This window comes from Solea solea, chromosome 9 (genome assembly GCF_958295425.1).
Source record: "Solea solea chromosome 9, fSolSol10.1, whole genome shotgun sequence".
NCBI lineage: Eukaryota > Metazoa > Chordata > Actinopteri > Pleuronectiformes > Soleidae > Solea > Solea solea.
The window spans coordinates 4456837-4517784 of record NC_081142.1 but is presented as its reverse complement, the minus strand read 5'-3'; the positions used below and the strand labels follow the sequence as shown (position 1 = coordinate 4517784).

General features: G+C 43.4%; 1 protein-coding gene and 1 long non-coding RNA gene across 4 annotated transcripts; both read left to right on the top strand.

Moving 5' to 3' along the window:
* Positions 1-3009: 3009 nt before the first annotated feature.
* Positions 3010-30831, top strand: midn (midnolin). The gene is made up of 8 exons (XM_058637871.1): positions 3010-3289; positions 5239-5467; positions 7013-7100; positions 7242-7304; positions 17029-17586; positions 19367-19490; positions 19585-19902; positions 26992-30831. The coding sequence occupies exons 1-8, from the start codon at positions 3214-3216 to the stop codon at positions 27252-27254; spliced, it is 1719 nt and encodes a 572-aa protein (XP_058493854.1). The 5' UTR covers positions 3010-3213; the 3' UTR covers positions 27255-30831.
* Positions 30832-53156: 22325 nt separating this feature from the next.
* Positions 53157-58505, top strand: LOC131465848 (uncharacterized). Of its 3 annotated transcripts, none has more exons than XR_009241343.1 (4): positions 53157-53628; positions 56846-56997; positions 57203-57360; positions 58256-58505. It is a non-coding gene; the product is annotated as an uncharacterized LOC131465848 (long non-coding RNA). The 3 variants fall into 3 exon arrangements; XR_009241342.1 differs by having other exon boundaries at positions 56840-56997; XR_009241341.1 differs by lacking the exon at positions 53157-53628 and having other exon boundaries at positions 55508-56997.
* The last annotated feature ends 2443 nt before the right edge of the window (positions 58506-60948 follow it).

Sequence of the window (60948 nt, the reverse complement as noted above, 5' to 3'; positions counted from 1 at the left end):
TGCTCAACCCACCCACCCACACACACACACACACACACACACACACACACGCCCACACATGTCCCATACACTCTCACACAACTACTCATACGTTGTTCCTCGGATATGTACATATACGTACACAGAGTGGACTGGTGTTTGCACAATGGCACACGTTGTCCGACCGCATCTGACGTCCCATTTGAAATGTTTACGTCCCACCCACGCGCCCCTTCCTCCCTTGTCAATAAACTCTTAGCAGAGGTATGTGTAATACATTACTCTGTCATTTGCGGTATACATGGGTTGCTCTCACATCCTCCATCACAGGTTTACCCGTGTGCATCTCACTGTGCTCACTGACTTCTAAGCCACATGATGATAAATTTGGCCATTAACACAATTCTTTCACTTAATCACATTACAATTTGCCACATTAGGACAGACAGAATGAGGGGCACACACTGCACCCACTACTGGGGATTAAAATTAATGACATACTTAAAGCAGTTTCTTCAACTAAAATACTGAAAAAAACACATAGTTGGGAGTTGTACTTCTGTGTCAGACTACAAGGTCTAATTACGGCAAAACGAGGTCAGGGAGTTCTGCGTGACCTGTACTGAGGTCACACCCAAAACCCGAACGCAGCCAAGCTGTATCGCAGCCGAATGAAGAAGAAGAAAAACATGGCTGCACCTTAGCTTCCTCCCAAACTCTCACATTCACAGATCCCACAGGAATGTGCTGCTAGATAGATAGATAGATAGATAGATAGATAGATAGACAGACAGACAGACAGACAGATAGATAGATACTTATTCATCTCACAGAGAAATTCACCGTGCGACCGACACGGCAAGCATCCAAACAGGTTGCAGAGTGTGATGGTTCAAAAGTACGACGTTTGACTTGAACAAAGGGTTGCGTTTCAAGTACAGGAAGGCGTTTAACCGACTCCTTTCATTTTGTTCCGCTGACTCAGCATCTCCCAGGCAGAAGTAAAGAGGAAGGAGTCTGATAAAGTGCGAGAAAGGAAGCTGCTGGGGCCAAGCAAAGACATGCACCTTTGTCAAATTTCTCTGAGAGACAATGTCAATGTTTCTATTGAACACTCATTCTCCCTCTCACACACACACACACACAAGGATGATTCATTCCTCAGACAGTGTGATAATATGCTGGTGGGGCACGACGTCCGCTGCGCAGCAGGGAGGAATGTGTCTGTCATCAGACAGACTGTGCTGGTCCTGAGGCTGGAGGGAAGGACACTTGTTGGCTGGTGAATGTGGAATGCTGACACATTGCACAACAACTCGCTTGTCCTCAAGGTGAACCTCGTTGTGATCATTTCATCATATACAGTATATAAGCCACAGATGTAATCGGTGAGGAGGAGGTTTCTGCCAAACATGTATTCAAACACTAGGGTTGAGTACAAATGTATGGTATTTTTTTTACTTTGATTAGTTCCATTGTACGTCTCCTTAACTCCACTATAGTTTGACTGTGAATATTTAACAAAAAAAAACAAGACAAACAATATTCTGGGGGAAATCCTTATGTATTTCTCTATAATAGTGACTATAAATTGTTTAATTAGAAATTAATTCATGGATATTAAAAAATAAACATGCATTTATGTTGTTATACTCCAGTCATAGCGCATGAAGCAGGCGATATATATGATTTTTGGATCGTGATTGTACATTTTTATCCTATCCAGTGATTTTGACCAGTGTAGGTTATCGTGTCGGCTCATCTCCAGTCAGAACGAGGATGAAAGGTGATTGAAGTGACTTTGAACGTGACATGTTGGTGTCAGATGGGCTGCTCTGAGTGTTTCAGAAACTGCTGATCTCCTGGGATTTTCAAACACAACCATCTCTAGGGTAAACAAAGAAAGAAAGGTCCAAAAAAAGAGGAAATATCCAGTAAACAGCAATTATCTGGGGGAAAATGCCTTGTTGATGCCAGAAATCAGAGGAGAACGACTGGGCTTGATCAAATTAACCGACACAGTAACAGTCACTCAAACAAAGGTATGCATTAGACTTATAGTTTATAAAAACAGACATAATTCTGCTTTTGCCACTTTAATAAGTGTCATTTTTTTACCTAGTAAAGTGTGCAACCTGGTCATTTTAATAAAGAATTTGGCAACTTTTTAGACCCCCGAGGGTCCTCGGACTCCCATTTTAGAACCACTGGGTTGTACTTCATCACTAATAATAATAATACTAATCCTGAGCACTAATATAAATGATATAAAGTTTTTTTTTATATCACAGAGTAGGAATTATGGGAGAATAAGAGTTTCATTTTCATCTTTAAAGTTAGTCAACATTTCTATGAGTGCTTAATTTATAAGAAGTCCCTACTTTGTGTCAAAACGTTCTAAGGTATCCATGTCTAATGCACATCAACACTATCTAACATATCTACTAAACATGTATTTTCATGTTGATTGTTTTGTTTTCAAAGATAAAACGTCATAACATCCTCATTACACACGTGCGTTTCCCAAACACAGATAACAAAGTGCCAGTCAAGCTTTACTTGTCAACAGTCTACGTGTGTATTCTCGTATCCAGGCAGCGTGTTTACCTGCTCTGTTACCCGGTGACATTTTTCTCTACGTCGTCAAAAGCTGGTAACACCCAGCTGATATCTTCAAATCTCATTTTGTTTACTTATTTAAGGTGGAAAGACACGCGCCGATTGTGATTCGTCCCTGTTTGGGCGTCTGTCACATTAAATGTCACTGTTTTCCTTCTGCTCAGTGAGACACGTTGGCACAGTTGTGTTATTTTCCCCTTCATCTGTGGCAGGTCGTGCGTCAGGGCGCACATTGTATTCCCGGCGTCCACAGCGGCCAGTGAAGGCAGCAGAAGCGGGGCCACCTTAATAAATCTCATGCTGACATAACACGAGCACTCGCTTACTCCCCACCCATGAATCCGCTGAGAGGAGCCAGTTAAAGACGCGGCTCACCTTCCCGGCGCAGTGTTCATTTAACCGAAAGTCACCGGTGTGTCAACAACACTCTGCAGAGGACAGACGGCGTCTCTGGACGCAGAAGCAGCGGCAGCAGCAGCGGCTCCTTTCTTATTGGTCAGCGTCACGTCGCGAGCTGGACACGCACGGACCTGCCAGAGAATAAAGTCAAGATTAAAAGACAACAGTGGATATTCCGGTGGATTTACTTTATCTGAGAGTCGTGTTTTACTGTACATGCCAAAGCTGGGGGAACACACTGGAACACAACACACTCCTGTGCGAAGCTTCACAGTTTTCGCCACAATAATTGGTGAGTTCACTTTGTATATATATATGTATATTTATATACATATATATGTATACATATGTATATATATATATTTTTTTTTTTCTGAGGCAGCTCATATATGTATATATATATATATATTATATTTTTTAATTTTTCTGAGGCAGCTCATTGTTGTTTTGAGGAAATCGATTAGTGACAAGTCTATCGTGGATCGATAACAGCGCGGCACGCCGCTCTCACGTGAATTTTTAAATATGACATAATGAGGAGATTTTAAGATAATGGACCTACAGGTGTTATCGTAAGTTACGCGGAGCTGTTGTTTGTGTCGTTGTCTGCTTCAGACGCACAATAACAACACGGAGTGAATATTATATATTATCAGTGAATATTATATTGTTTGTAGACTAAACGCGAGAATCCGTGTGTATCCCCACAGATATACAAAGCTCACTTTAAGGTCTGAGGTAAAAAATAATGTAACTTCCACAAAGTTAAGATCTAATTTAAAGGTTTTTGATTGTGGCAGTTCTCCTGTTGGCCACTGGGTGGCGACAGAGTATCTTGGTTTTAGTGTTGAAGAGCCTGCTTGTGTAGGAAAACGAGTCTGAACAGTGTCCCTCTTTCTCTCTCAGGGTTATTTGGTTGAGGATTTTATTCATGGCCTCTTTTTTTTTTTACTGGAAACATTAAATAGAGGTTACAGTCTCTTACATGAAGGAAAATAACATACAACCCCTGAAATAACACATTCTTAAAGTATCCTGTATATTTCCTCCTGAGGAGAATACTTCCAGGATTGTTTTGCCAGTGAGTGTGTGAGTACAACGACTGCTCCTTCTATGCCAACCGAGGCCTTTAAAACAGCTGCTGTCGTGTAACTGTAGGTTTTCATGTTTACTCTCTCAGAAACAGAAACATGAAAGGAACTTAACCCCTTTAAATCGCTGTTTCCTTATGACCCTCGAATACAGATATCTTTCATGTCTTTGTGTGAGAACACGAGATAATAACAATAAACATTAGTAATAACACATCTAAATAGCTCGTTGTTTACACTGATCCAGAGATTATTATAAAGTGCAGGAATCGCTTTGCTGTGGTAAGAACACACACACACACACACACACACACACACACACACATTATATATATATATATATATATATATATTTGCTCTATGCTGTAATTTATTATGAATGGCTTTAACTCGCCTGTTCTCCACGTGGGTGTGGAGCAGAGCCTCCCATTGGCTAAGAGCAGCGGCGTCCTGAAGGAGCTCTCCTGTGATTGGCTGAGCCTCCTCGGCTCCTGTAGGCGTCTTTCGTCGATGGTGGAAGTGGGGGATACTTTGTAACAAATGTTCATTGTCGATATTCCGCCGGAGCTGCTGTGGGTATGAGTGCGCAGCGCGGAGCCTCTCGTTACTCCAGCCTCGTGTGTGTGTGCGTGTGTGAGGCTGTTGCAGCTCCTCTCTGAAGCTTTTTAAAGAGGAACTCGAGTTCTTTTTTCTTTTTTTTTCTCCCTTCGCTCTTTTTGTTTTAAAGCTACACGCCTTTAGCTGACAGTACGAAGAAGTGCTCGCTGTTCTTGGCATTTGCACATCTCATGTAGCATTCAGGAGGAGAAAACAAAGAGAACAGAGAGACAGAGAGAGAAAGAAAGAAGAAGCGAGTTTTTATGTAGTTTACATTCCTGTGGGGATTTTCTCATGGTATCGACCGGAGACGAGAAGGACCGGGTTTTATTGTGACTCTTGGAGAGAAAGACAGAAAGAAAAAAGGCTCCAAGATCAATAGACAGAGCGAGAGAAAAAAGGCAAAAAGCTGTCTGAATGCTGCCTTTGATTAAAAACCAAAATAAAGGACGATAGCCGAAGCGACGGGATCTTGCTCCACCATCATATTCCCATCTCTCAGTCTTCAACCCCGGCTCTGGTCGTCTCGTGTGTCCCCCTTCTCTGACCACAGGTTATCGGATGGACCAGCATCCCAGCGCCCGGAGCTGCACCAGTCGCGGGGCTTCGTCCTGCGAGGCCGTCCCTGCGGAACCCTCCATGAATCTGTACATACACTCCACCACCGGCACACGCTTCGAGCTCTCGCTGCCCCAAGAGGAGACCGTGGAGGGACTGAAGAGGAGGCTGTCGCAAAGACTCAAAGTACCAAAAGAGAGACTCGCTCTGCTGCACAAAGACACGTGAGTAAAGCTCAATGGAGATGTGTTTTGTTTTTTTAAATGCAGACTTTCTGTAAATGACAACAATCATATAAAACTCACCAAAAAGGTTCTGCTAAACTTTTTAGCCCTAGTTAATGTGTATTAATGTACATGCCATGTTTTTGTATTAATGTATTCATGTCTGAAGCTCTCTGGGGCTTCACACTCAACCTTGGCTGCTTCAGTCAACCAAACATTCAAGGAAAAACCACTGACTGTATTGGAATTGCACATATGGGACACACACACACACACACACACACACCAGTCACTGGAACAGTATTGACAACAAGGCGATCTGTAGACGTCCATTGATTCATACCTCCTTCATTATAAATACACAAGCGTGACTGAATTGCTAATGCTTGTGCAGCTCCTGTGTGTTAAACATTGATGGGCAAAGTCACACAGACTTGCTTCCCCCCCCCCCCCCCCACACACACACACACACGGTCCATGGTGTGATATGTGACTGCATCACAAGAGCTGGGTTCGTGGATGGATTTAGCTGTAAGTGTGTAATTACATGGCTGTAGCTTCTACCTTTGGTAGCAGAGTAACCTTTAATGGTCTCGGTGGGTTTCTGGGTGTGAGTGTATCGGCCGGCGAGAGCACATCGCGAGGGTGTAGTGCAGAAAGAAAAAAACCTTTATTATTAAAAACGAACCAAAACCTATTGTATTCAGTGTTTCCCAAATGAATCAGGCTCAGGTTAAATGAGCTAACAATAGTGCAGGTGGTGTTATGCAAAACGTTAAGGGGGTGGTTCCGTCTATGCAAACTGTCAGCATTGTTTTCAGCCCCTCCTTCTCCTCCCACCCACTGTAATCACCCAATAACTCACATCATTCTTTTAAAACCTGAAAACCCCCTTTTAATCCCCTCATGCTCCTCAAACCTTAAGACCTACAGCATGTCAGTGCTGAAGGCCTTTGTTCAGATTTGGGTCATGGGTGTATAGCAGGCTTTCCTTAACATCCTACACGAGCTATAGGAGGTAAAAAAAAAAAATATCTGGACCCGAGAGGCTTAAGTGCATCGTGACCTGAGAGAAAAAGGCTTTTTTTATATCCTTGAACAGATCTGGTGCTCTGCACAAAACACTAAGTCTTAAGACTTGCAGAAACAAGCAAGAAGTGTACATTTGCAATGTCAGTGATCATTCAGCACGGCAGGTTTTTTTCCATAATTATGGAAAAGGACAGTGTTTTGATTTCATTGTGCAGCTTTACGCTCCCCATTTCAACAAAATGCCAAAAGAAAATACTCACCTCCACTTAGGCAAGTGGCAGCGGTGCCAAATATCCACTGCGAGCAATTGTCAAGCTCCACTATACTCGAAATTGAAATATGACAGCCAAATCAATACTTCTCTTTCATGGCGCCTTTCACCCACGGCGCTTTTTTCGAAAGTAGATTTGAAGTCTGTCTGCTCCCCGCTTCTGGCTGAAGGGTGTTTGTGTGTCTAAAGAGAGAAGGTATTGTCATCGCAGTCTAATTATCTTGGTCTCTCCAACCCTGCAGGCGACTAAGTTCAGGCAAACTCCAGGATCTAGGCATCTCTGATGGGAGCAAGTTAACACTTGTACCAACAGTTGAAGCAGGATTAATGGTAAGTAAGACCTGTCTGACTTATTTGATTTCAGTCCAAATATTAAGAACAAATGCACTTTGCATTTCTAATACACCTTTTTTGACATCTATTCATTAGTGATTGCTTAAAATTAATTTTTTTTTCTTTCTTTCTGTGCAGTCTCAAGCATCAAGACCAGAACAGTCAGTAATGCAAGCCTTGGAGAGCTTGACAGAAACTCAGGTAAGAAACAGTTTCTTTGTGTTCTCTGTTCCCTGAAGTAAGATGGTGTATAAAGCAAAGTTTGATTCATACCATGGCTGCACTCTGTGCAGAGCTCTGGAACCCTTTTCTGTGTCTTTGCATAAGGAATATGGGAGGTTTTAGCTTTGGTCAAGTACAGCAGCAGCAGCCACAGCCCTGACAGAGACACACAGATAGGAGATGAGCAGGCTGCACAAGCCTCTTTGCTTGTTTAATCTCAGCCTCTTAAACAAGCCAAGCCAAGCTCGACATCCAATGTGAGCTGTTAGGATATAATAAGCAGCAACACCCTCCGGTATCCTAGTAACATCTGTGATAGTGTGTGTGCACAAGTGTTTGTGCGTGCACTGCAGGAAACTCGGGGTGAACACTGGGGCTTATTTGTGAGATGCTGAGAGGATGAGCACATAACACCCACTTCCACACTGCTGTTTAGATATTTATTTGTAATCTATCTCCAGACCTCTGTATTTCATTCTCCAATGTGCACACATGGACAGGCAGTGTTTCCAGGAAGTGTGCAGTGGCTGCTTGGAGACTAGAGCGTGTGTGGCCTCGCTAACTCATAAACAGTGTTGGATCATCAGATTACAGCCTTTTTTTTTCACTCTTTATTAGCATAGGGTTCCTGGAAGCCTTGCATGCAGTACACAGTCAGGCCTACACCGTGGGATATATATACGTACAGTGAAACATTACTGAGGACCCAATGCAATACGTTGTGTGTTTGAGTCAGCGTGGTATGACTCACCAAAGTGATCAATAACGAGAGTAAAACACACAAAAAAAAGGCATAATGTTCTGGCCGCAGAGTGAGCGAGAGCCGGATGAGAACGAGATAAGGCTGAATGCACACAGGCAACGGTGTGACGTATGAAACAACACTGCACAGCTGGCTGACTGAGATCAACTTCCTTTTGCAGTGTTTGGTAACACTGTTGTGTACGTAACTGCATCGATGATGCACTGCTGTGATGTCAGAGCGGGGTACAAAATGAAGAAATTGGACGGCTGCGGTTAGCAGACGATTTTTTGGCCTGGGAAAGGACATTTTACATTTTGCGCAGTTTTATTATCAGAGGAAGTGAGAGTATTGCCTTCACTCCCTGCTGATACTTTTATGGGTGGAAATCCTGGCCGTGTGTGTGTGAACTCAGCGTGCTTCTTGTAGCACCGACAGCAGATGACTGCGTGCGTAGGTGGATGCGTGAGCGTCTGGTCACTGGATGTTTGCATGTGAGAGTGGCCTGTAAGGAAGTCTATGCTGGCCGACCGTGAGTGACTGGCATCTTCAACTGCTGACCCAGCCGAGAAGAGTTCTCACTCTTGTCACATACTGTAACCCTATTCCTCTCTCAGGTTCATTATGACTCATGTGCTTGTGTTTTTCTCATAAATTGCTCACCCTGTGTTACTGCGAAGCATGTTTCTGTTGTGTTGTGTAGACAGAATGACGTACAGCGCAAGAATAATATCAGAGCAAAACCATTTTTAAAGGCATACTTTGGTGTGTTTTCATCTCGAGAAATTGATTCCTTTTAATAATTTACCGAGCGAAAGAGAAAGATATAAATTGCGGCGAGATTACAGATCCGAGTATGATTAGAAGAAAAAAAAAAAAAAGGAACACAAAAGCTTTTCCTCATTTCCTCTCTTCCACCAATGCTGGGGCTATCAAAAATCAATCAATGCACTTAGCTCTTTAAAAGTGTCTGACATGAAAACTGATATGCCCATATCCACCCTAAAATAGCAAAGATGAGATGTGGGCTGGTTGTTAGTTGTTCAAGCCTTAGACAAAGTGAACACCTGGAGCTTTTATAATTCATCACCTCACCTTATATTTTGGTCTCATTTCCAGAACTAGTGGTTTCCCATGAAGTGTGTAGTTTTTTCATGGACGACCAAGTGGGACACCTTATGTCTTCTCTCTTATCAGCACTCTTGAGGCAGCTTCAGCGAGCAGCAACCAGTCAGGCAGAACATGACAACTTCAGCAGAACACGTTGGGTAGAAAATGTCTTTTGGAAATTGAACCCCAGCAATTATTGAAATGGTACTTTTTTTTTTTTCTTTGCGCCATCTTCTTCCCTCTTCGCCCCGTTTCTGCTCAACAGCTCTCACAGGGCCCTATAATTTAAATATGCTGCGGTTTGCAAGTCCAGCAAGCTGCCTCGATGTCACCGGTATGGCTGACTTCTTTAGCAAGGACAATCCTGGCTGCCATAATTCTTCACCCTGGAATCTCTCTAGACTTATTGCATGACATCTAAGCTGTATTAAGCCACTGCCTCCTGACAGCCCGTCAGAATATAGTTCCCTGTACCGCTCTCCTCTCATTCTGTCTGCTAAATAGAGGTTGTGTGTACAGCTTACTTATGCAATCATGCACGGGCACACACACAGCCAACAGCATTGAAAGGATATATTTAAGAGGATTTCTGATGCTGCTTAGAGAATGAGAAAATGTCTGATCCGAGTAGTAAAATGAATGCATACTTACAAGACAGACAGTGAAAGGCAAATGAAAGCAATGTTCACAGTTTCTGGCCATATGTAGACGCCGACATCAGCCCTTCATATATTGATCTTGGCATTTGACAGAAAGAGAAGGATTATATGTCCCTCTCAGCACACAGGGACTATTTGCTCATTGATGCACATTGATGTTAGAATAAAAGCCAACCAGGCAGGCAGGCATCACCCTTACCATCCCCCCATTGCCCTTCCCCCATACAGCCACCTCTTTGTTCCTGTCTTAAAGCAAACCTGCCCAGCTGACAAACCCCTCAAACACACAACAATGATTGAGGGTCACTCTTTAAGTTTTGCTCTCCCCCACAATCCCCTTTCATCTGCCATACGTCCATAGTCGTCAGCTTTATTCAACTGAGTCCTGCTACAGCGATGCGCACGGGTTTTTAAATCAATGCACTGCCCAGCTGGAGCGAGGCTCAGTGGGCTGCAGATTGATAAATTTTGCCTTGAACACTAACACAGATTGCTTTGGGAGGAGGATGTGTGTTGCCATTCCAGATGTCCCAGTGGAAAATGCTGCCACATATCTGCTCTACTTTTCTCGCTCCTTCAGACAAGCACCTCCCGTCCTCATCCACTCCTCCTCCTCCTCCTCCTCCTCCTCCTCGAGGAACAACAGGCCTGGATGTGGCAGTTTTGTCATTGTGTCTAGAAGCAGACAGATGCAAAGTAGAAGAATCTTAATAATATGAAGGGAGTCACCTCTGGGTCACCATCACCTCATTTCCTCTGCGATACCTCCCTCAGGGGGTGCAACAGTGGGCCAGACAGGTGGCGCGAAAAAAGAATGGGAGAGCTTAGTTTGCACAAGTCATTCTGTGTCAGGTCATTCTATGTGTGTGTGAGCAAGTTCTGTAAGTTGGAGGAAATGTGGAAGATGAGTACATAGCAACTCACAATGAGAGACAAGAGCGTTTGCTCTCTACAAAAACTGCTCTGTACGTTTATTTATACTTGTCTAGATGCTCAAAAATCCAAATTTGTTACTCGGCAGCATCGACCTGTCCTTGTTCTTTGGAGTGTTCTGTGCTCATTAATTTGTTATTTAAGAATAAAACTACAGGAATTAATTTTGACGAATGTGTGTGGTATAAAAGACACAAGGCGGTACTCTTCTGTCGCTGTGAAGATGATGCCCCATATTGCTCGCTATATTGCTGCATATAGCTCGTTTACACTGATTCAACAAGTCGGCTCATTGTCACTTCAGCGCGTGATTTGAGGTGTGACGTGTAACACCAACGCGTGTTCGCGTCTATCCTGCCTTGATGGCTCCACAAACATCGATCCAGCTCTCTGACCACCTCCATTGCTAGTAAGACAGTAGAACAACAATGAACTCCCCCAATTAAGAATGGCAAAGTGGAATAAGACTGTAACCTCCCCGCCTTTAAAAGGGGCTGATTCAGCCTATTCAGTGTAAAATCCTGGCCTTGAAAATGAAATTGCATTAATGAGCTGATCATGCAGTATTTTGCACCTGTGTAATCCCCTTTGTGATGCTTTGGTGCACCGTAGGATGGAGATGTTGGGATGTATGGAGGGATTTAAGATGTGTTGTGGGGCAATTAAGGGAGAGATGGATTTTGCAGGGGATTTTATTGTCCTATTGTGTATTTGCATCTGTTTGCATGTGTGTGCCTCTGCCAACATCCATTTCTAATGTCTAGTGTCTCTTGTGTGTTCGCTCATTCAATGGCCAGGCTAGTCTTACTTCTCCACGTCTGAGTCGTGACCGTCATTGTCTTCCATCCCCTCGTGACACTGAGCTTTTGTGATTCAAGAACCAGGCGTCGTGACTAGGGGGGGTGACTGTGTGGGAGGATGGAGACCAGGAATATCACGTCTGATAGCCACCACCAAGTCTAATTGAAGTCAATTAGCCATATGCAATCTACTGTTGAAACAGAGAGATACGGTTAGAATACCCAGGTCGATCCACTAAGTCGTACAAAAACACATGCCGACTGCACGTGCTTCATGCAGCATAACACGAGACAGTGAAGAAGATGGTGTCCACGAACGCTTGCTTTTGATTATACGAGGAGGTCCATAGGTGCCTTCACATGTATGACTCAGTGCTCAGAGAAGAGCTTCAGATGATGGATCACATTTCCTGGAATGGAATGTGAGATTGAGTACACATGCGTGGCATGCTGTACTGATGTGGACCCTTCTCTTTGGTATGGCATGTGCTTGCATGTGGAACTGTGAAGCAGCTCTGCGCGGACATGGAATGCAGAAAGTATGTTTTCTTGTGCTGCTGCAGATGTTTAGAAGTACTCACACAGCGGTCCGCGTTAAATATAGATATTAATCAGCATTCAGTGGAGTGAGGTGAGTGTAAGCAGAATGCAGGCGAGTTACAGTGGATTACTTTGCTGAGTTAGATCTAATGTATAAGGGGTGGGCGAAGGATAATAGGCTTGTATGTGCATGTGCATCGGCTTGACGTAGCTTACCAGTTTGAGCTGAGTGTGAGGGTTGGTTTTCACAGGAACCTGATCGTCCTGAACTTTGCCATTCTGAGCTCTCTTTTTACTTGACTGATCAAATTTAGTGATGGCCAGCTGGTCTGCTCCTCTCAGTCCCCTCTGTTTCTTATCAGGCACTATTGCAGACACCTATCTTTCTAATGGGGCCTTTGAAGAGCCCCCTGGCTGCTTGTAGGATTTGGAGCATGATGCAAGTCATTGATTTTTTTCTTTTCCTGCACTCTTTTGAGAGTGTGTTATTGCATCTTTAGCTGCTGTGTGTTTGCACAGAGACTATCAATAGTGTCCTGGTGCGATCAAAACATCTAGGTCAACAGGCAGGTTAATAAGCAGCTTTTTGAACCATACATTTCGCCGTTTGACAGGTGAGCTGCATTGGAACCAGACTATGGCTAAGAAAATGTCTTCCTCCTCTCATGACCTCCCTCTCTCCACCCTCCTGTCCTGCCCTCCAGTCCTCTATCCTCTCTTCTTCAGCATAAAGCTGCTCAGTTGTTCATGAATGTCAGCTCAGTGCAGCCTCTATCTTTCCCTCCCTGTCCCTCAGCCTCTCTCTTCTTTCCCCACTCCTTATCGCCCTCCTTTAGTTTGCTTAGTGTGCAAAGGAAGAACGACTGCAAATGAGTTCCTTGAACCACAGGGACCCCAATAAATAAAACTGTCAGCTAGAGATGTCGAAAGGAAAAAAAAGTAGGAAGGAGCCAGAGGCACACTCTCACTGAATATTTCATCACCCACCATCAGTACCACCACTCTGACACCCTACCCCCATTGCCCGCATCCTCATCACCCCCCCCCCCCCCCCCTGCCATCCTTGCCCCCTCTCTTTCTCATGCCGTCCCTCCCCCTTTCCTTCATTTTTTTCAACTCCTCCATATCATATTCTGCCTTCATCAATACATGGCAACTGAAGCCTCCTGCTGCTGCTTATTAAAATACCAACCTCCTGGACCCAATCAGGCAAAACAAAATGGTTGATGCAATCAGCTGTGGGGTCAGTTGTTGAGCGGTGAACGCAGTTAATCATCAGCACCTTTATCTCCACGAATAGACCCTGTCATGCCACCGCACTCGTGCAGTTTCTGTTGAGCACAATCACCTATATACGTACTGTAGGCTGTTTCCAGCAAACACACACCTTGTTCTTCAGGCATGAGCTGCCCCTCTCTTTGCATACCATCGCTGCTGCATCAGAAAAAGAACAATGAAGGGCTGGTTTCTCTCCGTCTGCCTAAACACAACAAAAGTGGGGCCCTCCCCTCCCCTTGTCTTCCCGCATAGAAAAAGCACTACAGACCATAAGTTGCATTTGTAAAGGATTGGAATTTGTCGAGTGCCCTGTTAGGTACACAGTCGAAACAGTGGAGGAAGAGGAGGACTTAAAGACAAGCCTAGAAGCTATCTTTTGTTTGCCTGTGATGTTCCAGAAGGCTCTATCTGGTGTTTGTCCTGACGTCAGTGGTAGCCAGCCACATTGGCTTTCTTGGCTGGGCTCCTGAGAGCAGACAGACATGTTTGGACTGGAGCTGAGCTGCTAGCGGAGACCTCTGGGAATCGTTTGCTCACCAGCTCTCCAGCACTAGATAACAACCACCACCACCCTCCCCCACCCCACCCCAAACACACACATGCACACACTCACTCCCCTTGTTTCTCGCCCGGTCTCTGTCCGTCTGGAAGCGGCCTGTTGTTACCTGATCACTCTCACCTATCTCGCCTCTGGCAAGCAGGCAGGTCGAGCTGTATCACCCCCCGCCTCCTCCCCTCCCTCAGGAAACAGGCCCTATTTCAGGTGTTCCACTCCACAGCTCCCGGCTCCCAGCTTCACAAGCTGTTTGCTTTGCTTTTCTCCGAGCCTCGGGAAAATAGCATGTCCGTCGAAAACGTTGGAGGAGTGTAATTGTGAAGGTTTACTTTCTTGCTTTTGTTTCTCTTCAGAAGGAAAGGAAAGTGACCAATCAGATTATAGTAGTTGAGATGTCCTCTATCATTTCCCCTTGGAAATTAGACGTCTATGTTTATGTGGGTTTGTGGTTCTTTTTAAATTCTTGTCTAAAGATGACGTTGCGGTGCATGGTGTGTGTGTGTGTGTGTGTGGAGACCCTGTATGAGTCACATGCATATATTATAGAGGAGTTCTCCATGCGTTTTAGCTCTCATGTACGTGAGAGTATGCTGTGCCTGTGTGAGCAACCTCTAAGTTGACTTTATGAGTCAACGGCAAAGATGCAGAAATGAGGAGTGACAAAGATTGACCCGAGGAAGGGGAGAAGAGAAGAGAAGAGTGTGCGGGAGAGAGCCTGCCTCTCATGCAGTCTAATTTGAAGCCTGCCTTGTGGTGTTGGAAGCTCAGTAGGAGTACATGCATTTCATCTTGGTGGTTTTGAATAATCCACACCAGTCATTATAAAGATAATCAAGCCTCCTCTGTTTCTCCTGCTGTCACTCACTGTCAGCCCTTTTTTCTCACTTTCTCTCACATTGCTTGCACACATACACACATAGAAAATCACAGTGCTAAAGCAAAGGTCCTAACCAGACCTGGCATTAAGTGACATTTTGGATAATACCTTTCAAGAAAATTGATGTAAACAGATCTTCCGCCGCTCTCGTCATCTCATTTTGGAACAGTATGAACAAAACACGAGTCCATGACCACATTTTAGGTAGTGAGTGTGTAATTTAAGGTGCCCCCCCCCCCCCCCCCTGTTCTGTTTAGCTGCAGTTGCAATTTGTTAAGAGATAAAATCAAATGTGAAAGCAGGATCGAGGTGTTTGAGCTGTACCATAGACAAACACTTACTCTCTTCTTTTGGCCGTTTTCTCCCCCAACCTCCTCCCTCCCTTTGACTAAACACGGGGCTGGCGGTCCCCCTCAGGGCCACTGACTGTTGCTTGAATCCATTTGTGTGTTTCTGTTATGGGTTAGCAAACTGTTGACTCTCTTGACGGCTGTCAGTCACGACCATAGTCAGCGTCTCCTCCCCCTACTTTTCTCTTATCTTTCACACACCCACCATGGGTGGATTCTGCTTTCCCCCAAGGCCTCAAACAGAAACACACACACACATATGTGACCTTTTGTACATACATTTTCCCAGAGCAATTGCATGTAAAAACCCTGCCCCTTTCCCCACCCTTGCATCACACCCTGCCTTGGGCCTGCTGAGTTTATTGTCTTACCATGATGGGGTAATCATGGCGGGTGTGGACTGTATCAACAAGCTATTAGTGACTGAGTTTACACTCTGAAAAGGCTGAGTTTCTGTTTATCCTGCAGCTGCCTGTATGCAGATTTTCTTTTTCTGCTGCCTTAGCTGTTGATTATTTACGTGTTGAAAGCCAGCCATCAGATAATCCCAACCCCCCCTTGCCCACTCACCTGCCTCTCTTCTCTCTCCATCCTCTTTTCCACACCATGTCAATACCAATGTGCAAAGGTCACCCTGGCAACAGAGAGGCAGCGGTCGATAGAGAAATAAATAAGCAGAAAGGGAGAGAAGTGATGGAGGGCAGAGCCTGGTGGTTCATAGGGTTAACTACAGGCCAACGTCTCGGAAGCACACTCCAAAGGCTTCAGGGTCTACAGGGAGTGAGGCCTGTGCTCTCAATTGCTGTCTCTCGATGTATGTTTTATTACTTGTTTTCTCTTCCTTGTCATTAGTCTTTCTCTTCATCTCCCATCCTCTTGTTGCTCTATCTTCTTAATGTAGCCTTTGCTGCCACTTCTTTCCTCCTGTCACCCCATTCCTCCCCCTCCTCTCCGGGGACTGGAAGCACACAGGCAGTAAGGGTTGTAGAAACCTTTTTGGACAGAGGCGTCACTTTGTATTTGCCAGTGCTGTTTGTTTCTATTTGCTTCTATTTGTGGACAACCTGACGTGTCATTCCTGCTGAGTCTTCATGGCCCAAAGAAGCTTGCTGACCCTCCGATGACTCTCACATAAAAATACACACATGCATAGGCTTGTGCAGTGAGTGGTGATACACAGCTAGGGGGCCACAGGCTTGTAGGATGGGGACAAGAGAACTTTTGTTGCTTGTGAATCCCCTAGCCAATTTGTGACAACTTTGCTGTCCTGTGTGTGTATTTGTGTGTGCCCATCCGGGCCATGGGTGGATCAGTGGAGGCCTCCACACTCGGCTCTTGTCACCCATTGCCAGAGCTCCAAAAATGGGCAGCCCTTCCAGTTCCGCTGCAGACACCGGACAATTGGCCATTCTGTGTTTGAGAGGCAGACGGGGAGTATTTCCTGGACGTGGGACTGATTTTTTCAGGCCCTGGGCCAGAGAGAAGGGTGGCTTTTGTCTCTAAATGACACTGCTGACTAAGAACAGACTGAGGGGGTAGTGGGAAGAGAGAGATTGGGCTCTATTTGTGTTTTCCAAAAGGTCTCTTCACCCTGTGTTCCCCAGCAGATCTAAATAAGCCAATGTTACAGAGTAGTGATTGATTGCATTTGTGTGTGAATGAATCTTAAGGGCCTTCCACGATGTAGACTACTCATTTACAAAAGGGTCAGTGTGAATGAGGTGGTTTTGTAGTTTGTGTTGTAGTTCTTTTATAGTGTTCTGCATATTTTACTGATTGTCATTTTGCTTATTCACTATGTGTTAATACTAGATAATTTTTGTCAAAAAACTCAAGTTTTCTTTTTTTCTCTGTGCAGGTCAGTGACTTCCTGTCTGGCCGCTCCCCCCTCACCCTGGCTCTGCGTGTGGGTGATCACATGATGTTCGTCCAGTTGCAGTTGGCGGCGCAGCAGTCTGGTGGTCCCCAGCTACAGCACAGACACCTCATTACCCGTGGCAACACAGCAGAGACTGCAGTGGGACAGCCTACAGGGCAACCCCGTGTTCCCCACCCACACCCACACTCCCACCACCCCCCCCATCACCCTCACAGTCACCCCAGCCCCCACTTGTCCCAGCCTCACCCAGTCCCTCCCTCCCCATCTTCCCAAGGCTCCCATTCCTTCCCCCTGCCCTCCACACACCACCAGCCGCTCCCACCTATGTACCACCAGTCGGCCCCCTCTGCTCATTGTAGCCCCCCTACTCCTCCACCTCCACCCCACTCCCCTCGCCCGTCGCACATCCCTGGAAGTCTTTACCGCACTCCAGCTCATCACCATCATCATCATCACCACTACCACCAGCCCTCCTCAGGCCAACCCAGCCCCGACATTGGCCAGGCCAGCCCTGTAGCCCCAGTCGTCTGCCCCGAGGTAAGCCTCAAAGATACTGTTATTCAAATAATGGATAACATTGTATATGTTTGTGTCCTAGCTGAATTTAATTGAAGTAATTGTCATTGTAAGATGCCACCCGAGCCCTCTCATGACTGAAAAATGGAGGGGATGAGTTTATGCATGCAGAGTAGATACGTGAGGACAAAAAACAGCTGTACACACATGCACACACACATTCAACTCCACCAACCAAATTAGTTGTTTATACGTTGTCCACCTCCCCAAGTTCCAGCCAATGGTAAGAGAATAAGAACCAGATGTCAGTGGACGATGTGGGAGAGATGGTTCACAAACGCAACTCACAGACAGGCCAGTTTAGTAGTGAGAACAAAGAAATGGCAGTTCCCCATAAGGCTTTCACATGCATGATAACACAGAGGCTGTTGTATGGGTTTCAGTTTCACTTTCAGATGTCAGTTGAGTAATCCCAGTTGAGATAAGGTGCAGTAGTGGGGTTGTCAAGTTTGGTTGGGACTCAGGTTTGAGGTAACAGGATATCCATGGTGCTCTGGGCCATCAGCTGGCAGAAAGCTCGAGTTTCCGTTCCCCTTGAGGTTTCTAAGAACAGCTGCCTTTATTGCATAGGTTACTTACATAGTGGAAATAGTAGTTACAACACCCCAAGGTAAAGGTCACTTACAGAACTCACAGAGGTACCCTTAGGACAAAGCTGCATGATTTCAACATGATGTGACAGCTCATAAGCTATGTATAGTATGAATGTCTTGAAGATGTTGACACAGAATGAGTTGTGAATATTTTAGTAGATAGAGGTCCCAAGTTTTAAATGATCAAACAAACTGCTCTTTTTGATTATTTGACTAATCTCATGACAACTTTTTCAATTAAGCAAATTACTACTTATTTTTACCATTATTTAGTCAATATAACTAGGACTGCAACTTACAGTTATGTTGGTAGTCAACTACTTAACAAATAACAAAAAAAGCTTTGTTATTAATTGTTAACTGCTGAGGGTGGAGGTTTGTCACAGGCTTGACTGATTAATACTGACATACTCCAACCTTCAGACTAACTGTAACTGACTAACTGTTAGGTGGACCAACCCTGTCCCACATAAGGAGACAGGTTAGTTGGGTGAGGAGTTACAGGAAATGAGGTTTGTTGCTCAAGTGTTCTGCACTGTAGAAATGCCTGGACAATGAGCTAAGCTAATATAGCATCTGCATATGAACACAAGCAATCAACTGCGTCAGCTCGACAGTGACCAGTGAACATTAACGTGTTTTGTATCTTCAATAATACGACATGTTAATGTTTTATAATCTACTATACTACGCAAAAGTCTTTTAGAATGCTTTTCTTAGCAATGCTATTTTATTACCATATGGTATAATCAGTTCTCAATTACTTGCTTTCTTGTAACTGGAGAGGAACAGTAGTAATTTAGTTTAAATCTGTGTTTGTTGTGCTATTTCCTGATGAGAAATATCTGCTGTGAAAAAGGTCTGCTACACAAGCTTTATTCAAGACATGTTTGATCATTACATGCACATGTTGTCGGAGTTAAACTCATTGACAATTTGTTAGTATATATTAGACTAACTTTCACTCATATCTTTCCCATCCAAATGCCAATGATCACAGAATAGACATCAGACATGAAAACAACAAAGCTGGCAGTTCACTGAGACTTTTGCCAGCACTGCATGTCGTTGATTATGTTGACTATTCATAGCAGCCCTAATGTGTTGTTCTGCTTACAAATCTCATTGTGTGTCTTTTTCCCCTTCAGGCTAACTGCAGCTCCAACAGCCCCAGCAGTGGCGCCAGTCCCTTGTCACGCTCCCGTAAACCTGGTGCCATCATTGAGAGCTTTGTCAACCATGCTCCCGGAGTCTTTTCAGGGACCTTTTCAGGTAAGGGACCCTGAGCTGCCATTAAGATTTATTGCAATAACCATTCACATAATTGGATCCACCTGAAAATCTATTCTCAACCCCCTTCTCCCAGGCACTTTGCACCCTAACTGCCAGGACAGCAGTGGGCGTCCAAGGCGAGATATTAATACCATCCTGCAGATCCTCAACGACCTCCTGAGCGCCACACGCCACTACCAAGGCATGCCCCCATCCCTCACCCAACTCCGGTACCAGACCCAGTGCGCTTCCCCAACTTCACCGACCCCGCCTCCTTCACCCCCAGTCACTGGTGTGACAGGCCTCTCTGCCAAAGCTACCTCTGTGCCTCCCGGCAGCCCTAGCAGCCCTCCGCCGGCTCTTCATCCCCTGGTGCAGTGCCAGAGCCAGATCCGTATGTGCAAATCTCCTGGTAAGAGACTCTACCACGCGCTCCTGCTGCTGACTCTAGCATGTCTGAACACAAAGACACTCATAATAAGCACACACACAAGCCATTGTGAGTCCCTTGTAAACCTTGTGAAGCAGATGTTCAGCAGTTGCCACGGCTTTGGAGGAGTGTGTGCAAAGACTGCAGTCTGGAGCCTTCTGTTTTACTCAGCCCTTCTCCTCCATTGCAGGCTACAAGAGTTTATTCTCATCTTTATCTTTCTTTCTTTTCGCATTGTAGAAGCACTTATTCTCGTAAAACAAATTCTGACAAAGCTTGTAATATAAGATTATAAAAGTCGGTTTAAAGCACAAAAACAGTCACACGGATATGGCTCTCTTGGGTTTTGAAGCAGAAGAGAAGAGGAAGCGATGTAGGGTGGGGGGGTTGTCTTAGTAATGCAACACAAGCCTCTTTAGACCTGTTCAGTCAAGCTGCACTTGTCAGGCAGTGGAATTGGCTTTTGTTTTTGTGCACCAAGGAGATAGGTTTACCCCTTCAAGCCTGGGCTGGGCCATGTTTAGATTAGATTAGGCTTCTGGTGGTTTAACCTACCTCTTAAGGAAGGGTTGCAGCTGGGGCGTGTATGGGCTGGGCCACATTGGGACTGGACAAACCCTGCCATACTAGTGCCCTAGGGCTGGGTCTATGCAGTTGCTGGAGTTCAGATACCGTTTAGGGACTGGGTTTGGGTGTTTTAAAAACTCCTTTTCCTTGCAGAGACACAGGATGTTGAGTGTTCGACAGATGTCCAGTCCTGATAACATTCAGTCAATGTTGTAAAGGTTAGAAAGACTGTGCAGAGAGAAACAGCATTGTCCTCTGTTGTCTCCTTATCTCCTGCTGAGGAAATTGAGCCGGTCTTTGGTGAGCTGTTGTTAGCTTGTGTTGTGTAGTCGGACTGGGAGGGTTCGGGAATCCAGTGATGAATGTTTCATGTTTTCTTTTGTTAAAAAAAGCAAGAGCATGCATCTCTCTTGTCTTACTTGCTCGTTATGACCTTGGGTTGCAAGCACAATGGCGTCTTTAAGCTGTAGCAACTGAATACTGATCGTCCAGGAATGTCCTGTATTCCTCTGCATTACTCTGGGCGCCTTTACAAGTGTTCAATGAACAGTTGGAATAACATAGACTTATTTTCCTAACTCAGGGAAGACCTTTCCTTTGCTGCCCCCACCTACTCACAACTCCCGTTCCCCACGTCTCCCGTGCTTGTCATCTCTCTTCGTCTACACTGAGCAGCCCACACTGTTTCCCCCACTTGCTGTCCAAAAACAGCTTTGTCTGTAAAATCCATCTCTCCTTCTTTCTCTCTCTTCCGCCTCCATGTCTGCGTTGTGCATTAATACATTGTCTGCGTTCATTTGGCCTTTAAGTAGATAGATTTATTTCGAAATGCAGCTCTGAAAAGAATTTGCTTTGTGAAGTAAGTAGAGGGCAGTAAGAGGAGGAGGACACGGAAGAGGAAGGCTGCAAAAATCACAATACTAAACTTCCATTCATCATATCAGTGTAATATCCTGTCCATCTGTATACTTACTTCTGACTGATTAATCACAGAAGAAAAAGAAAGGGTGAAAGAGTAGGCTTTTTTCCTATCAACTTCTATCCAACTTCCTCCTCACAATGTCATTTCCAGAAAGTGATGTGAATGGTTAACCTGTCCAAGCAGGCACAGTTCAGTGCACTGAGACAAAGAACTTGGATTTTTTATTTTTGGGGACACAAACTGCGTGCCTTTCTGTATCCTGTTCCACATGCTAGCGTACGGAAGCCAGTGACTAAGGCATTCTTATCTGCCGACACCTGACGGAAGACTTACTGGACTTAACACAGCGGCTTAACTCTGCTTCACAGAAACCTGCCTTCATTCAGCTACAGGAATAACCCGAGCTTCCCATCTGAGTGTGTTTGTGTGTGTGAAGTGAAACTCAGGTTGAGACAGCCTCTTGAAAATGTCACATAGCTTGGCTGTCTCCTGAGAGCATTTACCCTTTCCACTGCAAGTTCATGTGTGAGAGGGAGAAGACAAGCGTAAATAAAAAGCTTGAACACACACATACACACACACACACACACAATCTCACTTTCCATAACTGCCTGGTTAAAGGCTTGGGTGACTAGCTTGGTTTCATGGCATTGCTGCATAGTATTGCTGAGTGTGGGGATTTGTCAACCCAGGACTCATGTTGGGTTTGAACAGGAGGGCTTTAGGATGGCCTGGCAGGCTGATTGTTAGCTAAATTCCTTTACTGAGTTAGATGGACACCTCCTCCTTCCTCCAGCCCTCTAGCCCCCTGACCATCCAAACCTATTGTGCAGGGGCCAGGGCCAGGGGCTGCATACAGGGCACCAGGCTGAGCCATTATGGGGCAGATGAGGGGAGGGAAATGGGATTATAGGGCTGCCTTTTAGTTCCACTCCCATTGCAGCTGCCTTAGTTCAACAGAGGCAAACAGAGAGGGGCAAAGCAGGGGCAAAGTTAGCTCTGAAAGCTCCTCCAGCACCCCCTTCCTCTCTTGTGTCCCTTCCGCATCCCTTCAAAACCCCCCCCATCCACTCTTGTCCCCTTTCGATTTGTCAGGTCACGTTAGCTTTGTGGTGGCTGGGACTGGGCAAGCTAAAGGAGCAATGAGGGAGGGCAAGGGAGATGGGGAGAGAGAGAGAGAGCGAGAGATCCTATGTACACAACCTCACTGAGTCCTGTATTTAAGCCTTGACCCGCATGACTGAGAAAACTTACATTATCTGCCGGAAAGGCTGTATGCCTCTGACGTCGCTCACTGACGTTTGGAGTAACACATGTGCAGCTGTAATTTAGCACATGCCCTAGCGACTCAGCTCAGGGCTCCGCTATCTCGCTGAGCCAACAAAGCACATAAGGTGCCCTTTCATTATCAACAAGGGAAGAGAGAGAGAGAGAGAGAGAAAGAGAGAGAGAGAGAGGGAGAGAGAGAGAGAGAGAGAGAGAATGCAAATTAAGTCAAAAAGTCATTGAAGAGCTTGTGTTCCTGCCGGGCAGTTGATGCCCTTTCACTGTGCTGTCAAATGCTCATATTAGCTCTGATTTGATTGGTTGCCTCACTGCATGTTTGATAAGTTGTTTTTTATTGGTAGGAAAAGGAGAGCTTGTTTTTTAGGCCAACTTTCCCATGAGACACTGACCAGTTCCCTAACCCTTGTCTTCAGTTGGTCAAGTGGATATGGAGTACTTGGTCTGTTTTTGAACGGAAATGGCTCAGTCCACTTTAGCCCTGAATAAGTCAGTTTAAGACATAATCTCAAGCCTCATGTTTAGTCGTTACATCATTAATACAATTTTATTATGTTATTGGCCGTCTTGGTTACTGTTGCAATTGTATAAAGTGAGGTGAACCAATAAATCAGTGTTTTCATTCATCATCTTAAAGAGATATTTAGATGTTAGAAAAAGCTTTTTTCATCTCTTGATCCCTTTAGGCTGCTCTGGTCATATAACAGCTGATTTGAGTTTGAATACCACTGTAGTTAACGTTCCACGCATATTTTTTGTTTAGACCCAGAGCACAGACGGAGGCATCAGCAAGAACACACAGTAACACATAAGGAAAGCAAGGCTGACTTTGCAGCAAAGTGATTTTATTTTCTCCTCACTGTCTCTGTCCTTCCTCTCCTTGGATGCTGAGCAAACACAATGTTCTCTCTGCAAGATCACAAGACTTATCAAGGCAAACAAACAAACAACAGCACTAAGACAACGGCAAATGAAGGCCAATCTTTATACAATCAATAAAAGGAGAAGCTCCTTTAATCTCCCTCCACGTCCTGCACACAGCAGCCCCCTCCCCTTTTTCTCTAACACCATCCACTGCCGCTCCTCCTCCTCCTCCAACACCCACTCCTCAATTCCTCAATCCTTCCTCTCTATCTCAGTCCATGCTGTGTTGCTGGACTGGACTCCAAGGCAAGGAAAACTGACTGACCCATCAATTATTCATAGATCACCCCTTCTTTCTCCCCTGCCTGGCTTACTCTACAGAGCGTGGTGTAGTTACAGGGCCAGTGTCGAGGGTGTTCAGGAAGTAGCGTTTTGAGATGGAAACACTTGTTGCCTGGAATTGAGAGCTGTGTTACTGGCAGGCAAAATAGTTTCCTTCCTCTCTGTGCCCTTGACCTGTGTTGAGCGTTTCTTAAGAAAAGATCTGCCGTTGCTTAATCATCTGTCTTTTCAGAGTCAAGCAGGGCAGACTCTACCCCCCCCCCCCTCTCTCTCTCTCTCTCTCTCTCTCTCTCACTCTTTGTCTCATTTATCCCCAATGTCTCTCATCCACCCGTTTTCTGGGTCCTCCAAGGTTATTGTGCTCACGTCAAACCCAACTATCTGCAGGCAGGCTCGGGCCCAGCCTGTGTGTGTGTGTGTGTGTGTATGTGTGTATGCATGCTGTGTGTATAGTCTGTCCTTCTTAGCCAACCCTAATAATAGCCCTACTGTCATAAACATAGTCTGGAGATCCCTGCGGCCAGCTGTGTCCGGCCCAGTCGCCCAGGGCTCCGGTAGTGACGCTGATGAATGGACACACATACACACCCGCACACACACATACACACCCGCACACACACACACACACACACATTTGGTTATGCTCCAAGCACATTCCCAGAGCTTTTGCCAAGCCAAAGGCCACGACCTCCTACAGCACCACCAAGCTGCCCTTTATGGTGTGTGTGTGTGTGTGTGCATGTGTGTATTTGTCTGGGTGTGTGTACCCTGTCAGGACCAGTAGTCCTCCAAAACCTGGTCCTAATAAGGCAGAAGCTAATTTCTGAAGAACTGGCTAAGTTAAGGGTTTACATTTGTCTTGTTGTTAGGTTAAGGCGAGGGTGAGGCATTCACTGGTGAGGGATAGTGCTTTGTTTTGGCTGTCGAAATGAATAGATGTCAATGCATTGTCCTTAGAAGAATAGCTGTACAAGCGTGTGTGTGTGTGTGTGTGTCGGTTTGTTCTTGTTGTTGTTATGCTCATAAAAGCATCCTTTGTGGAAAAACAGGATCATGACTTTTATCAGATAATGATAAAATTTAAACTGAGACACCCCGAGGACAAACTGTACCAGAACTAACTCATACTGTATAGGGGCATTTGTGAGTTGGCTCTGTGCCTTTTCATTGTGCGCGGCCATATTTTTCGACATCCCCGAGGGTAGCAGTCAAGGCAGGAGGGGAATAACGGGGGGAAAAGGGAGGACCAGAGGGGGAACAAAGCATTGTATGTGTCTGTCACATGGAGCCGAAGCAGTGGAACAATCGCTCTAATGTTGGAGAACCCCCCCCCCCCCTCTGATTTACCCCCTGCTTTCCTCAGATGACATGCTGCCCTCACACACACAACATCTGGATGCACACACATTTGTATCAGGACACAGAGAAACCCGCAGTCTGCCTTTGTGGCTGAGCGTAACGTGAAAAATGTTCTTTTCTGTCTGCGCTGTGCCAGTGTTCAAACTCTGTCTGTTGTCAGAAAACAGTTGATTTAAACGACAGCAGTTTATTTCTTTAGTGTGCACTGTGGTGAATATTTATAGCGGGGGTGCAACGCTCGATCTGATAAACAAATGAGGGAAAAAAGGTAAACTAAGCCCACACAGAGTCCGGAATTCAGTTGGAATGGGGATGGAGCGGGCAGGATCGATTCGGAAAAAGTGCCACCTACAGCGGATCCTTTACCCTCCACCTCCATCCTTTTTTAACCCCCACCCCCAGCTCCCCTTCCTCACCCCTGAGGGAGGAATTCCTTCACCCACAGTATGCTATCACCCCTCCACTCCTCCACTTCCCCTTCTTCATGCTGCCGCACCTAGCTGTCTCTAGGGAGACATGGGGCAACAGCTAGAGGAGGGAGGAGGAGGAGGGTGCTCTGTGTGTGTGTGTGGTGGAAGAAGTGGGGGGGAAGGGAAGATGGTGGTGGTGGTAGTGGGGGGGTGTTGGGTCAATGAGCTGAGAGTAGGAAGCCACAGCCATAATAAAGAAAAAACTGAAGAAGAGAAAAACCCAATCCCTCCCTGTCTCTCTGCCCGCTTACAATTTCCATTCGCTTGCATTTTCTATTGAAAGCCAATAGCGTTGTCCCGGGCCCTGAGATGGATGGCTGCACTAGAGCTAAGGTTTAATCAATAGGTCTTTTTAATTTGCCATCGATTCGCGTTAAAAGCTACTGCGGTTGTTGCTGCTTCTGCTGTGTGTGTGTGTGCGTGCGTGCACCTGTGAGTGCTTGCTTGTATTATGCAGTTGTGTGTGTGTGTGTGTGTGCACGCGCTGCTCATGTGTGTCCGTATGAATACATGATGCTAGTGTGTGTGTGTGTGTTTGGCTGTGAAACAGAGGCAGAGATGGCCGATGTGCTTCGGCGTATCGACATTCTAGCCCCTTTATTTAATTATTTAATTCCCAGACAGATACTAATGGAGCTGGCTAATAGATTGCGGTTGCTTTCCCTTCCTTCCAAGCTCCCGAATATACATATAAATGGCATTAGGCTCGGCTCGGTCACTGAAGGAGAGGATTCACAGTGCGATTCGAGGCCTCTCCCTCGAGACTGCATTCTCCTATAGGCACATCAACAGCTAGAAATGCACTTAGCAGCACACCCAGTCACTGAGGCACGTCAGCTGCAATTACACATGCACATACCACAGACTGTAATCTGAGAGTGTCTTCTCTGGCCTGTGTTTGTACATTTTTTGCCGTTGTTATTGCTTCTCAAGGAGATTCATGCTAAAGAAGGTCTCCCTGCTCAGCGATAAGAGGATGAAACGGCACCGAGGGGGCAAATGATGCTCAGTGGGGGAGATTAAGCACTAGATTCCACTGTAGCATTGTGTGAATGTTGTGTGTCAGAGCCAAGGGAATGATCCTACTTTGTCTTATCATTACCATCAAGGCCGTGGGGCTTTATCTACCACCTGCCAAACACGCACACACACACACACATATTGACATCCTCCTCAAACCTGTTATTCTGTTAACTCCTGCTCATGCAAACAAAAGCCTAATGAACCATCTCCCTCCTCCCTCGTCTTTTTTTTTTTGTCCAGGTGACCGCGTGCGTCAGACGGAGAACCGCGCGACTCGCTGTAAGGTGGAACGCCTGCAGCTGCTGATGCAGCAGAAGCGTCTGCGCAGGAAGGCCAGGAGGGACCAGCGTGCTCCTTATCAGTGGCTGCCCAACCGCAAGGCTGGACGCAGTAACAGCAACAGCAGCATGTCCAGCGACGGCTCCCTGGACCTGGACTTTGACGATTCAGTGTGGAAACCCGATGTCAAGGCTGATTTGAAGTCTGAGTTTGTCATGGCCTGAACCGCCTGATCCCTCGTGCACGGAAACCAGATTCAAAGATGGTGCAAAGCATTGCTCGGGATTTGCTTTACGATTAATCTGAGCGACTGGATTAGCAGGAGGTGACGCCGAAACTGTGTGAAGATGTCCCGAGCAAAAGTGGAAATCAAAGTTGTCCATGCGACTGGCTTCTGTCACATGAAAAAAAAAAAAAAAGAAAGGCTCCCTGCAGACTTTAATCCCACTCTGTCCTTCACAGCTGACCTTGTGAAAACAGCAACATTACAAACAGTACCTTACCTTCTTGCCATGCTTGGATTTAAAGAGGCAATGACTGGACTTTAACGGTGTACAAGACTATTTTTTGGTGGGGTATGATCACAGAGACCATACCTAGACTTGAGCATAGCAGAATTCATTTGGTGGTGGTGGTGGTGTTATTTTCAATTTTTGTTTTTGTTTTTTCAAAGATTTGCTTTTTTTAAGGAGCACTCTGGACAGCAATGAAGAGATCCACACTGGACTTACTCAGAAAACAGAAGCACCAGAGGCTTCCATGTTTCCTAATTGAAAAAAGGCAGAACTGCCAAACTATGGATTATTCCAATGGGCATTCTTATTGATCTCAAACTCACCAACCAGAGTCCAGTTTTTACCTGTTATGGGGTGGTTATGTTTTTTGTTTATTTCCCTTTTTTCATTTTGAAACATACTATTATATTTTATAAACAAAAAAAAATATGTAGCATTGTTCACAAAGCATTCAGGTTTTCATGTAACAGTTGAAAGTAGTTGTTGATTTTCTTGATTTATAACGGTTGGTCAAAGTGTGCAAGGACAAGGTGGAGGGTGGGGCCTGATATAGAGCGACAAAAATGAATATGGAAGTATTGATATCAACCTCAGTGACATAGGGTATCGATAGGAATGATTAATGAATAAATAAAGTGAATTAAGATTAACAGAAAGTGCTTTAGAGGATTTTAAAATCTTTAAAATGTATATGAACATTAAAAATCTATTTTTTATTTCTCTTCCTATCTGCTGTTTTCAAAAAGCAGCAGCCCTCTGTGGCTTTAGTCAAGTCATTGACTACTAACAAATACATCCATTCAATCATACATTAGCCTGTTCATGAACTATAGCCGTGTAGACACAACACATGATATGGAAAGACCCTTTTTATCCAGTCGGCCTCATGTCTCACAGACCCCAATTGACTTGTCGAGGGTTTGTATTAGTTTGTGTACATAAATGTGACAATTGGCAAAGGTTTATGAGGGTGTGTGTGTGTGTGCATGTGTGTGTGTTTGAATTAAGTGTACATTTATTTAGAAATCCCATGTTTTTTTTATTGGTTGTCTTCTCTCTGTGGACCCCGTAGTTTCTCAAAGATTAGCTGCAGTGAATGCTTGGGCCACCACTCGATATCATAGCAGGATAAAAGTTCCAAATTGTTCCAGTTCAGACCAATTTAATGTCTATTTATCTCAAGTCCTCATAATAATGACTATTTTTTTATCGGCAAAGAGGGAGAAGAGGTTTAGATACATACCCAGCGTCATGAACTAGTGCCTCCACCAGTACATCCATTTACATATCAGGTTAGGCCTTTCACAGTTTTGCTGCTACACATGGGCACTTCAAATGAAAAAAAAGAAGTCAAAATGAAATAAAATAGTAACGTAAATAAAAGCGGGAGGGGAAAAGTGACTTTTCTTTGCATGCAGACGTGTGAAATTACACTGATCTTTTTTCTACTGATGGCAGATTTAAAAAAGAAAAAAAGAAACTGGTGCTGTGGGAATGAAGGTTAACAACATGCATGAATTTGTGAAGAAAATAAACAATGCTGCTTTTGTTGGTTAGGTTTTATTTTGTTTTTTTGTAACTTTTTTGTTTTTCCTTCTTTCAATGTGAGAACAACAGTGTCCTGCTAAAGTATTACGACGCAAAACCAAAACAGATGAAGTTAAGTGTGGACTCGGCTCAGTTTTGTTTGCTCAGCACTGAACATTCCTGTTGTGTGACAATGAAGATGATGATGAGCAAAGAGCAACTGACTCTCTCTCTCTGTCCTTACTCCCTAAACGCTGACTCTAAACCCCCCCAAGGACTCTCAAGGACCCAGACAGCCTAAGAACTGTTAACCCCACCTGCGCTCCATGCAGCCTGAACACCAACCAAGGCTCTTGTGGATGTATTTTCACAGGGAACCATCAGGCCGGCAGATTAACTGTACTGTCTATTTAACCTACTCAAGAGAAGCATCTGTCTGGCATCTGCCTCTTTTATCCGTCTGTTTGTCTGATCGAGTGACCACCCTACCACAATTGCACTCCCAGCGATTGCAGTGAGAGATTACCTTTTTGGTGAGCCTCATCTTTTTTTTAAGTGGCCTTACCTTTCACAGACACTTGGGGACAATGGGGACAGGATTTTATTTTGTTTTTTTTACTTTCTGTTTTTATCATTGTCGGAGTCGTTGTCTCCAGGTTTTTTGTTTTGTTTTGGTCACTGAGGACACTGGGCATCTGTTGTTTAGTGCTTTTAGCTGGTGGAGTCTCTATTATGTCAAGGCTTCTGTGCCTTAAAATTGTTGCCCTTGCAGTGACGGTGTCAGATTTTAAGTTTGTTTTTAACTGTTCGATACACAACTGAGTATTCGCAGCCATGAGAGTCATAGATGTTCGGGGTGAAACGTGTTTGGGTGAATCAGGAAGTTGGTTTGCCTCAAATACTGCTTTGTCCCGCCTCTTGTTTTGTTTTCGCTCGTTTGTCTCCGTCATTCAAACCTCACATCCCTCTTAACTCAGTCCTCCCACCAACAAGCTGCAAAAATCTACAAATCTGTAATCTGTAACTAAGATGGCAAAAAAAAATCCCCAGCCCTAATTCAAAATAAGAAAAGTCCTGTGAGGACTCCAGACTACATGCACTTGCTGTTTCCTTGGATACAACATTATAAAAGGACGGCATTATCCCCTGCCCCACCCAAATTTTTATTTAATTTCTTTTTGTATATGTATAAACTATACTCTGTGTGTGCCTCACTTCTGTGTGAAACTCAAAAAGATGAAACGAAACAAAAAAGATGACAAGCATTACAGAGAGTTTAAAAAAGATAAAATTAAAAAAAAAAACAGTATGTTGGTGGAATTCTGGTCATGTCATTTAAGTTGCCTGTTATTTCTTGTAGCCAACTATTGAAAATAACAGGATTCAAGAATACAATTTACAATGTTCTAGCTCTAGACCGGTGTAGCACATGTGTGACTGTATTAATTTATGAAACCAAAATGGTAACTGTGAATTATGTATTTCTTTGTGCATTTTTTTTTTAAACAGGGGAGATGGTTGTCGGGACACAGCAGCAGCTGATGTCTGAAAAAAAAAAATAAGTCTTTGTTTTTGGTGGAATTTAATGGAAACAAGAATGTGTTTCCAAAAAAGAAAAAAATTAAAAAAAAAGAAGAAAAAAAACCGAAAAAATATATGAATATATTTTTTTTCTTAAGCAATACATTTCAGTGTGACTTGTGATAGAACATTTTTCTTTTTTTAGGTAATAAATAAAAAAAACAAAATGAGTACATCAGGTTGTCTCTGTGAGTATTTATTACAAACCCACTCAATGTTATTGTGTTAAAGTGACGACCAGTCTTAATATATCAAGAGAGAATCTATTTCATTGGGTAACATGATATGAAAAGTGTATAAAATATGCCTTAGAATTGCATCGATAAGATATTACCTTACCTTATATATCCAGCGCTCATGTAATGGCACTTTGATACAGTTCCAGCTCTACTTTGTTTTCCATTAACATTGTACCTCCTCAACATTTTTCAGTGTGCTGAATCATTAGATTCACTTATTTAAAAAGATGAGTTCAGTACTTCCAGCATGACTAGAGACTCTGACACAGTCACTGAACTAATATATAATTAACTCATCAGCAGTCTGTTGGCGTTCCATTATAGTATTGGCTCAGCTCAGTGTGAACCTCACAAGAGCAGGTACTAAAAAAAGCACTAAGTAACCAGGTACGATCACGAATGGAAAAGCAAAGAAAAACAAGTAGAGTCGAGGCGAGTCGTGCTAGAACTACATAGTGGAAAAGTGCCATAAGTCGAGATCGGAGTGAACCTTCTCAGCAGGTTGAGGGTGTAACATGAATGAGTTACTTGACCCACTTTACTAAACTGGTCCTGAGGCAATTGTATTTTTCCCATTGAAAGTGTTTTCTTATTTTCCTGATTCATCCGCCCATCCCACTTACTCTTTTAAGGTCCCATAGGGTCATAGTGGCGGGTTGGAGCCAATTCCATATGACACTGGGTGAGACATGGATAGGTCGCCAGTGTATCACAGGGCCAGCATGATCCGATACAATCCAATTTAGTAAAATCATTCATTCATCTACCACTTTATCCCTAACAAGAGGGTCATGCAAGGGCGCTGGTGCCAAACCCAAAAGGTGGAGTAAAACCTGGACAGGTTGCCACCAGTCCATCCCAGGGCCACAAAGAGACTAACAGCCTTACACTCTCACACTCACACTCAATTTAGAAAGTCTGATTTGCCTATGTTTGTGGACTGTGGGAGAGAACCCACACACACACACACACACACACACGGGGAGAACATGCAAACTCCATGCAGAAAGGCTCTTGTGTGAGTCAGGAGTGCTAACCCCCGACACCAACCGCGTGGCCCTCCAATTTAGTTGTACGGCACATTTAAAACAACACAATTGACCAAAGTGCTGTACAGTAATAAAGCAAAACAACCCATTACATTCACATCTGAGCAATTAAGAGATTCTAATTCATCTATACCAAATCTGCAGGCGGGAAATGGAAGTCAAAAAGTGTCCTGGAGAAATGACGTCAGATACTTCAACATTTCACTTTGTGCCTATTGTACAAGCCTGATATATATATATATATAGATATATATAGATCAGCTGACCCTAAATATACTAAATTAACCAGGTTTTTCCACAACTGGAAACAGTAGCTCAGGAAAGCATGAGTTTTCATTTTCACACATGGGTTAGTCACCATGTGTCCAGACCTTGAGAATCTTAGGTATGTGCTACTCCAACCTAACTAGAACATCTTGCATCTAGAACAAGACTGCACACACAGTGCCATGACGGATGATTGTTGTAATCAAGCTTACATTGGCAGGGCATATATCCACATTCAAGTTCAGGTATCCGTTTTCAACCTTCGACGACAAGTTTCGACTCGGTTAAACCTGATAGACACTTCTGAAAAGACCAAGGATTTGTGTGGGTGTGTAGGTGGGGGGGTTGTTAATAGAGGGCAGGCGGTTCAGTGAGCAAGCCGGCCGAAATGTTCTCCACATCTGCTCGAGACGGCACGCAATATGAGAGTGGAGTGACAGATTGCAGATGGAGAAAGAGCCGCAGCTCGCGTGATGCCCGCGTCCTGACACATGCACTTGCAGTGAAAGGTGTTTTTGAAGCAGCTCTTGAAGCTCGGCGCTCTCTTGTATCCAGCGAGGCTGACAAAAGAGCTCGAGTCTCAGCACATGAAAGGACCGCGAGAACACAAAACACATGCTGAGTGAAGCCGCATGTTGACTTGCAGTAGTTATTTCATGTGTGATTATGAGGGGAAAAAAGTCTCCTTTGCAGACCAATTACACATAATTACAATGTTTGTGTTTAAAGGAAAACCTTGTATTGAATGTTCACCTTAAAAATGGTCAGGGGTTTCAAATTTTAAAAGCCGTACGTGCTTGAGCCAGTTGTTTACAGTCTACACCTTCAGACTGATAATGGCCAATGACAAGAAATGTGTCCTTTGCCCCTCCTTCCTCTTTCTGTAGGGACGATTCCGGTAACGAAAGCCTCCTACTCAGTGGCCTCCTGCAAGTAAGCAAATACTCTTCCTCTCCGTCCGTGGCCTGTGGTGAACGCAGGGCCAGCAAAGTGTGATCGGGGAAGACTGATGAAAGGAGAATGTCAGAGAGATAGAGAGATGCTCATTCATTGATTAGTCAATAGGCGATGGGTCATGTGTGTCACCTAAACCACATAGACAGATAAAGGAAAATTGTAAATATGGGGAAAAAAAAAAAATGATTTACTTGAACCTTTGACTCTCTATGTTTAATCAGCCTAAACTGAAACGTGGAGCTAAAATACACATAGTACGAATAGGTGTGTGTGTTCTTGTATGGGTATCACGTTCTGTCACCCCTTAAAAGTGCTTTTTGAGGGTAATAGTTAAGGGATAAACATTGAGTTGTGATAGTTAAGGTTAGGATAAAGAATGCATTATATCGATGAGTGTCCTTGACACAAGAAACCAACCTCTGCCTGAGGAACACATTCACAGTGACCAAACTACGCACGACTGATTCAGATTTGAGTCTCTTGTCGCGTCCTCTCTTCTCAGTGTTACATTCACGAACATCTAGTGCAGCTGCACTAATAGATTCTCAAGGCTTCCAGTCATACTGCAACTATCACGAGCCTCTTCTCAGAAGTCGCTGCCTATTTCTGACTGCATCTGACTGTCAGCCCCAGCCTCCACACATACCTGCTGCCGCTTTCTGCAAGCTTGCGTTCTATGGATGTAACTGACTTTTAAGACCGAGAAGAACTGAAAGAGCAAGAGGGAGGGAGGGAGAGAGAGAAACACACAGTTTGTGTGTGTGTGTGTGTGTGAGGTGTGTGTGTGAGAGAGAGAGCGGCTCAGCTGCCACCGCAAACTGAAACCCTGTGGCTCTGGGATTGAGAGGAGTTCCGCAGAGTTGGGGTTTCACACGTCTCTGTGTGATCTAAGATAAGACGTGCTCAGCTGTATCCTCCCTTCACTTACACACACACACACAACGGAAAATATCCCAGAATGTCAACACTGCACAAGTACTGTAGACCTTCTTGTCATTATGAAAGTTCACAGCATGGCGCATGGGCTGCAAGTGTTGAACGTCTCAAAACCCCTGAAAGACAGGACGTTTAAAGAAGTTGACACAAAAGATGAATGTTATTACTGTAATGCAGATGATTTTGTGTATTTTCCCAGTATTGTTCTTGTTAGAAATAGCAGAAAATGAAACATGAAAATGAAAAAATGTTAGTTTTCACTGTCTATTACTCTTCAACATTCTGCCAGTAGAACTTTCTGAAACTAAGCGAGGAAAAAAAAGAGGAAAATCAGCTTCAGGTTTTAGGTTTTTTCTCATTCCGACACTGAGCTGAAAATCTCATCTGAAACAAACGTCACTCATAAGAATCTGAATTTGAAGCCTCCCGAATCTCGAGTTGACCATTTGCAACCAGAGGTTCAGAGACATAATCAAATTTCCTCTAAAAGAGAACAATATTTATAAAGATTGACATCATTCTTTAGCAAATCAGAAGACTACAGCCATGTTTTATATATATAGTCTTTAACCTTCAGTCCTTGGTCTAAAAATGACATGGCTGTGACGCTGACATTCAGCGTCACATGCGTTAAAAAAAACTTCTTCCATTTCCAATCTGGCCGTTCCTATTAAAACATTTTGCCATTATACACTTCCTCTCTTTGAGTAGATGCGTTTATCTTTTTACATAAGGACCACAAACAGCCTATTTTTCCCTGATGAAAGAGAGTGATGAAGCGAACACACTGAGAGAATGCATTTTCTTCAGGCACAAGAACTCCAGCCTTACTTTCTTCTCCTCTAAAAGGCCCAGCGCTGCTCGCATGGTCTCCAGGAACCTTGTTGTCTTCTGTCTATTCTTGTTTGTGCCCCGCACTGTCGGATGAGAGGAATTGCTTTCTGTTTGAAACATTACCTGATGGATATTTATGCAGCTGTGAGGCTGTGAAGAGAACCTTTAATCTTTTTTCAGGGCTCCTCTCTCACACACACACATACACATATCGGACTCAGAGGTGTTCAGCTGTCTATCCCCATCAGTGAGGAGCCGACCTCGGGGGCCTGAACTTGTGACCTGGGGGGTAATGGCACAGAGGTCATGGTTAAAATAAACCCTGGAAACTGGGTAAACAGGATGTGTACAAGCACCCGGACATATGGCACACACTAATCAAAAACCACCGATCTGGGAGAAAAAAACAAGTGGAAACCATCTCCATGGAAGCTTCTAGGGCTCAGTATTTGTTTTTTAAAAAAACAAAAAAATCTTGTACTGTTAGTATAAATGGATCAAGCTGCTTAGCAACAAAATCAGCTCCTGGAGCTCAGGGAAAATGTTTTCTCATCAAATGTAATTTGTTTTGGGACCGAGTGGAGGAAGAGTGGGTGGTTCACGAACAAGAAGGTCAGTGGTTCGATTCCCCGGCTCCTCCAGTGTCCTGGGGCAAGACGCTGAACCCCAAATTACGCGTGACAGCTTTGCCAGCAGTGTGTGATTAACGTGTGAATGTGACATGAAAAGCTCTTTGAGTGGTGGTGAGGACGAGTGACGCGTTATATATCCACGCACATGCAGTCCAGACAACCTCAACGTACCAGGGAGGAAATGGTTCAGACAAGCCTGTCGGTTTCCAGTGAGACGTACAACTTGTTCTAAGTTATTCACATTTCCTTTCTGAGGACGTCGGTGTCTTGTGTTTTTGTTAAACGTTGTATTCCAGAAGCCCAACTTCGTTGTCAGGTCAAAACAAATGCTTCTCCTTCGTTGTTCGTTGCCCACCAGCGCAGGCAGAGATGTTTTGTCTGGTCTGTCCTCCGATTGGCCCGTGTGGCTTTACACGATGTGTTTTTGTGGTTTCATGTGGATGAAAATGTTCTTGAGAACTTGCCGTGTGCAGGAGGAAAACAAAAATACAGGCCTACACGTGGACTAGGACTGAGGACTGAGGAAGTACGTGAATTTACACATTGACAGTTTTTGAAATGTGTTCTGGTCTGTAAGTAATGTTACTCCCATTCTCCTTTCACTGCTGTTGATGGCTTCTTTTTTTGTGATTTTACAGTGGTTTGTTTTTTCTTTTTTCATTTTCTGATATCACATTTCATGTCATATCTCTTGTTGTTTCAGAGCCTGCCCTCCATGCAATCGTTTCATTGCCCTCACCTGTTGTTCCACACCCATTCCCCTCACCTGCAGCTCATTAGTTCCCCTGTATAAATCAGCTCACGTTCTCCTCACATCTGCCAGACTGTCTCCGGCTAGTACTTTAACCCTGTGACCAAGTAAGCCTGTGGGTTCTTCTCTTCCACTATACGTCACAATTGTCATTTTGTGGCTGTCTCTCTCTCTTTGTGTGTACACCTGCACTCTGTCTCTCTCTCTCTCTCTCTCTCCCCCTCAGTGTGTGTTGCTGTTCCTTACAAATTTAGCGCATGGGAGGTTTTGTGCAACTGTCATATGTCAAATGCTCTTTTTGTCGGGGTCCCCCACCTGTCTCTTCTCTCTTCTGAGAGAAAGATCATGCACCTTTCAGCAGTTGCTCCAGTGACCTTCAGCAGCTGTGGGGGTGAAATTGACTGAGCTTCCTCCACCTCATCCTTGTTCTTTTTCTGTATCGCACCCTTTCTCATGTATTTACAGATAAAAGCAGCCATATCACACACACTCACAGTCAGCTTTCTTTTCCTTTGCTTTGCATGAGAATAACTGAAGTGAAAACATCAATTAGTATAGTAAGGGATCCCCATTTCCCCCTCACATGATCCTTACTTCACAAAAACGGTCCTGTGCAGACCCAGACCCAGACCCAGACTTGATTTGAAATGATTTCACCGCTGAATTCTTAATATTACAAGTTAATATTAATTCACAAGATGTCAAAACCAAATGTTGTCTTCTAACTTCTGATCACTGATGTCTAACATGGCCTGGGTCAGGTTCTCAGGTCCTCTTTGTTCTAATGAACACATGAGGGACCTGCAGTAATGACACTGTTCACTGGAGTGATTACGTTGGTTTATTCTCACCGTGGCGCATCCGGCGCAATTGTGCATGTGCAAGAAATGTCATCATCTCTGTCTGAGCATTATTATAAGCAGCTAGAGTGACAATCACATGACTCCTCTTGAGCTTTTTATGGAGCAAAAAAAAAAAAAAAAAAAAGTCACGCAGGAAATGTGAGACCCAGAGACTTCTCACATTTATGAGACATCTGTTTTACTACTTTAATGCAGCGCGTTCGATGTGCGAGGGGCGGGAATGCAAAAGTCATACGTCTAAATAAAAGCAGGTGACAATGTCAAATCGGTTCGTCCTCAGCTGTCCACAGCACATTTTTACTGACCACTCAGTGTACCTGGCAGTACAGAGAGCTTTTACACTTCTGTGTAACATTCAAATACTGTATATCACAGCAGAAGAGGCCTGGTGACAAAAAAACACCCTCAGTTGTATATAATATACTAATAATATTCAGTTCTCCAGAACCTCACCTACAGTAACTTACAGTCACTTAGTTTAGACCTGTGGCTGCGAGAGGTGCAGTGTGGCTGCTCTATGCTGACCACGTTTCCTATACAAATGATAGTATTTCTCATTCTAAGCACTCCGAGAAAAGGGCGGGGCAGTGGTTTGAATGTCCTCTGGTAGGTTTTCATGACAGCAAGGGCTGCCAGGGCTCGAGGGCAAAGAGGGGAAGGAAGGGACACAGAGGAGGAATGAGAGAGTGGTTCAGGGAGCGGCACATTTTGTCATCTTCCTCGCTGCCATCTGCACTCTCCTCCTCGATCCCTCTTGCTCCACTTATTCAGTCACCCTTCTATCCATCCACCCTTGGCCCCTATTAGTAAATTTGGCGCTATGAGTTATGGAATGGCTTTACACTGTGCTGAAACAGCTGAGGTCATGGAAACAGACAGCGTGCATGCAGTCTCGTGTGCTGAATGTAAATGAGTTGGCCTTTCTCCAGCTGGGAGCTGATCGTGATCGTGTCTGTTGCTCCCTCTGATTCGCAAAGCAGGGATGCTGCTAATCAGCCTGTAAGACAGAAGAAGAATATGATCCTTTCCTAACAAGGATGCGGTTTTTTTGAAGATCTCTCAGTCTGTCTTCCCTCCACCCCTCTATTTTTACCCAGCAGAACATGTAGTTAGGATGCACCGCTTGTACGCGTGGGTTTCACGTCGTTTCCACTGAGAGAAGGTGCATTTTATGCCTCCTCCAAAGAGAGCAATTGCATGAGGGATAGAAGAAATGGCACAACGGGGAGAAGAGCTCTACAAATGCTTGTTTGTAAGACACAATCTTGTTAGCAACAGGAAAATAGATTGCTCACATGCTGTGTGGAGCAGTGTAATGTTGTGTAGCCTCGGCGTAATTAACATTAAGATCAAATAACAGACTCCAATCTAAACTAAACTGCTTTATATATTATCCTTTGTTCAGTAGTCCAATGAAATCCCATGTGGACTAGTGTAGAGTGCACATTTATGTAGCTGCAGGAAAACAGGCTCAGTTTTGCATGTGTGTATAGTGTTAATGGTACTTTTGTCTTTGGGGGAAGCCCTGTGCCCATTGTTCAGAAAACCCCATATATGGTAATGTAAACACTGCACTTTAAAAACTCCTCTGGAGCGTGCAGACAAAACTGAATGAACACAGGAAGACCCACTCTGGCAGGAAGCGGCAGCTGCTGCCATGGTAACAAACTGAAACCCAAAAGCAGCGAGGGAGAGAGAGAGAGACTCAAGTTTCGCAGCGTTCTGACGTCATTTCTTGTACGCCACATCTGAAAGGCAGTCACACTCACAGATGCAAATAAATAAGTGAATTTAAATGGGGACTTTTTGCATGTGCACAGAGAAACACGACTTGAGACTTGACAAATATTGTGTCAGCACTGTCCTTTTCAAGAAAGTCACTGGGATGTAAAATCCCCAGATGCTCAACAGTATCAAGGGCAATGATTTAAAAGCCGCAGCGGCAGCATTAACGGTAATAACACAAACGATCAAAAGTGGAACTAATGAATATGCAAATCTCCGTTCTCCGGGTTTATGCACATCATGTGTTATTATTTTCTGCGCTGCCTTTGTGTCTGCTGTTAGCAGGATTATGCAAAAACAACTACATTGGTATCTTGATAGGAGAGTTAAGTATGGCACAAGGAAACCATTAACTTCATTAACTTCAGTTAATGGGTTTCTTTAAAACTGGGGTCTATAGTGCTACATCCATATTTAAAAAATAAATAAAAACTGACAGAAGTTTGTATATGTATGATCATACACATAATATACATTTTAGTGTATCTTTAACAGTGTAAAATAATAGATTTTATTATCACCAGCTGGATGGTACCAATTACGTGGTATTACTTTTATTACTCACCATTTTGTCTCCTTTAGATTGAACAGTTGTTCCCACAAATATAACTAAAGTCCCGTAAACAAGGACGTCCAAGCAGGTGATTTGTTTCCAGTCAAAGGAGTAAAGCGAGAACGACTCCCCCAAGGCCTGGCTCATCTTTTCACTCACTTTTCTCCCTCATCCCCCCTAATTAAAAACTATGCATCTGTCCAGATTTATCCAGGTCAACAACAGTCCCCTCGCTCATTAGCCACAGTCTTATCCTTTGTAATTTGCTTCTTAATGCTGCTGCTGCTGCTTTATATTAAAACTGTGGTTTAAAGAAAGGTGGTGGTGGTGAGGCGGGGGTTTCAGATTTCATTTGGCCCCAAAGGCTCAATCCGGAGACAACAAAAGTCATTAAAAAGGGACACAAAGGGTCCATGTAGCCCCCTTATATGCAGTCTGTTCATTGCTGGAATATCGACCCCCCCCCCACCCCACCCCATTCATTCTGTTCCCTGAATGAATAAAAGGCACAAACTCATAATGGGGGGGGGATTGTTATTCCAACCATGTGACAGCAGAAATGCTTTCTATATAAAAGGCAAAGGTGGAACAATCTGAGACGCAGTGATGCTGTTGTTGTCACATGTCATGCTTCTGATTTCACAGTGTTATTCACAGCGTGTTTGGTTTCATGTAAAACGTGCAAAAACAGCACAGACAGGAGTCTTCATGACAACAAAGTGGGATCTCGTCATACAAAGAGTCTTGTGCGTTGACAGACTGTGTTGGTGTGGGGGGTTTACAGTGAATGAGACACATGTGAGGGAGTGGGAGAGCTTAGAGGAGGTGGAGGTGCACACTGGGGAGATGGGGTAAGCCCTGAGCCCATTTCACTCTTCCTGTGTCACATGGTATGGGAGGTTCACCTTTACAAACAATATCACCTACGAACAAACATCTGTGTTTTGGCCCCATTTATCCACTCAGATTTGTTCCGCACCTGCTTCGCCCCACCTCCACAGTCCTTTTGCCTCCAGCACTCTGAAAGGACAGGGACAGGTGCTGCTGCCTCATGGGTTTTAAGCTCCTCCGAAACTTCCACTCATTAGCCCCTTGGACACCCCACGTGCACACAGACACACACAGACACACACAGACACACACAGACACACATACGGGTTTGTACAGCTATTCTTCTTAGGACACTTATTTGATTTCTATTCATTTGGACAGCCTAAACAAACCCTTAACCCTAACCTTAACCTAACCACCATTCAAATCTTAGCCCTAAACTTAACCAGTTCCTTGGAAATGAGGTTGTGGCTCATTAGTACCAGGTTTAGGTCTCCGTGAGGACTACAAGTCCTGACAAGGTCAGTGATTATGCCAGAAAAGAGCTGAAAGAAGGTACAAATACAAGTATACACACACAGTGATGAGAACTCTGGAACGCCTTTCCGCGCCTGTCACTGGTGATTTATGTTTGAAAATCTCTCAGAAGAAGCGTACGTCGAAACATCTGTCTGTGGGATTCTAAGAAGTCAGCAGTTGTTTTTTTGCCAAATTGTGCTTTTGTTGGAACCATTTTTTGCCCAATCTGTTGGTTCAAAACACGGCACTATTGCAGACATGCGCTGAAGTCATTCTGAAATAGTTTGGAGAGCTCCATGTACAGTATGTGAGACAGCCAATGTCCAACGTCTCACGCCAGCTCCCTAATCACATTTACAGATGTCCGAGTGAGCTCATGTAAAAACATAGCGGGATTATTTACAGCAAATGAACGGCAGGTGTTCTGCCCCCTGCATGTTTAAGCTAGGCTCCGCCCCTTATTTGAATATCCTGGACTATATATATATACATATATATATATATATATATATATATATATATATATGTTTTATATGAAACACTTTCACGAACCCTAAAGCAAATTAAAAAAAGCCACAATTCTTATGGACATTTTTTCAACCTGGCTTTCAAAATAAGAGCCACTGACTTCGTCTTTTTATACTACTTCATATATTAAACATTTGCCATAACGTTTACTGTATTAGTTAATTCTATACAATAAAATAAACATTTTAATGCCATTAAATGTTTATTTAATGGCATTAACCGTAACCCTGACCCTCAAGCTTTGTAAAAGTGTCTCGCATTTCATAATCACGGTTTGCACTTCCATGCAGGCCACCGTATATAAGACTGCAATTCTGGGAAACAACGGAGTGGGCGAGGTAAAATAGTGTCCCGTCATTTTTATTTATTTATTTATTTATTTATTAATGGGGTAATGTATCCGTCAGCTCTGTGTGGTAACAACAGATCCGTGAGTGACACATCACCAGCCCTGCAATGGATACCACTGAGTGTGATCCAATTGTTCATGGTGGGATCAGTGGATCATTCAGCAGCCTCCTGCTATGCTGCTCCCCCTCTCCTTCCTACAAAACAGTGTGGGGCTTGTGGTACAATGGAGGGGGCAGTGATCAATAAGGATTTTGTGTGTTTGATTGTCTGTGTATGTGTGTGTGTGTGTCTGCAGTGTTTTTCGGTGTCTGTTTCCCAGTCTGTGAGTATTAAAGTGATCTGAGGAGGGGGAATGGGGGAAGTGAGGTGTCTTAGTTCACTGCTATGGTTGTGACTGATAGGGCAGCGGGCCCCCGTGTGTGCGTGGGCCCAGGGGACCGTCTCTGTATTGGCGGACTCTGTAGAGAGGCTTTCTGTTCCTCCATCGATCCCAACATGTCAATTAGACAGACTCAAATAAATGTGCCCTCTACCTCAGCAGGCCGGCCATATGCAGAGCCTCCCATGTAAACGACACCCACACATCAGCCCCTGTGTCACCGGAGCCGGGCCGATACCAAAGGGCCTTCATGGGTTGGAATCGAGTGAGCGCTTTTCCACTGCACAGATTGTTTTTCATCCTGACCCTGGCCTTTGCTCGTGCTCAGTCGCACTATGCTCATCATGTAGGTGAGTTTCCTTTTATGGTTCAGACTCTCTTTTTTGGTTTCTCTGACAACCAACTGCAGGTGATTCAAATTAAAACACAGGCGCCCGGAGCCTTTTTGTTTTTTAAATTTGCAGAATAAAAACATGAAACAGAGGGTTGTTTTTTTTTGGATAGAAAAAAAAGTGCAAAAAGGTTTTGCTGCAAGGGAGGAGCTATTTTTGTCAGAGTAACCTTTCAGTGTGATTAGCTGAACATGAAGCTCTTTTTGACTCAAGCACTAACTTTGGTAACAATATAGAGCAAAATTGATCGTTTAAAGCAAAGGTTTGACAGATCATACCAATATGAATCCGGAGCCCGTAGGCAGTTTTTTTTTTTAACTAAGCCTGAAAATTGGAAACAGGGAAAATGACTCACAAAATCCACCACTTGTACAACTCGTGATTTACACTAATTTTATGTTCTTTGTTTGTTCATTATGTCCAAATATCGAAGTGTACACACAACAGGATTATATGAAGCATTGGGAACTTGTGTCCTTGTGTTCTTTGAGCGATCAGTTGCACAGGTGTGGGCGCCTGTGAACCACCTTGCATCTTCAAGCAAGTTTCCATGGTTACTGTCTTCTTCTTCATTGTCTCTTTTGACCGCAAATAAAATAATTAACTGGACTAGAAACTGTTCTGCCTACAGGGAGCATGTGGAGTCAGTTTGCATGGTCGCATGGATCATAACAGACCTTTGACCTAAGGATGTTTATTTTTATCCTTTTAAAAATCTTAAGTCAAAGGATTCACATTGAAATTCACAACAATTCACATTACTCACTATCAGATCCATTTGACCTGATAAAGAATGCTCATCCTTTCTCATTGCAGATAAAAAAGAGAATAAAAATGTTGTCAGTCTTCTCTAACTTTCCACCACAACAACACATTTGGATTTGAACACACACACATAAATGCACACGCAGACACAAGCAGAGCCTGGATGAAACCATAAGACTGACTGCGTCCAAACAAGCCCGCATTATAGAGGCCGATTGTGGGAGAAGCCTCTTGAAGATAATGACGGGGCGAAGTGTGTGACCCCCTGACAGATGGTGATAAACGATACCACCTCCATCTCTTCCCCTCTCTCCATCACATATTCCCTCCTCTCCATCACTCCTCTAAACCCAACTCTTCACGCCTCCTTCCCTTGAGCAGACACTGCTGTGAGAGGCCGGCCCACCCCCGGTCCCACCCCCTACTCTCTGCCCGCTCCTACTGATCACCAGGATTTACTGTGCACTCGTCCACAGTTCTCAGCCGGTCACACACGCCCTCTGGATCGATCCAGGTCGAATTCAATTTGTAAGATATTATGTATTGATCCATGTGCTGTGTCCTGCCCCCCCCCCCCCCCCCCCCACACACACACACACACACCCACACCCTCAGTGAAACCCTGGCAGGCGCTCATTGACCCAAATGCACGATTCATTGGATCATCCTCATCATCACACAAGTGTGGCAGTCTGAGCTAGTATTAGGGTCGCTGGCCTAAGGCCGATCGAGGTGACCCTCCATTAAATCTGCTGCCCAACACCTTGCACACACGTAGCACTGTAAAACAGGCATCTGCTTCAGATGATGGCACAGCTTAGGCTTAAAGATGCAACACAACATCTTATGTGACAGCTTTGTCATTAATCAAATTGTGAAATGTTTGCATGAATTGGCCCTAATTTCTTATTTTCTATCTATTTATTTATATTTATTTGCCTCTTTTCTGCAAAAAACCTCACATGCTGCCGTTTAGCTTAGCCAACAGGCTCTAAATCTTTCAGATCAATAGCTGTTCCGTAGTCTCTCCATCAAACCCACTAGTAAATAATTCAAATGAGATAGTTAAGCCCCTTAGAATATAAATTATGGAAAAGAAATCCTCGTTGAGATTTGGATGTGCGATTTACGGGCAAAACAGTCGCTGTGGTGAACCGAGGGGGAAACAGGAATCAATGGTTAAATCAGCGGCATTTAAATCAATGGCCGCTTTGCCTGGATAAATTAGGATCTGAAGGGCTTTTATGACTTTTCTATTACATTAACATCAAATATTCAAGAGGCACCAGATCACTTACCGTTTAAGGTAGATCGCGGTATTACTGTGTCGTCGAAATAAACAACGACTGCACATTCAACTCAGACCCAGATTCTGCTGAATCTCTGGTGGTGACACATAAACACAAGAGCTCAGGTCAAGCATGGCGGCCACAGATAAGGGAAATAAGGTCACTCACTAACAGGGGAGAAAGCGCTACGCCAAGGTGAGCAATGGCTATGACATTTCACAAACTAGGCTAATTCCCCAGAAATTTTAGAAAGGGCACGTTGCACATTATTGCATCACGATCGTGATCATGTTCGAGGCGTATCAGGGTCACTCTTTTTCTCTCCTCGTTTTTCTCTTTTCCTTTTCTCTGCCCAAAAAGAGACATAATCCATCACAACAAGCATGCACCTCTATTACCACACCTCATGCTGTGCACTCAGTGGATATATACTGAGTGGAACAAAGCAAGAATCTCCCTGTGGACAAATGTGAGTCAAATTCTTATCTCTGCCAGACGCTGCACAGACATCCTTGGTCTCAAAATGGAGGACATGAGGGACCATGCGAGTGCACATGTGGACTTAAATGGGGCGCAATGCCTCCATGTGTGTATGTGGATGCGATTAAGAGAGAGAGAGAGAGAGAGAGTGTAGGAGTTTCCTCGTCAGCATGTGGGATTCCCTCTGTTTACCCCTCCACTTCCTGTCCCAGCAAGGAAGCATGAAACACTCTCCAACTCCCCTGGCAGGAAACACGAGCCCGCTCTGCTTTGTGACTCATCGTGACCTTCAGCCAAACTCTTGTCACAGGACAGTGACCGAAGAAACCCATGGGGCAAATTTAAATGAATACAAACATTGTGTTTTTTGGGGGGTTTTTTGTACTGAAAGTGTTTTTTTTGCAATATTGCTTTAAGGGTAAATTTAGCCACTGCAAAAAATAACACTGAGCTGAAGTCATAACATTTTTATATACAGTATATAAAAAAAACATTGGTTGCAGTGGTTCTGCGTTTAAAAAAGGTTTCTCGATGTGGAGTAGGTGCTGCATTTACACTGAGCCAAATAGCAGCAATGCTGCTTGGATGTCATATTCAGATAAATAGATGCATTACTACACTGTAATTTTGCCTGGAGAATTCTGAGACTGATGAGAGGATTATTGAGTCCTCAGATCCGAGTAACTCCACCTCCGTCAGGAAACACCGTAGCCAGGTGGAGCCGCGAGTTGTACAGTACAATATAAGTATAATATAACTTCACATGTGCCTTTGATAGATGACACTGAAGGAGAAACCGTATTTGGATCCACTTCAAACATCATCCATGATTCAGCTGTAGACTGAACATCTGGACACATGGCAGAATGTGGATTTATAACAACAGGGAGCTGGAGAACCTGAAATGATGCTTCTATTAGCGATGAAAACATTTCTAATTTCAAATCTTCTTATATAAATGTGAGAAAAGTTCACTTGTAGCACAATGAGCACTGACTGACTTATAACGGTTATGGCCACAGGCATCTTCGATGTGTGCGGCTCATTAATGAAAAAGTGTCTGTTCAACATCAGCGTTTGTAGTTTCCTTTTTCCTCTGTCAGGCATTGAAATGTCATTTCTCACTCGTTTCCTGTTATTCGTTCCAAAAAGGTACTCCCATAGGAAGTTAGAATATTTAGGCTATATTACTTGTGATATTACCTCTCAGTAGTGCCCCCACTTTGGTAATTTAACACTCATTTAGTTTTCATTAAAAACTGAAATAACCTGCTTTAATCAAAGCAAATAGTAATTTCACTCTAATCTCTGAAGGCAGTGTCTTGGTTGGATTATTACAAAATCCCTTACTAATATATAAATAGTAATTTTTGACGTTAGAAATTGTATTAAAAGCAGATTTCATTGATTTCTTTTCTATTATAGGATTATTTAATACACAAACATCTTGATATTTATGTTTAATTTGTGACATTTTGCTACAAGTGAATTTTTGCAGGTGTTTCATTACCAACACACGGGTAAATCCACACCACCGGCTTGACCAAAAGGCAAAGGATTAGAAAACTGTGTTTTGTTTCAATAGGAGGAAATGTTCTTATTTTGGAAACTGCGTGAGAATCGAGTCTATTTTCATTTCATTTTGTCTTTATAATCCAAGGAAAACAACTCGGCAAAACCCTTGAACTGTGTCAAAGTGCTTACGCGCTGACTGAGCGATGAGTGGCTGGTGTTTTTCTTTGAGATGTCTGTCTTGGAAGTGTGCGCTTCCTTCCTTTTCTCCCCTTCAGATTCCAGCTCTGTCTCTGGTGTCATGGGCCAACAGGCGGAGACAGGACCGGCTGACTGTGAGGCTGGACTACATCAAACACAACACCAGACACTCTGCAGCCCGGAAGACAGGCAGGAACTGTGAAGCTCTGCTCGACTCTGTCACTGTCTATCTTCAAAAAAAAAAAGAAAAGAAAAGAAAAGAAAAGAAAAGAAAAAAAAACAACAATTGACCTGTGGTGCAGTATAGATGAGGGTAGAGGGTGTTGAGCGGGCGGGAAGCGATGTAAGCCATCACTCGGCCTGCTTTTTGTCAGCACGTTCTTCTGTTCAGTCTTGTCTGAACTTTATGTTCAAGAGGAGAGAACATTTGAATAAGCAGCAGTATCCTCATTCATTTACACGCGATTACAAAACACAGCGCATGCAATTTTGTATTAAAGGGTTATTTTCAGGGGGGTGAAAATAAACTTTCCACTTGACCTGTGAATAATCAAGCAGCATAACAATAAAACCAGGTTCTTTCTGTGGTTTCCCCCTGCAGCTTTTTGACATTTACCAGAGTGGTCTTCTGATTTAATAACTTGTGAACGAAGGGGAAAAGAGAGGTAACGTGTGCACAGCATTTACAGCACGTGATCCATCCGTCATTCCATGTTTACAGCAGACATCTGTAGAATAAATGAATGGATTACGTCCAAGAATAGAGGGTTTGTGTTTTTTTTAAACGCGGTTACTTTGAAGGACAGTCGGTTATTAAAGAATATTGATCGACGAATTGAGACACGGTCTTGCTCACGAACTGTACATTTCAGACAGGAATCCAAACATGTCAAATGTGAACGATTGCAGGCAAAATTTAAACCAGACCAAAGCTTAACTAAGCTGATCGAAGACCTGAGAGAAGTAGCAAAAAGCTGGATCGGATCAGATCAGCCATAAGATGTCAGTCAGTCTGCACAGATTGTCTCAGCCAGTCTGGGGAGTATTGATCTCTCTGATTGATCTATGGCTCTGTCCATCTGCCTGATCTGGACCTTAATGCCACAGAGTACACAGGGAAAAAAACAAAAACAGGTGGGGAGGGGAGGGAAGCATAGCAAAGGGAAGATAAAACAGATAAGTGCACACATAGCATGGTACACCAGGAACTGAAGAGGCAGAGTAGGAGGGGATAGAGAGTCTAGCCAGTCTAGTCTGGACAGCTGGTGTTGATAGCTAATCTGCCCATTGCTGGCTCTTTCTGTAGAACATGAAACCCAGCAACCTGATAGCATGAATTAATAAATGAACAATTTCTTCTACAATGGGGGCCCCCTGTTCCATTGGGGTTTCTTTACACAGACACAATACATACTTAGAGGGGCCCACAGGGGTGTTCATCCCCTCAAATACTAACTACCCAGTCCACTGGATGACTGAGAAGCACTTGATCAAATAATGACACCAGGAGCTGATATCCTCGCTCATCTAGCCATTGGAGTAATGCACAGTGTGGGATCTGTGAATAGCATTCGGGAGGGAAGTGACTGCAGCTCCTCGGTTTCTGTTTCTTTTCTTGGTTATTTAGAGCAGGCCTAATAAGCAGCGTGGGCGGTGAATGAGGAACCATTAGTTCAATAGCTGAATGAAGCAGCCTTGTCTTGCTTCTTTGCCTTTCACCCACCGGCAATGGGAACACCTGCACACAGAGACACAGAGACACAGAGACAAGGGCAGAAAGGGAAAAGAGGAGTGTTGGTGTTAAAGGGTGGAAAGGTGAGAGGGGAGGGGGAAAAAAGAATGAATGAAAGAAAGAAAGAAAGAATTGTGCCATTTTGTTTTCTTCTTCCTCCAGCTATTGTTAGTGATACCTACTGCACATCTGTCCATCCTGGGATCTCTCCTCTGTGGCTCTTCCTGTGATTTTCCCCATTTGTTTTCCCTTTACAACAGTTTTTCCTCACTGGACGTGAGGGTCTAAGAAAGGACAGAGTGTGTTACCTGCTGTACAGACTGTAAAACCCTTCGAGGCGAACTGTGTTTGTGAATGACTTGACTTGACAATTGATGCAGGGGCTCTGTAATGACACCTTTCCACCATACAGTTGTAGCATGGCTCAGTTTCTTCTTTTTCTTTTTTTTTCTCGTGCTTTTCCATTAGTGATAGTACTTTTTAGTGCCTGCTCTGGCGAGGTTCCAAGCGAGCAAGGACATTTCTAAAATCTTAATATTTAACAGAAGAGTCTGGTGTATTTAGTGACAGCACTGCTGAAAGCCGGTGACCGTGAGCAGCATCACAACCCATTCAGCTGTACTTTACGTCAGTGTCACACGCAGCCTTTGCGCTGGGTAGCAGGAAGTACTAATCTTTTAAATGAACTGATTCTCATAAATCAGTACACTATAGTTTGTGTGTTTGTGCCGCGTATAAACATCATGCACAGCATACCGTGCAACTCCGCTCATGTTGGGGTGGTATTATAGTAACGGAAGAACCCAAAGTGCCAAACACAGTACACTGGTCGTTTTAAGAGCATTTGCACTGTTTTCAGTCGCCTCATGGAGCATTCACTGTCTGTTCCTTTAAACACATAACACACACATGTTCTCACCTCGTGCTCACAACACAGGAGGTTTTGCAGTTGACAGCTGCAACTGATGAGATTGATGACGAAAGGTGAAAGGGAGAAGAGCAAAGATATTGTGGGTGCTGAGTGAGGCTGCGTCAGAGGACTGATGTATGGCGAGGCAGAAGCAGCTGGAGGGAGGTGGGCTGTGGGTGGTGCTTATAGGCTTGGCTGAGGTAAAGCCGGCAGAAAGGGCACAGAGGAAAGCGGAAAGAACAGAGAGAGAGAGAGAGAGAGAGACAGGGGAGCAGGAATGCAAGCTATGTGATGATTATCAGAAAACACAGGGGCCGTCTGTTCCCTACCCTGCCCAGGCTTGGAGGCACAGGGCTGGGTCCCTGAGCAGGTGTGCAGGGTGGGTAAACAGGAAGAAAAAGGAGGAGGGGCTGATACACAATCATGGAGTCAATAGTGGGAATGAAAAGGAGAAGAAAAGACCAATTAAACGCAGACAGAGATATACGCTGTTGATATAAAAAGAAGCTCTTGATGACATCATAGCCGCCAGCGATCGTACGCCACCAGGATCAAACCAGAGGTCAGCGCTGGTGGAGGAGAACGGCGCACAGGCTTGCTGGAAGCTATCCTGGTCATTAGTGTCTCTCGCAAGGCTTAATAAAGAGCTCAGACACTGGTAGTCTGTATGCCTTGCAGCATTAGTCTGTATGGTTAGATGTCAATATAGAAATAGCAGTGTATCAGAGGGATCAATGAAAAGGAGAGGTGAGTATAACTGGATCACTGTGACCCTGCACTGACCTATCATCACCAGAACACACACACACACACACACACACACCTGTCCACCCACTTGCTCCTCTCTCAAACACACATACACACACACACACACACACACAGTTGACCTTTCACCCGATTGGTTTATTGTCACACACACATAGTTCTCATATTTCCTCATTTGTCTGTCTTGTGTTCGCAATCCTTTCAATGTACTGTCAGCAGGATAGATAGAGGGGTATAAACACGTTTGCCTTCAAATTCAAAGCTGCTAGGTTAAATAGTACTGTATATATATATATATATATATATATATATGTGTGTGTATACGTTGACTCATCTGCCACTTTATTAGGTACGCAGGACACCGAATGAAGTGCCAGTGTGTGGTCTTCTGCTGCAAGGTCTGACATGTGCTTTCATGGTTATCTGCATACCATGTCTGTAACAACTGGTTAATTGAGTTACTGTTGCCTTTGTGTCTTCTTGAACCAGTCTGCTCATTCTCCGCTGACCTGCATTCAACCATGTCACGTTCAATGTTAATTAAATCACATTTTGTCCCCATTCTGGCTAAATTCTGGCTAAATGCATTGAGTTGCTGCCATGCAATTGGCTGATTAGATAACAAGCAGGTGAACAGGTGTAAAGTAACCAGAATGTATAGCATAATATCATATTTTTGGATTTTAATAACTGTCACTAAGACTGTTTTGCTCATGAGTCATGATATGAAATCCCAACTATGTTTGAAAAAGGAGCATTTGTGTAGGCCAAACAACGTACGCATGAGCAGCACATCTGTTAACCGTGCCCGAGCTAAGAATAAGACTCTGTTGTTTTTATCTTTCTGAGCATGTTAAGCTTTGAAAGGGCAAATAATTGGCTTGTGACTCTGCAGAGCAGCCTAATTAAGCAGAGATAAATCAGCAGAGACCAGCATAGCCCTTCCTGTGTACATACAGTATGTGCACACATGCGACACAAATACACACACTGTCACTGTTGCCTTGTCAGCCACTGCAGCTTCTGGTAAAGAGCGCAGGCTGTGGGAGTGCAGGGACATTTCTCGCTCAGGGAAGTGGTTGTTTTTTGTGGTCTCGTTTTAGCTCCGCATGTTGAGAAATGGCCAAACGCTGCTTTCATTTCGAGCTGAGAGGCTGTAGCAATTACACAGCGCGCGTCACGTGACCGAGATGCACGGATTTTTACTGCACCGCCGAGGCCCTCCAAGGCTGATATGCCAAGAATGAAAAATAACGAGTCCGCCCCTCCCCCTCCCCCCGCCGCCACTCTGACCCTCCCCTTGCCTTGCACGCACTCAAATAAACTCACGCACACACACACACACAAGCACACACTTATCTTGCCCTCTGAATGGCTTCCAGGCCCATATGTGCATGCAGCTCATCTTTGCATTTATCAGTCTCACACTATAATGAATATCTTGCTCTGGAATGAATGGATTCGCCAATAACACTCCAAATGTTCCTGGGCTAACATGGCCCCAGCCCGGAATGCTCTTATTGTTCTCAGTTGTGTTTGCTCTATTGAAATATAGATCAATATCCAGAGACAATAGATGACCAGCAGCATCAGATGAAAGCAACGAACACTCATTTAATTGGTTTGAGAGTTGTCATTAATCTACACCGGTGTGTGTGTGTGTGTGTGTGTGTGTGTGCTTTCTATTGTCTGTTTGCCTTCTTACTTTGTTTTAAAGTACTCGTCGATGTTTTCTCGCTTTCCCAAAGACAGGCAGAGCGTCTTTTTCTGGTCAAGGAGGACATTGATGAATTGCTGTGAGTCCAGCCGGAGAGGCACAATTAAGATTCCATCAGGATAAAGGTAGAGGTAAATTATTTACATTAACAAGCAGACTCCGGCCCTCAAAGATCCCACCATAAACGGAGGAAAAAATGTACCTCTGGAAGCTGTAGGAGTTCTATAAATTGTTAGTGCTTTTAATTAATGAGCCAGGCAAGTGTGTGTGGTGTGTGCCACACCCATGAGTGTTATGTGTTAGATCCATGCTTTCCAAAGACATCCCCTTTCAATCTAATTCAGTCATACATGTTCGTCAAATGAGACTGAATAAACTATTCAGCCTATTACCATAGGACCAGTTCTCCAAGTCAGGGAAAAGTAAGTTTAAATTATTGTTATGTTATGTGCATTTATGCTGACATGTCAGATTGGAAAATAGCAGATTGTGTATGAACTGAATATATAGCTGGTGTGAAATAGACAATCGACTATTTTTTTAGGACATGTCTCGCCGCAGAGCCTCTTTCCAAGTCCGTCCAAAAACCACAGGAACCAGGAGTGAGGTGAATCGTAACTATAAAATATCCTAAGGCCACATTTGGACAATCCACATTATCCTCTGGATCACATTGCCAACCGAAATCAGATTAATATCAGAAATAAAACTGTTTACAACAAAGGCTAAATGCTGACTAAAAGAAAAACAGAGCTGTACCCATTAATTGTTTTTGGTTTAAGATTTATTTGACAATTCTTATTGTGTGTAATCTAGTTCAGCTTGCAGTTGTTACATATATGCATTAGAGCTGAAACAATTACTCGATGAATCGATTATTAATCGATTAATAAATTAATCAAAAACTATTTTGATAATCGATTAATCAGTTTGAAGCTTTTTTCATGACCTCGTCTTCCCGGACCCTCTTTTTTGGGTCCCTGTTCGAAAATGAAATTCCCAAACTAAATAGAGTGTATCTCTGCAATTACAAGCTCTATGTGAATTATCTTGGTCTCAAAATAAAGATAACACTTGTGAGATTCCACCAGAAGTGTAAGTTTCACTGTAGATACACTTGTGCCAGAGTAAATGCAGATGGGACCCACAATAAATGAAGGATTTTTTCCCTCACCCAAATAAATATTGCATTTTAAAATAAATATCACCTTTAAAAATGTGCATTAGGAGCTTAAAAACTCACGTAAGTCATGTAACAACACATGGACATTATCTGTGCAAAGTCTGATGATGCTGAAGTGAAGCAGAGTGAAATTACAGAGGTTTTAGTGAAGAGATGCCTATGTGACTCTAGTTTGGCACTATCTATGATTACTATGGGTAAAACATTATTAAACCCATTTTATTTTATTTACATGTCACTATTGTTCTAAAACTTTTTTTGAATTAAAAAAATAAAAAATGATTAAAAAATCAATATATTTGGGGCATTTTTCTCTGGAGCGTCAGAGACAACTCTGAGCCTCAGCCTGTTCTGGGCCATAGCTCCGGCTAGCATTGGCCAATCTGGGTGATTGACAGCTCGTTTTAATCCTCTAAACCAATAGAATCAAAACAATGGCCGTCCGGAATGACCAATCAGACCAGGAACAGGCCCCCAAAGCATGCTGGGAAGTCTAGTTCTCCGTTAGAAGCGGTTTGTTCCGGTGAAAACAGCTTGTTTAGCTCAACAACAAAGGTAAGACAACATTTCTGGTTGTATTTCTTGAAAGTGAATTGTTGTTTTGCTCTTATTTTGTGGCTGGGTCCGTGAGTTTTGACCGTAGAGTGATATACATGGCACTGTTGTAATCTGTGAAGTCTCTACTATCGAGCAGACATGTTTTTTTTTTTTCGACGTGACGGCGCTGATTCTCCGGTGCCGCTTTTAAATGTTTACACTGTTATGGTGTTATTAGCTTGTGTTGGTTAGATTACTTGGCGTTTAGTCTGTGTTTGGTGAACATAAGAATGTTTTTTATGAACTGTTAGCCCAGTTTCTGAGCTTTCTGTGGGTATGCAGCATGTCAATATTGGTCAAAGGTAAACGTGCCTTTGATAAGTGTGTGTTGTAGTGAGTTTTACTGCCCCTGTACCGGGGGCAGCCAGGAGGAAGTTAAACAAGATTTCTAATTTTTTATCAGCTTTTAAATGTGAATATTTTCTTAATTTCTTTGCTCCATATAACAAAGAAATCATTAAAAGTGAATCATTTTGGTTTGTGGACAAAACAAGACATTTGAGAACCTCATTATTTAAAGGTTTGACAATCACTGATAAACATTTTCTTACCGTTTTCTGACATTTTATCGACCAAACGATTACTCAATTAATCGTGAACATAATCGACAGATTGTTTGATTATGAAAATAGTCATTAGTTGCAGGGACAAGAGTTGCAAACTAGCAATTGCTACTGTATAAACTCCATGTACAGCACATCAGTTGCATTATTTGTATTGGAACTATGTTAACTCTGTTGTCCCTATTTAAATCAAATTCTATTCTATCAGGTAACAATCATAACTGAACTTAAAATGAAAAGGTTATCCTGTGTATATACAGTAAATATACACGGACACATCACATTGGCTGCTGAGTCATACACATCACCATGCTGACTAAGAATAGCTAACAAGTAAACAGGAGATGCAGTTTGAAAAACAGGTCTATCATTATACACTTCTCATCTAATTTTGAGTTGGCATTCAAGGGTGTATGACATACGTGGAAATTAACAGAAGGCAACGACAAGTTCTGCTTTTCTGTCTGTGGTTATTATTTGACCATGTTATTATTAATATAATGGATTCATTTAAAAATACTGGGATTGGAGCTTTAACCCTTAGTTCTCATAGTTAACCCTTGGTAATTTGCCGTGGAAATAATACACAACTCCTTACATGGACATACTGGGTGTGTGCATTTATAGGTCACATGTGCAGGCTTTGCAAAAATGTGTTTCTGGGTCTTCTTATGTGTCATTGAGTCAAAGTTATGATTCATTTCATGTTGCATATTTTTTAGAACAAGAACAAATGGCAGAAGTGACAAAACTGGGACTGTTTTTCTTTTCTTTTTTTGTTCATAAAATATATATATATATACATATGCATACATATATATATATATATATATATATATATATATATATATATATATATATATAAGATATATAAGCATCCGAAATGCTCTGTGTTTTAAGGATTAACCAGAACTGGCATACTCTCAGATTCACTTATTCACACATCCAGCCGATACAAGGCAACAGTAATATTATGTCCTTATGTTTACGTTAATTTGGTAAATAAATTCCAATATTCATCTTATAAATGTGACACCTTTCAGTCAACTAGATCCACTAGTTAAATGCTAACTTTGTGCCATTCTGCAGTTTGTTTTGACACATTGTTAAAGTGAAATGTGAGCTTATTTTTTGTTGCTTTAAGTTTGTTTTTTGGCTGCTTTCTGTCTGGATTATTTTCCAGAGTTCATGGATGAAAACCTGAGAATGTTTGGTTTCCAACTGCTTTCCAACTCCATACACAGGAGAGATAGAGAGACAAGAGAGATAAGAAATCAGTAACCTAAACACATCTGTGCTACAATAAAAAGTCACAGCGGAAAACTATCTGGTTATGAAACACCAATTTTGGACTGGATTTGTTTGACAACTTTCCAAAACAAACTTTTCCCTCGTGTGACATTGAGATAACTCTACTAAAATGATGACCTATGTCACAATGGGGTTTGTATACATGCTAACAATTCCTCAGATTTATAATGGTGGCCTGTCTCCTGTTATATGCTTCAATAAAGTCTCCACTCTTTTTTACAATGATAGGTAAAATGCACATCTAATTATACCACATGACGGCCCATTTCCTCTCAGAGATTGAGTACAAACACAACGTACAATTTTAATAGGTGCTCTTGTTATGAAGCCAGACTTATGCTTTCTTTTTCCTTTGTGAATGTGTCTGCATGTAAGTGTGTGATGGGTTGCAGGTGTGCTCGCTTGATTGAATGACGTGTGTGAGTGTCTCGGTGGATCCTGGCAGCTGATTGGTTCTGTAAAAGGAGGTTTCTGTATAAGAGATAAGTATCCAGATCATTTTGAGCTTGTTTTAAAATGTGTTTGCATTCAATCGTGGGTTAAAATAGTTTTTTTGACCAGTGGGAATGTGTGTAGTCAGTATTGGGTCAAATGGCTACAGAAGCAGCATGTGGGTTTTTATCAGCTCTGGCTCCGATCGCCATTAGTGGGAATGCAAGACTAGACTAAAGGTGCTCATTTCTCTTGTAGTGATGCAGATTCTGACGTCATTTATCTTCTAGTCCAGGAATGGTGTTTATCTGCTTTTAAAAAACTGGGTTAAAATATCCCAGATAAACCTAATTCTGTTGTGCTATAGTGTGGTGCAAAGCAGCTTTTCCATATGTCTCACTCTCTGTAGAATCTTTTAGATTAAAGAGGTCCTTAGGTGCAGCTTTTACCCTCTTGTCCTTGATCACTGATATGTGATTTGCTGGCAGAATGAAGCAGATTACCACATGAGTCTTCACAGTCAGAGTTGCCCTTGGCTTGACGGGCTTAATCAAGCAACATGTCTCTGAGTTTAGGTCCTGTGTGTGTGTGTGTGTGTGTGTGTGTGTATACCCACCAATGTATATGTATGCCCACACATTCTCAACATGGAAGTGTAAAAAAGAGAGAGATCGTGTGTGGGTGGGATACATTTTGACAAAGTTCCCTATTTTTCAGAAATAATCACTTGTTCCCTTTACAGAGACAAAGTTGTGTGACTCCGGGGCTGCTGGGAAGGCAAAGCCATAATAAATAAAAAACTGTCTGTCTCTGTCTTTCTCTCTCTCTCCGTCTGTCTCTCTTTGCCTCTACCACTCCTGGAGCATCAGACTCTTGTTCTTGTGGCCACTAACAAGGGGGTGTGGCTGTCACTGGAGGCGTCCGGGGCTAAATTACCATATTAATTAGCTCATCCTTTGACCGACAAACACAGAACTGAAATGTCACCACACTCACATTGGCCAGAGGAAACACAATTAGTGTAAGTCATTATTGTTTTAGCAATGCCCCATGTTTCGCACTCCATTTCCTGCATCCTCCACTCCTCCCACTCATCGGCTTCTTCTGCTCTCCCTCTCCTGTCTTTGTTGTTTGACCCATACAGGCCTGGAACTAGAAGTAGAGAGTGTTCATTCAGTAAAACATGTTAATCCTTGTCCATCTGTCTGTGTGTCTGGCTCTTCCAGTCATCCTAATGCTTGGTGTGTCTATTTGTGAGGGCCAGAGGAAGCACGCGAAGGAAGCGGAGGAGGTGTTGCCTTTGGAAACGTTTGGATGACAGTTTTCAAAAAGGCTTGCATCACCTCTCCGTGTAACCTGAAGAAAGATATGAAACGATGCAACGGTAGTGCAGCACCTGAATAAAAACAATGCACACATGCCAGGTTCTGTCACACACTCATTATCTGAGTGAAGAGGGGACATAAAGACTGCATATATATTATTATTATTGTTATTATTATTATATATTAATATTAATTCTAGACAATTTTTAGGAGTTTTCCATCCACATACGACATGGTGGGAGACTGTCTAGTCCAAATGTGTTTACAACTGTAAAAAAATGCCTGTTTATATCAAGGTGAGGGCTGAAACCTATCTTGAGCCTGCAGGAGACAAGTCACTTGCCCATTTGCTCACTGTACTTTTTCTGGAGGTTCCCATCTGAATTTCTCACACGGGCTCATTCAGAAATTATCTGTACATTTAAAATAATTTCAGTTCTGCATTCTTCAACTATGCTTCCTTTTTCGGAACGACTGCAATGACTGTTTTAATGACGTTTTAAATTCATTGTGTTAAAGGAATAACTAAAACTGTGTTCAGACACAAAGCAGAGTCACTGTTAACTCGGAAAAATTGACAAAGCATTCAGTTGCTTTATTTAATATAGGTAAATATAGGGAGGTATAAGGGGGATGTTCCCACTTATACAGAGTGAATGAATGTGCATGTAAAAGTGGGAAACATTATTTTTGGGTATTGTGTCTGGGTTAAATGTAATTTTGTTTATGTAATTTTATTTTGTTAATTTAGAGATTTTGTTTTGTAATTTAGGTCATTGGGTTTTGTTTTGGTTTTCTTTCATTTTCCCTTGTGTTAGTTGTTCAGTTGTTATATGGTTTATTTAGACTGGTGACCTGCCCATTTTTATAGTTTTGTTAAGCATTGGAATTCTTTTTCTTCTGTTTTGACTGTATGTAACCCCACTAATTTGTTGTTATCCTCCCCTTTTTCAGTTGCTGTAGTCCGGTGGTGGCGGTGCTGGTGGTCTGGTGGTGGCATCCTCCCGTCTTGTCTTGCTGTGTACCTGGGAGCGGGTTTTTCGTCACTGAGAGTGTCTGCCACGTGTGCCTGGTGATTTTTGCCTTCGTCCATTCACTTTTGCCTCAGCCCGGATTAGGTTTTTCCCCCTTTTTTGTTGGTATGAATGAGTTTCATTGAAATTTTAGCATTAATGTTTAATAAAAATGATATAATAACTTGGAACCACGTCTCTTGCCCCCTGAGTAACCTGAACTGTGTGCCTTGTAGTTCCCTGGGTGAAATTCCCAGGGTGGCGTTGTCGAGCTTGTAATATTAGTAATCTCATCATCACAGTGATATAGTCTGATTTGTTTGATCATGCTTCATATCCTCAAATCCTTCAAATCCTACAGAAGAGTATGTTAAGATTACCAAAGTTAGTTTTGGTCATAAAAGTTTTAAAGTGGCTGCATCCAGAAAAGAGATTTCCTCACGTCTACTGTCCAGCCATCTTTACTTGATTCAGGAGATGGATGTGAATTCGTCTTGTGTGCCAACTTTTGAAATTTATTGGAAAATACTTAAGAACAAGGAGGTCGATGCGATGCTGTCTGTGTAGTGAGCCAGAAAAAAAGCTTGCAGCAGACATTACAATGTGTGTACCACATGTAGTGTGTATTTCTTTTTGATCCAAAAATCTACATTGTGGCGCAGCACCCTCCCTCACAGCACCAGTGCTACTTTGAATCACTATTAATGTCTCTGTGTATTCTTGGTGCTGACATCAGATGAATAAGTGAAAACAGAAGGGACTGTGAGGCTCAGATGTCCTCCTGTGTAGATCTAACACTGGACTGCTGCCTCTGTGTTCTTGGATGCTCTCGCGGCGCTCTCATCATTTTGACATCAAAGATGCTGTCCAGATCTCAGCCCCTTCACATGCATGATAGCTGCAGGTTACCTTGGAACCTCCCATCCACGTTTCTGGGTCGAGGCTCACGTGTGCATGCATCTGTATTCTCTGCCACTCTTGCATTTGATCTTTATATAGAAGTGGGCGATGCAGTGGACCAGATGAACACTGCAGTCTGATGCTGGACAGGAAGTAGTTTGTCTCCTGTTCCCTCCCATAATCTCACACAGGCAGACCACTGTCTCATTAAGGTAATGGATGTGTCGACTAATTCGAACACAAAAGGTGGTGAGGAAAAAGGTGGAGGCACAGTGGGCTGTCAGTATAATTTGAGCAATTCAACTAATCAGTGGAGAATTTGTGTCGTACCTGCTAAGAATTTTAAAATCTCATTACCTCTTTATTTTGTTAAGATTTTTTCCAGTTTCTTTTGTGCGTTGCGGAGGCCCTGCTTGTGGGACTAATCCTTCCTTGTCCACTGTTGTTCCACAATGTCCCGTCTTGTTAGATGTCCTGGTACGCTCAGACAAATCTTTGTACTATCACAATCTCAGATGCTGCAGTAGAAATAAACTTGTTCCATATGCCGTTTTTAAAGTTGATCTCAGAAGACTCATAAACAGTTCACCCTTAATTACAACACATATTCTTTTTTCTTATCTTATAATCTTAAATCACCCCTTTCAAACCCTGTCAGAAACTGTTTTATTATTGCTGTTAAATAAACTATGCTGAGCTTAAACTCATGCAACCGAACAATCTAAGAATTTGTAGAGAAGGGGAAAAACATTTCTGTGACTCTGAATAAGAGGCACCACAACCTGTGTTCATCTACATGTTGCATTAGAATTAATATCTGTGACTTAAATTAGTTTGAATTTGTTCTCACTCAAAGTTTTAGCCCGACTGACAGCCCAGTCTAGAAATTGTAATTGATGAGCAGCAATGAACAGGATCATTTTGCATTTGCCTGTGTTTGTCTTGTCCAATATGTGCAGTATTTCAGCTGCAGTGCGTAACCTTTAAATAGAAATGAATGTCTGCTACATTCAAGTCTTTGCCAAATGAGTTCACTCAGCGCTGGTTAAGCCTATCAGCTCCACACAGATCTCCTCTGTGTTTGTCCAGCCCGTCCTCGCTCCGAGAGCGTCATACAGCGCCGCTCTGTCACTGTCCCTCAGTGTCGCCTTACAGATGCATGAGGTAATATTCTGTGTCTGAAAGAAACGGCACATTTAGACGCTTAGATCAGAGTGTGAGCCAACAGTGGATATCCCCTAAGCCTAACCCGCATATTTATCCTAACCCTAACCTCAGTCCTTTTAATTGGCCCTGACCTTTACCTCAGTCTTATCCTGGCCCCTAACCCGGAGCATTTTAATGCTTCACCAATGAAGAGAATGTATAGCAGCTACAAAATGTTTCCGGAGTTGAAAATACTGCTAAAATGTGGTGTTCAATAGTTTCATGGGAGTGATGCAAGATCACCACAGGAATACATAACGTGGAGACGTACTGGAGCTTTAAGACAATCATCAAGGTTTGTGTGCGTCCCCCAGAGCTCGACTGTTCACTCGCCACTCGGTGACTATAGTTGTTATTATTAGCATTGAATGGAAACGATGAAAATGATGAAACTGACTCCCAACTAGAATTACCTGTGATGTTTCCCTGAATCCCCGTTGAGTGCAGTGTTTTCCTCTGCGGCGACGTGGACCAGAGCTGCTGCAGATGCTACGTTTCCATTGATGGAATTAATAGGTACCAATAATG

Excerpts from the sequence above, each read along its gene's own strand:
- midn (XM_058637871.1), top strand. The coding sequence starts at position 3,214 with ATGCCAAAGCTGGGGGAACACACTGGAACACAACACACTCCTGTGCGA. Across the intron at positions 3,290-5,238 it reads AGTTTTCGCCACAATAATTG|GTTATCGGATGGACCAGCAT; the intron begins GTGAGTTCACTT and ends CTCTGACCACAG. Across the intron at positions 19,903-26,991 it reads CCGTATGTGCAAATCTCCTG|GTGACCGCGTGCGTCAGACG; the intron begins GTAAGAGACTCT and ends TTTTTTGTCCAG.